A 71,309-nucleotide genomic window follows, 5' to 3' on the forward strand; every position below is an offset into this window, starting at 1 on the left:
AAAAAAAAGAGGAAAAGACATAACCATAAAGTTGATCACAGACCTAGAAGCAGCTAATTCGGTGTTCTGAGGCTCCCTAGCTCTTAGTTAGGGCCAAGGGCCCATAAGGCCCCCTCTGGGTGTGCAGGTCAGTATCTACAGCCTCTTTGGCCTTCAGGGGAAGTCACAGAGGTACCTGAGTCCGTTAGGGCCTCTTCCTGGGCCAACAGCACTGGTCAGAGTCTGTGCAGGACGATGCCAGAAATCTTGACCCTTCAGTGACCCCAGCTCCTCCTCTGCACAAGCTCAGCCTCTGTCCTCTGTGGAAACACAGCTTCCCTCCCAGTGCTGCCCCATTTGGGGCTCCCTCCTCCACACCAAATGCTACTGGCCTTCCACTCCCTTGGGTTTTAAAGCACTCTGTTGATACCTCTTTCGGTGTCATGCCTCAGTGTGTTCAGCATTTTCAGTTGTCTGCTGTCTCTCACAGCCACTTTGGAGGGGAAAAAGGTCACTCCATCAATCGAAGGTGTGATTACCATGACGGCAGTGCCTGATCACTGTGACATCCACCGGGCAGACGAACGTAGAGCTGATTAGTTAGAAAACTTACTTTTCAGGTGTGAGTCACTGGAAGCAGGCGTCAGGGGAACGTTTAACAAGGCCCTTGGGACTCCAAACGATATTTCCGCTCTGCATCCCTGCGTGCAAACCATGCTGAGATAGCCATGCCTCCCCACCAGAGAGGGAGGGAGAGATGCTCAGGGGCCTCAGCACCCAAGGTGAAAAGCAAACGCCTTTCTACTTTCTGGCCCTTTCTCCTGTTTCCCCTCATTTATTCATTCCACAAATGCTTACTGAGCACCTACTAGGTACTGGGAGGCAGGGGTGAGCAGGATTACTGAGTAGGGCCTCACAGGGCCAGTGTGGCACTAACCTCCCTATGCAGGAGACAGCCCACAACGGAGGAGCAAGAAATAAGCGAGGCAATGTCAGAGGTCAGCACATGGCTGAAGATCAAGCAGGGCCAGAGAGCGAGCAGTGGGGGACCCGTTGGCTGGATTCCCTGGAGAGGCGGTCAAGGAGGTGATGGGAAGGAGCAGCCGCAGCGCTCTCTGTGGGAAGGGCATTCCTGGCAGAGGGACCTGCAGATGTGAGGGCGGGAACGGGCTTGTCAGCAGGGCAGTACAGAGGCCAGTGTGGCTGGACGGAGTGAGCAGAACAGGGGCGAGATGCAGCTGCACAGGAGGGCAGGGCCCAGGCCATGCAGGGCGTGTGGGTTTCATTCTCCATGTACTGACAGCCCCTGGTGGGCTGAGGCAGGAAATAGTGAGCAGGGATTTGGTTTAGGGTGTGCCTTCTGCTTAGCCGAGTGGGTGGGTGTGGCCAAAGCAGCAGGGGCTCTGGACCGTGAGGGCGAGGGCGTGCTTGTGATGCAACCTTGGGGTGAAGGCCCCTCCCCATGCTGGCACTGAGGGGCTCTGATCCCCGAGGGCTGAGGAAACCTGCTGCACAGGCCCGGGGGGTCCCTCCATCGTGGATCACGTATGCGATGTGAGTCTGGTGTAGCTCCTGGTCAGGCGGGCGCTCTGTCCGTCTTTGGGAGGCCTAGGGAGGCCTTTGGGGGCTTCAGACTGTGCCTCTCAGGTTGCCCGGGCAACCATGGCCCACTTTTCCAAAGCACCAGCCCCTCTCTAGGCTTAGCTTTAGATTCAGGTAAATGATTCAAAGCATTTTTTTTTCCCAAATAGTAAAATAAACGTGGAGTAGAGAAAAAATCCACACTTAAGTTTTAAAGATAAAATGAAGTGATTTAACCTTTGTAGTTAGCAGAGGTGACAGGCCCTTGGTGTCCATTTAACTGTTAGGGGTTCCTTGGTGGGGGGGAAAGTTTGAGAGCTTCAAGGTGCAAAAGAGGAAACTAGAGGAAGGGAGAGAATGAAAAAGGGACGAAGAGAGGCCTGCAGTGGGAGGAATCAAAGAGAAACAGGAGAGCGAATGCAGCGTTCTCCGGCAATGCCCCTGACATATCTGTTGTCACCCTTTTTCCCCCTGCACTGAACTCCCCACCAGGCCTGAACAATTCAACAATCAAGCCCTTTTACTTCGAGGCCCCACTCTGGCCTGCTCTGCTGGGAAACACAGTTAAGTTGTGTTTCTTAACAGGGCCCGCAGAAGGCATTTTCCTTCTTTTTCATCAGTTTTCTTTAATTACATGTGAACCACACTAAAGACAGACATGTCGCTGTTGGTTTGTATTTTTTTTTCTCCAGGCAGACCCACAAAGCAAGTCTTTGCTGGGCATGTGACGTACATGGTGGAAAGAACAAGGCATCTCCACATGGAGGGAAACAGGCATGGGGGCTGGGGCGCGGGGGGACCGTCCCGGCTGTGTGCCGGGCTCCTGACCAGCTTCCACTTCACCTCCTGACGGAGAGGGCCAGGGACCCTCCTGCGGATGTGCAGGTGTGCGGATGTCCTCCCCAGGGTGTGGCCCGAGTCCGTCCCACGCCAGGGCCGCGCTCAGAAGCAGCATGTGCCTTTGAAGGCTCGTGTAGGGATGGCAGTAGCTTCAGGCCGCGGAGGCAGGCAGGGCTGGGGGTGTCTTGGTGGCGGCGGCGGCGGGAGTGTCCCCTGGGCTCAGTTGTTGTCTCTGGTGTCTGAGGAGGCACTCCCAAACAAGATGTCACTGTCGTGGGACATGCTGCTCAGCTGCGACTTGGTTTTGATGAGGAACTGGGCCCTTCGAAAGGTCACCCTCTCCTGCTCCTGCTTAAGCTCCAGGTAGGAGCGGGAGAACGTGTGGAAGATGGAGGTCACCGGGAAGGCCATGAGGAGGATGCCGCTGAGGATGCTGCTGAGCGCCACCACCTGGCCCGGCGTGCTCCTGGGCACCATGTCCCCGTAGCCCACAGTCGTCATGGTGATGACGGCCCACCAATAGCAGGCGGGGATGCTGGTGAACTCGGGGCTATCGGCCATCTCGTTCTCAATGACGTAGAGGAGGGGAGCAAAGAGGGCGATGGCCACACACAGGAAGAGCAGCAGCAGGCCGAACTCGCGCGTGCAGCGGCGGGCCGTGAGCCCCAGCGTCTGCAGCCCCAGGGAGTGGCGGGCCAGGCGCATGACGTACAGGATGCGCAGAGCCCGCAGGACCCGCAGCACCAGCCCCACCTTGTCCAGGTAGTTGTTGCTCGCGCCGGGTTTGCGGCGGCCCGCGGCGGCGCCGTCCACCAGCAGGGTGATGTAGTAGGGCAGGATGGCCACCATGTCGATGAGCGTCAGCGGGCTCCGCAGGAAGGTGAACTTGCTGGGCGCCTGGATGAACCGCAGGAGGAACTCGAGGGAGAACCAGCCCACGCACACCGATTCCACGAGGAAGACGTTGTGGCACATCTGGGAGCACTGGCCCTGGGAGAGGGGGGAGGCCGCGGGAGAGGTCAGTGGCACTGCCAGCAAGGAGCCCTGCCTGGAGGGGCGCTCCCCTACCTGGTGAAAGGTGGCCTGGGCACGGCCCACCTGTCAGGCCGTGTGGCCCTGGGGTCTCTCTAGCTGTGCTCATTCCCGGGTGATGCCCTCCAGGCCTAGGGATTGAAGAACCGACTGTATGCTGACCCCTCCTCTGTCTCTCCAGCCCACACTTTGTCCCTGAACTCATCTCAGAAGGGCTGCCTCTTTGACATCACCCTGTGCGTCTGATAGGCGTCTCAAACTCCTCATGTCCCCAACCAGGCCCCTGGTTCCTTTTTCATAAAATTATTTTTATTAACACATAATTGACATATAACACTGTATAAGTTCAAAATGTATAAGGTGTTGATTTGATACATCTACACATTGCAATATGATTGCCACCATATCATTAGCTAATACCTCTATCCTGTCACATAATTATTGTTTATTTTTTCCTCCTGGGGACAATGAAGAGCTTGTCTCTGGGCTCTTGATTTCTTCCGCACAGCCACCTGCCTTTGGTTTCCCTTCTTAGCCACTGGCAATCCCACCTTTCTAGTCACTCAGGATGGAACATCTGGCCTCATCCCAACACTCCCATATAATACTCAGGAAGTCCTTTGGGTCTTCATTTAAAATGATTCCAGGGTCAAACCACTTACCATATGTGCACTGCCCCTTGCCCTGGTCCAGCCACCAGCCTTTCTTGCTTAGACAGCTAGACACCTTCTCCCTGGGCTCCTTTCCCTAAACCTGTTTTGTACACAAAGCTAGAGGGGCCCTGAGAATGTGAATCAGATCCTGCCCTTCCTCTGCTCTGCACCCTCCATGGCTCAGAGGGATAGCTCAGGTCCTCCTGGGGCACACGTGGCTGAGCTCTCCCCCACTTCCTAGCCCCCTGCCCACCTTGCTCACCTGCCCCAGCCTCATGGGCCTCCTCCTTGCCCCTCCAACACCTGATGCTCACCCTGCAGCCAGGCCTTGACTTTGCCCCACTCACCCCCAACCCCTTGCAGGAGTCTTCTTCCCCAGACACCCACTTTGCTCTGCCCTCCCTTCCTCCAGCTCTTTGCTTCAGTATCACCTTCTCAGGGAGGCCTTTTGTGACACTCCCGTTTAAAATTCCTCCCTCCCTTTGTCCTGCTCCCCAATTCCCCTTATCCTGCTTTGTTGTTCATCATCTTTCAATATGCTCTATAGGCTATCTATTTACCGTGTTTATTGTCTGTTTCCACCCTCACTTCACCTGCCCTCTGCCCCAGGAGATCAAGGCCCTGTTGGGGAGTTTGTATATTGTTCACTCTCAGGACCCCAGTGCGTGTGGCAGGTGATCCATTCATATTTGTTACCGGGATGGATGGAAGAGCTTAGACAGGCTGCCAACTCAAGGTTGGGTGAGTGGAAGGAGAAATGTGGGAGGTGGGCCAGGTGGGTGGAGGCCTGCTAGAGAGGGTGGCTGTCCTGCTCAGCGTCCCGATTGCTGTCCTGGGTGAATCCTGGCTTGAGGCAGCCTCACTGACATTTTTAGAGAAGCTGGAAGTCTATAGTTGTTCATGAAACCCGGGTTTTAAATGTTGTGATAATTCAATATAAAGAAAACATTCTATAGGCCAAACACATTTGTCTTGTGGGCTGCCAGCTTCTCTCTCTGGTTTGCCATTTAACTGAATGGCAGACCATCCCTGGTGGCTTTGCACTTCAACCTCAAAGCAGCCTTTGGCAGAGCAGTGAGGCACCTGGGCCACTTTGTCAGCTCCTGGGCACAGCTGGGTTTCTGAGAGTCCTGCTTTAAGAGCTCTCACTAGGAATATGCTGCAGGCTGGACTGATGAACTAATACGTGGTGGGGCTTTGACATCTCAGACCTCTGGGACAGGAAGCCCCCTCCTCTAAGAAACCTTCCTAGAGGGCACCCCCTCCAAGTACCCCCAGCACGGTTGGTGGGCTCCTCACAAGAGCCCCATCAGTTTGGGTCTCACACCTATGGTTGTAAGGGGTGTCATTGTCCCCCCGCCACTAGACTTGAAGTTCCTTAAAGCTGGAATACTTGTTCTGGTCACCCTGCCTGCCCTGTGGGCCTGAATACAGTAGGCACTCATATGTGTACTCAAGGAGCAAGTGAAACAGTGAACCCCACTAGTCCCCAAAATGAAGTCAAAGAATGGCATTTTTAGTGAATCATGAAAAAGGCCAGGTATTATCATTTTTTTTTTTAGAAAAGAAAGTATCAGATGTTGAATAAAGCAGTAACTTGATTCATATTTTCCTGATAAAATCAGGAGTGCATATGTTGGAAGTAAGAAGAAATCTATACTAAACACAGGTACTTCCAGACAGGTCTCAAATGATGAACATTTTCTTTTTCGGTGGATCTGTATAATTCTTATAGTCAACACTTCCTGCACACGCATGCGCCAGGCATTGTTCCCATCACTTCTGGTTCACTCACTGAGTCCTCATGACACAGCCTCCTTGGACATGTGAGGAAACTGAGGCACAGAGAGGTTAAGTAATTTGCCTACTGATACACAGCCAGAGTGGATGCAAGGGAATTGAAATTCAGGCCATCTGGCTCTTGCCCTGCTCTCTTTATCAGTACTCCATATGTTCATCAAAAGTTCATTTTACTGGTTGAGTGCTATTTTCTTGACATTTGTTTTAAAGATTTAAGGTATAAGAAAAGTGCCAGAAGTGCCCTGTGAGTTACAAATGCAATAGCTATTGCTACTTCCTCCATAATATATGTATGTGGAAAAACCCTCATGTGGTGAGAAGTTCTAATGTTCAGAGAGTACACGTAAAGTGCTTAGCCCACACAGGTTCTCAATAAATGCTGGGTGCTATGATATTTACGTTGACTTCATACCACATACCTATTTCTCCAATGTCTATACCATTTGCATCTGTCTGAATCTTTTGGTCTGTCTTGAAACTTGCTTCCAGAACCCCCAAGTATGGGGAAGGGGTCCTGACTCAATTAGGAGGCTGTACTGAAGAGCAACTTCCTGTGGAAGGCTCCTACCAAGAGCTGCTATGTTGTACTACAGGCCAGGGGCCCGACTTTTTAAGAGAACTTGGGAGTTTGAATTTTTAAATGAAAAGCACCTTACTTTTAAATCTCGGCAACCAAGTCAAAATTTGGAGGAACCCCACATTTGTGGGCTAATCACACCCTTACCTGGGGCTGTAGGAAGTCCCACACTGCCATATGGGACCCATCCGTCCACCTTTAAGAACACAGAATTTGGACTCAGATCTAGATCCGGGTAAGCTGCTCTGCCTTAGTGCTCTCATCTATCAAGTGGGTATGAGAACAGCTCCTCTACAGACTTCCTGGAAGATTCACTGAGAACACAGAGCAGAGCTGCATGCAGCCCAGGCCTTGGCCCCCATGACTGCCTGCTAAGTGGTAGCCTTGAGAATTGAGCATATACCCTGGTCAGGCCCTGGAGTAAACACTTTGGACATATTCTCTTATTGAACACAAAAAAAGGCTCGTTGTTTGAGGAAGTGCACACATCCCATGAGTAAAAACTATGTTCAGAACCCAGAAAATGCATCTGGGATATTTTTATACATGGGAATTGGGAAGGTCTGGAAAGGGCTGGAGTAGGCGAAATGAATTTTGATGATATATGTCATGTGCTTAGCTTGGGGTCAGGCACGTCATAAATCATATTATCCGTTTGTTCATTCCTTCATTTTTCAACAGAGAGTGGTTGAGTGCCTCAGCCACACTAGACACTGTTCTGGACGCTGGGGGCATAGCGCACACCGGGACAGGCAGGGAACTTGCGCTTGGACATGGAGGTGGTCAATACAGGTACAAACACCATGGCAAGAGAGCCTGGGGGTGCTATGTGGCCAGCGTAGTCAGGAAAGGCCTCCTGGAGGAGGTGACAGCGCTGGTATGAAGACGCGGACTTCTGGGAGCAGAGTGCTTCTGCAAGCTGCTTCTCTCCTGTCCCCGGACCTTCCCACCCCGCGCGAGGCTGTGGGCTCTTACCTGCTCCTCCTCCTCCCTCAGGCTGGGCAAGGTGCTGATGGAGAGGTTGACGGCGGTGACCGTGACAAAGAGCACCGAGAGGCAGGCGAACACCTTGCCGGGCAGCCCCGAGTGCGGCCGCTCCACCATGTCGCGCAGTCTCCGCATGCAGCGGCCCAGGCGGCCCTCGCCGTCGGCCGCGCCCTCGCCGTCGGGGCCCTCGCTGTCCGGCGCGTCGTCCGCGTCCTCGCGCTCCACCATCTCGGCGAACTCCTCGATCTTCTGCAGGTAGCGGCGCTTGCAGCAGCCGTCCAGGCGGTCCTCGGCGATGCCCCAGTAGAGCAGCTCCTCCTGGAAGGACAGCGCGCACATCTCCCGCAGCAGGCGCAGCTTGCCCGCGCGCAGGAAGGTCAGGATGGTGCCGAAGGCACCCGGGTTGCGGTCGAAGAAGAACTCGTTGCACGTGACGTCGTAGTCATCACACACGTTGAGGATGTCGTCGAAGTTGGTGCAGGCCTTGAGCTGGCCCAGCCGCGTCAGCGGGAACTCCTCGAGCGTGGTCCAGGGCAGCGAGTACTTGATGCCGCCCACGTTGATGATGATCCGCCGGCGGCGGTCCTCAGGCTGGCCGCCCTGGAAGGGCTCGTCCTGCGGCCGCAGCCGCTGGGCCCGGCGGTAGAAGACGCCCTTGAGGGACTGACTCTGGGGGAAGAAGGCGGGGTGGAAGGAGGCGTCGGAGGCGCAGCTCAGGGCGCTGTAGTCGTAATCAGAATTGTCTCCCGGTAAGAGGGTCATTTTGGGCCTTCACATCCCTCTCGGGCCTGGAGGGCGGAGGGAGGAAAGAGCCTCAGTGACTCCTGGGTGTCGCCTGACAATGCTGGTCCTGCAGATGTGCTGTTATGGACTGAACCGTGTCCCCGCAGATTCACAGGGGGTTGCCCTATGTCCCCTCCAGTGGACAGTATGTGGGGGGCGCCTTTGGGAGATGTTGGTCTAGATGAGGTCAGGAGGGTGGAGCCCCTAGGATGGGATTAGTGCCCTTAGAGGAGGGGGAAGAGACACGAGAACCCCCTCCCTCCCTCTCCACCATGGGAGGACACAGGAGGCAGCCTTCTATAAGCCAGGAAGAAAGTCCTCACCAGAGGCCCACCGTGCTGGGCCCCTGATCTCTCTGACCTCCAAACTTCAGAACTGCGAGCAATACAGGTCTGCTGCTTAAGTCTCCCAGTCTAGATATTTTGGGTATAGCAGCCCAAGCTAAGACACTCACTTAAGAGTGAAAATAGCAACACTATCATTCAGAATTTCCTCAACTTGCAATGCATATCCATCTTATTTATGTTATAAAAACTTACTGAGGGCTACTGTGTGCTAGGCACTGTTTCAAGCACTGGGGGTTCATAGACATGCAGATTCAGATATGGTCCCTAGCCCCACACAGCTGACATCCTAGTGGACTGTCATGTGACATGTGCATTATTATTTACTCAACACTTTTAGATTAGCCCCGTTTTTTTGGTATTTATTTAGCTTGCAAAGGTAGTTTAGTATAGATCAGTGGTTCTCAATCAGGGCCAATTTTGTCCCCTCGTGGACATGTGGCAATGTCTGGAGGCATCTTTTGATTGTCATGACTGTGGGATGCTACTGGTTATCTACTTGATAGGGGCCAAGGATGCTGCTAAACAGCCATGACACACAGTCCAGACCCCACAACAGAGAATTATCTGGCTTCCAATGTCCACAGTGCCAAAGTAGAGAAGCCCTGGTGTTGTGGTTATAAGCATAGACTTTGAAGCCTCATGGTCTGGGCAAGTTACTCAATCCTGATGTGTTTCAATTTCCTCATCTGTAAAATGGGTATAATGATATGGCCTACTTCATAGTAGTATTAAAAGGACTCAAAGAATTATGTACATGAGAGCACTTAATACAGTGCCTGGTACATAGTAGGTACTCAACAATTGCTATTATTACTATTCACATTATTAAAAGGATACCCTGTATTGCTCCCATAAGTGAAAAATCTATATCATTTGCCCTAAATAAGAGGCAATGTCCAAAGAAACGTACAAATATCACAATAGGGTCATATTTGCTCACATATCAGCAAACTTCATCTTGAGGATACAGAGGTGAGCTGGCCAGGCATGCTTGCTCCTCCAGGAAGCCTTCCTTGGCTCTTCCAGCTAAAATGACTTCTCCCACCCCTATACCTGGTGCATTTATCTTCAGTGCACTTACCAACCGTTTTAGAATTATCTGTGTGCAAGCCTGGCTTCTTTATTAGATTGCTTGCTCTGTGCTTCACTCATCCCTGTGTTCAGCATTCATAAGAGCTCAGAGAAGTGCTTGTGGGATGGGTCCATTTCCTGTTGGTGAGGCCACCATCACGAAGGCACTCTGAGGTCAAAATACCAGCGTACATAGGCTCCTTCCCTCCCAACCCTCAAAACTAAGAGTTTGTGCTACCAGAGTGAGATTGCTTATTCATTCATATAGCTCATGGGCTGAATTTGGTTCACAGATACTTTGCCTGGCTTGGAGATTTTGAAAATTGAGAAAGTTCATGTAAAAATTCATATTTCTGGTTTGTCTTGAAATATCAGACTACCTGGCAGCATTTGGCCCAAATTCCAGCTAAGAAATGACTGCCTTCTTTAGGCAGGGCTTGTATGCTGTAATCTACCACAGTCCCCACCCTGCCCTGTTGTCTTCCTAGCACCCACTCTACTTCACATACATGTGTCTTCTTCCTGGTCCCTGTAGGCATTTGAATTTGAGATCCCTAGATTATAATAACAGAGCTCTCTAGAATTAAGCTGATCCATGGAAAAGTAGTAAGAGTCTACTACTTTGGTTTTTAAAATCACCATCCCTCCCTGCAGCCCAAACCCCACTGCAAGTAAGTGATATCAGCAAAGTCTCTCAATTCCAAATGGAAAGCCATTTCCAATACATAAGGGTCTGTCTGTTATAGATTTGTTGAGGGAAAACACACACACACTCCTGTATGGATGAGAAACAGTGTCGAATAGAAGCAAGGGTTTCCATGGTTGAAAGAGAATCCTTTCTAACAGGAATTCCTTTACAAAAGCAATCACTCCACTCATTTCTCAGTGGGGAAGGCTACCATCTCACAGATTGGGTTTTGGAAAACTAGGATACACCTGTGTTTGAAATAAAAATGATTTCATTTTGGAGTGTGGATAATGTTTTTAAGTTCCCCTAAAATTGGAACCCATCTCCTCAGGCAAAGCCTGCCAGAATCCCTTGGAGGAGTAAGAAGAATCCCTTTTAGGCCCTGCACATTAGTGATACAGCTTTTCAGCTCTGCTGTTTCATCTTGGCCACCAAAGACAAGGGGGAAAATGACATTCCGTTTGGCAAGAATGGTGATGGAGACAAAGGAACATTCCTCTTATCCCATAAGCCCCGAGAGCTCTTGTGAAACCCCTGTAGCTGTCATCACCTCTTCTGCAGAATTTCCTCTTTCAGCCCTGCCTTCTTTCCCTACAGCTGAAAGCTCCCTCCATTAGTGACTCCTTGTGGCTTGACCTCATGCCTTGTGTCAGTGATGACTTAAAACCTCTGCATCCTGTGTGTGGAAAGTTATCCTGTCTCAGCAGACTGTTCAGGATGGAGAAGACGGAAAAAGCATGCTTCAGCCAGGGTTCCCGGGTAGGACGAGATGCTGGGATTTGTTAACTGATGTATGGGCACACTCTCTTTGGCCTTTGGTCTTGGGGATACCCGGTCTGAAGTGGGTGGGGGGACAGCTCTGCATACTAGATTCTAGAGCCTCGAGTGAAGGTCATAAATCAGACAGGCCCCAAAGTCCTGTGTCTGGGAAATAATGCTGCTTTTCCCCAAGCCTGATATCTTCACAAAAAGTTTAGTTTTTAAAAATTTATTTACAGTGTTAGGTCTGCCAGTCCTAGGGCATTATGGATTTCAATGTTTTTGCCTCGGAGGGTCTGTGGATGCTTGGGAAGAGGAAGCTGTTTGAGGCGGGGGCTGCAATAGTGGAAATGGTGATGAAGTGTCCTGAGGGAGCTGTCATTCATTCATTCAACACACACTGTGTGCTGGGAGTATGGCAGATCCAGAGGGACTGCCCAGGACAAGACAGACCCGGCTCCTGTCGTCATGGAATTGATGTTCTAGTGGGGGAGGCAGTCTCTAAATAAAGTACACAGATCATTTCAGCAAAACTAGCAAGAAAATGACTGCAGTGGGCAACATCAGCTGAAGGAGTCTGGGAGGGCTTCTCAGAGGTGGCAACCTTGGGGATGAGCCTCACGGATGGGAAGGAGCCACTCCTCTGAGGACCTGGCAGAGGGTGTCTCAGGTGGAAGGAAAGGGAAGAGCTTGCTTCCCGCCGGGGGGTGGGCTTGGATGGTCCAAGACCAGGGAAAGCCGAGGGGCCAGGCAGAGTTAGTGAAGGGAGGTGGGAGAAGGTGAGTGTACGGAGGTCAGCAGGCTGGCCATGACAAGGGGCTGAGGCTTTCTCTGTGTAGGAGGGGGAGTCCTCAGGTGTAGACTGTGCGTGGGCTGGGGAAACCAGGCTGGAAACCTCTGTAGTCATTCTGGAAAGAGACAACAAAAGCTTGGACCAGTGGAGGGGACTGGAGAGTTGCATGGATTCAGGACGGCCTTCGGATGAAGACCTCCGGGACTTGCTGAGTTTGGGGAGTGTGGTGAGGTGGGGAGAGAACATAGGATTCCAGGGGTGCCAATTCACCGAGGAGACCGATAGGTGGCGCTATGACGAGCTCTGTGTTAAACGCAGCATTTCCTGGCTGTGGGATGATGGACAGGAGTGGACGTGGGCAAATCACCCAGACAGCGGGGATGAGCTGGTCTCACATGGTGGATGGATGGTGTCAGACCACCAAATGGTCACTAAAGCTGACCTGATGACTAGGTGTGTGTGGGAAGGGTGGTTTCAGATGGCAGTTTTGACCTGGCTGGGGTGAAGAGGGCAGAGAGGGTCAGGCTAGTGGAGATATGGGGAAGCCCAGAGGCTGGAGGGGCGCCAGCACCCGCTTCCCTGTTGAAGCTGCTCTCCACAGCAGGCCTGGTTGGTTAGTGCTGGTAGATACCACTCAGGGGACACTCCTAAGGGAGTCAGACCAAGGCCCTCCCCTCAGAGACGTCCTAATCCTAATCCCTGGGACCTGTGACTGTTAGTTTATACCGCAAGGAGGAATTCAGGTTGCTGGTCAGCTGCCTTTGAAGCTGGAAAGGACAAAAAACCGACTTTCCCTTAGATCCTCCAGAAAGGAATGCGGCCTGTAAGGCCCATGTGAGACTCCTGTCCACCAGAAATGTGAGGCAATAAGTTTGTGTTGTTTCAAGCCACCTGGTTTGTGCTAATCTGTGACAACAGCAATAGGAAACTAATATAGGGGATGTTGAGAAAAGCTGGTCCTGCTCCAGCTGCAGGGTGACTGCTGACTCCGCCAAGCTGGGGAAGCAGGAGAGCCCACTAGCTGGGAAATCGGTGACCTGGGTTCAAGGCCAGTCACTCTGTGACTTTGGGCGGGTCATGTCCTACCTCTGAGACTCAGTGTCCTCATCTATAAAATGGGAATGCGAATAGCTCCTACCTCCTTGAGTTATGGTGAGGACTAAAGCAGAGGGCACGGGTGATGCACTTGGCCCGGTGCCTGACACAGTGGATGCTTGCTGTATTACTGCTAGCTATGAGGGGGGTTCTGTCATCTCCCCTCTGCCGGCCAAGGGTGACTCCTTTCTGGACCTGAACCAGCGGGAGTTGAACTCACGCTGTCTGACCGCCAGAGCCCACTGCTGGGGGGAGTGTGGTCTGCCAGGCCTCTGGCAAACCCATCAGGGATGCTGAGGGAAATGAAGAGGCTGGTTCTCTATGACCCAGGACTCCCACTCCTGGTTATAGTTCCCAGATCTGGTACACAGGGGTCGTGGGCAGCACTGTCAGTAATAAATCACTTGCACTCAAATCCTTGACTCAGGATTTGCTTCTGGGGAGTCAGACCTGAGCGAGGAACAAGGTACAATACCGTGTATCCATGTTGGCTTGTGGGGCTAGGAAGTTCCGTACCCCTGTCCCGGGCAAGGGACGTGGACAATAAGTCACGGTGGGTGCAGATGGTGGGCCCCTGGAGACTGCACAGGAAGCAGAGGCAATGAGCTAGATGTAGGTTTAGCAACACATTTAGATCTTAAAAACACGGTGCTGAGTGGAAAAAGAAACAGAAGTTTATAGCACTATGCTATTTATGTAAATGAAGACACACACAACGTTACATATTTAACAAAGATGCAAGCACATGTAAGAATCTATCTCAGCTTCGGGGAGAAGGCCTGGCAGGGCAGGGGAAGGGGAAAAAGCGGGGGGGCTGAAACGAAGGGAACAATGAGGCCAGCGATGAAGAGAGGTGCGGAGTAAAGAACAGTCAACACAGCTCTGGGTTTAATCTATGTAAAGAAAACGGAAGAGCATAAGAACAACCAAGCCACCAGGCTCCGAAGTGCCCTGGGGGCTCAGTGGAGACATAGACTCCTGGGACCATCCCCAGATCTTCTGTCGGAGTCCCTGAGAGGGAGGCCTGGGGACTGGCATTCTGACAGGCTCCCTTAGGGATTCTCGCTCAAGTTCCAGAGAGAGAAAAGGGGAGGTGCCCTACATGCCTGGAGACTCCCAACAACTGGGGCACAAGAGTTGCTCTGGGTTTTGACAGGGAGCCCCCTGCCCAACTTCCCACTCTCCGTGGGGTTCTGGAAGGCTCTGTGGGCCCTGCTTTTGGGGAGCTTCACTGGAGATGTGGAAACCCTTGTGGTCTGAGAGCAAAACCTGCAATGAGGCCACCTCAGTTAAATTCCCCTCGGTGAGTCCAAGATCTGCCGACATTCTCTATACAATTTTTTTCTTCCCTCTTGAGAGAAAGATGATGTTCACAAGGTATGTCTGAGGGCTGAGTACACATTTCCAAAGATAAATAAGTGGTTATTAAAATTGAGAAGTTCTGAGAGGCAGCCCCAGCATGAGGCCACTCTGTGGTGAGAGTCTGACTGGGTGGGGGTGCAGGGCCTGCTGGGGGCTGGAGTGGGGAGCGGGGTGGAACGAAGGTCCAAGTCAGGACTTTCATGCTGCTCCTGCTAACCAGCCTTTGGCCCGAGACAGCGCTCTGCGCCATGGAGTCCCCCGCCTCTCTGAGCCTATTTCCTCCCTGTGAGGTGGGGATAAAACTGCCCTGCCTGCCTCACAGGGCTGTTAGGAGGATCTGGGGAAAGGAGGTTTGCTGCAGGAATTACCAGGGTCACCTAATCTCTAGCCCCCATGGCCACATCCCATCAAGGACAGGAAAGGGTCCCATAAACGACTGTGGGTTGATCCCAGCTGCCGACCTACCTACCGTCTGCGTTTCTTTCCAGGTTTCAACAAACCCCTGGCCTCTCTCGACTGGGCTCTTCCAGCTCTATGCCCATAGCTAAGGAAGGAGCTCTCCGTCCCTCTCCTGGGGTGGAAGGGATGCAGAGAGGGCTGAGCACGCACAGTGCCATAGGGGCCACAGTCCCCGCCTCCCTTGATAGCACACTAAGCGCTAGGGGCTGCACCAGAGCCTTAACGGTGTGAGCCCACAATCTCCCCTAAGAGGAGGGCACTACTATTATCACCCCCATGTTACAGATGAGGAAATTGAGGCCTGGAGAAGTGAAAACTCATGACACTGTGGTAAGTGATGAAGCCAGAATCAAACTAGGTGTGTGAGACTCTCTGACCGCTGTGTTTTACTGCCTCCTTGGATTCCTGGTTCCTGGCATGTGGGTCTAGGGGGTCTCTGCCACCTGCAGCAAGTGAGGCACTGGGTCTTTTGTCTGTATTTTCTATGTACAAGCTTCTGGGAAGTCTTTGGGGATAGGGAGAAGCATGCAATTGCCCATGGCTGGGAGAAACATCTTTATTCCTATTGTATATTTGCACAAGAGTGGACTAAGAAATCAACACACTCCCTGGTTTTGTCAAATTCTGGATTGCCATTCTGGCCTCTGGACAGAAGAGCTCTCCTATGGTGGAGACAGGCACGGGTGAGGGGGTGGCCTCTGGGCCAGGCTGCCTGGCTCACCATTTACTAGCTGTTCACCTTTACACAAATGACTTCACCTCTCTGTGCCTGAGCCTCTTCAGCTTAAACTGGGGTAATCACCCAACGTGCCTCGCAAGTGTTGAAACTGTGCTGGCATATTGTAAGGGCTCTGCGTTTGTTAGACTGGCTTTTGTGCAACAAGCTTGGTAACCTTCCCCCTGCTACCCTTGAATTTCCTTTCTTAGAGGAGGAATGTGAAGCAGAGGATGGGTTTTCCCTCTCATTTGGTACTGAAGTCAAAGTCACCCCCTTGGCCAGGCCTCAGTTTCCCTATCTGTAACATAAACTGATGAGGCACACCCCTGTGGTAGGCAGAATAATGGTCCCCCAAAGACGTCTATGTCCTAATCCCTGGAACCTGGGACTATGTTACTTCATGTGGCAAAGGCATTTTGCTGGTTGTTTAAACTGAAGATCTTGAGACAGGAAGATGATCCTGGATTGTCTTGGTCAGCCCCATGTCATCCCGGGTCCTTACAAGAGGGAGGCAGGAGGGTCAGAGGCAGAGAAGGAAATGTGACAGAAGCAGAGGCTGTAGGGATGTGGGCCACAAGCCCAGAAAGTGGGCAGCATCTAGAGGCTGGAAAAGGCAAGGAAATGGATTCTCCCCCAGAAGGAACACAGCCCTGCTAACCCCTTGATTTCAGCCCAAAGAGACCTATTTTGGACTTACGATCCCCGAAACTGTGAGGCAATAAATTTGTGTTGCTTTAAGCCATTAAATCGGTGATCATACGGGGCGGCAGGAAACTGACACAACCTCCAAGGCAACTTTATAAGAGACAAGCATCTCTTTCCTGAGCTCCTCCGGCTTTGGGTTCTTCCTCCCACACCACAGCCTCCCAACCTGTGTGGCTCCCTCACTCTGAGCAGGGGTGGAGGGAGCCCATCCGTCTCTCCGCGCTGCCCTTCCCCTGTCAGTGCGGCTTCCTCTGTCAGGGCTGGCGCTGCTCGCTGGGCTGACTCAGAGCGGGTCGTGTTGCATTAAGCCCCAATTAAAACGTTAATCAAAATGGATCCAGCGTTAGGCTGGCCCGGGTCCCGGCATGCCGGATCTCCTCGAGATGCTGCGCCCCTAAGGAGAATCTGCCTTCACCCTCCAGCCATGCCAGACCTCAGTCCTGCTTCCTGGGGCCCAAGTCATGGGGTGGGGTAGGTATTTGCTGGGAGCTGGGTTCCTCCTTCCATCCCCCACCTGCCCCCAAATGAGAAAGCATTTCGCTCTCTCTCATAAAAAAGACAGGGTGGGCTCTGGAGCCTCCTTATTCTGCTTTTGGCAAAATAACACCAAATGCACATTTGCCTTCTGCCAGGAGGTGTTTTGGGGCGAGAGCCAGAAGGTCCTTTTCTATTTGCTCCTCACAGTCTGAAATCTGGGAACACAGGCGTAAGCAGAGGAGCAGGCTCAGGGGAGCAGTACGCTGGGGCAGGGGCAGGGGACACCTGCTGACACAGCCCCTCAGTTGTTTGCCCTGAGAGAGTGTGCAGGCTGCAGCGTCTGTGGGAGCTGTGGCAGGGAAGTGAGGGAGGAAAGAGGGAGGGCATGGCTGTGCCTGCCTGCCTGCCTGGGGAGGCCCAGATGTGAGGCAAAGTCACCCCAGAGCAGGGGGAGATGAGAGGCGACTCCAACCCTATCTGTAGCGCATTCACTTTATGTTCTGATTGTGTTAATCGAATACTGTCTGCTACATAATAACGATGGCCAAGGGTGACTGAGTGCTTGCAGCTAGACTTTCTTGCCTCTCGCTTTTTATTAATTCTATTTAGAGTGGCTTTTCCAGCTGCCATTTTCCACCCAGGGGCCCCATTCCTGGGTTTAATGAGTCAACCAAGAGTGGATTTCCAGACCTCTATACTTTTGGCAGTTGGAAATGCTGACTCTTCAACATATTAGGAAAGGGGATGTGGAGGAAGGCTGGCCCAGTCAAGACACCCTTTAGGGGTCCAGGGGGTTAATTCTTCAGTCCCAGTTTGAGTGTCTAAGCCACGCATTGAGGACAGAGCTCTCTGCTCTTCTGTTCCCTGGGGCATCTCCCTCACTCTTGCCAGAGCTCGGCTGTGTGTCTGGTGCAGAGAATTCCAAGTGGCAGTGGACCTGGAGCCTGGCTCCCAGGGCACCCCCAGCCTGAGCTTTCAAGCCTCAGGACAGTGATGGAGACTGTCTTATTTCCAGCACACTTACGGTTCCCCACGGGCTTTGACTGTGTCCCATGACAGACATCTTTCCACTGGAATGGGCTGCTTTAGGGATCGACTGATGAGGTCAGGCCCCAGGGGCCATCTCGGACCTGTCTTTAAAACATACCTTCCTTCCCTCCCCACTTAGCAGGTGCCTCTGAGGAGCTTCAAGACAGAAGGCATGGGGGTCAAGCTCAGGTCTGGCAGAGCCTGACAAGTCCACTTGAGAGAGAGGGCATGTTCTGGCTACGTGCCCCTCCCCTGCCCCAGACGGGTCTCTAGCAGTGCCAAACCCGCCTTGGAGATGTGCTCCCATGACGCTCCCCATAGGGACTTCGACTGTGGTCATGTGTGGGTATCAAACCCACCATGGTGAGCAAACCCCTGCTCAGATTCACAGAAGCAGGGCAACTCCTCCCCTTCATCAGAGCAGCTCTCGATCCTTCCTGCACCTCCTCCTGCACTTCTCTCAAGGTGTTGGCAAAGGGGGTCTTTGGCTCTCTCATTCACTGGGTGACTTTGGTGCTTAGACCCTTTAAGGGCTTAAGCATAGCAGGTGCTTAAGAAAATGCCTGCTGAATGGACAACTTAACTAAGCAACCCCTGATAATGGTGGAAGCCTGCATTCATCACTAAAGCTATCAGTGTTTTTTAATCCGGTTCCCCTTGACCATCCTTCCCTTCCTATTCAAGAGCCTATCCTAGGCGCCCTCTACCCTTGAGAAGGAATGCAGTAGATGAATCAAAGAAAGGCCTTTCTGCAACCTGTCCAGATACACACAGGGGCTACAGTACTGCATCCGGCAGGCTGGGGCCTCTTTAAGGGAGGGGCTGGGTCTAAATTCGTACTTCTGTCTCCAAACTGCAAGGCTGCTTCCTTCCAATCCTGTTCCCATCCTGCCCCCCGTCCTTCAGTGTTCTCTCCCCACAACTGCCTCAATAACCGTTAAATGAGGAAATAATGAATGTTGGGCACTTGGCAAGGTAAGCCGCACCTAGTAGGTGCTCAACTAACCTTCGTCCAATCCACAAATGAATAGACTTCCCTCTTTTCCTTCCTCACCCAAAGCTCCAATCCATCCAGGCTGAGCCCCTCCCAGGAGCCCCTGAGACTGAGGAGGCGACCACCCACTTTCCCTACCAAACGCGGGAGCCTCCAGTGAACAGAGCCGTCTTGGACTCCCCAGCGCCTAGCACACAGTAGGCGCTCCACAAAGGCTCATTTAGTTAATGAATGACTCAAGCCCACTGCCGGGAATGCTCCATTCTGGGCTTTAAGGTAGAGTGAACGAGTGAGACACCCCCTTCCACCTTCCCCAACACTCCCTCCTCCTCCTCGGATCCCGCGAGAAGCGGCCGCCACAGCCAGGATGTGCCCCACCTCGGGGGCGAACCCCCAGCACTTGGCACCCCGAGACCCCGTTAAGGAACTGGAGCCGGACCCCACAGCGGCTCCCGGGTCCTCTGTCGCCCCCGCCTCGGCGGTCCGGGTCCCCGCAGGGGAGCCCAGGGCCACGGCCACGTGCAGCTCTCCCGGAGCCCGAGTTCCCAGGCGCCCAGCCAGGCTGCCCCGCGCAAAGTTCCCACCTCAAGTTCCCGGCACGGCGTCCCTGCCTCGGAGTTGGCCGGGCCGCGGCTTCCGTCCCCCGGGATGCCAGCGGGACCCGGGCGAGGACGCGAGAAGGGGCTGGGAACGACCTGGACGCCCGCGCTGTCCCCCGGAGGCGCGGGCAAACTTCGGCCCCCGGGCCTGGCTCAGCTCCCGCACTCGGACACAGGGCCGCCCCGCCTCTGCCTCCCGGTCCCCGCCGGGCTCCGAGTGCGCCGGGAGCGCCGCGCCGCAGCCGCGGAGGGAGGGAGCCGGGCAGGAGGCGGGCCGGAGGGAGGGGCTGAGCGCGGGGCGGGGAGAGGGGCGGGCGGCGCCCCCGCAGCCGGACTCCGGCCGCGCCGTGCGGGACCGCGCTCCCCGGCGGCCCGGCTCCGGACCCAGGTCCTCGGAGGGGCAGCGCCCCGCGTGACGCCTCCCCGCGCCCCGGCCCCGGGCTGCACGCGCGAAGCGCCCGCCGCCGCCTTCTCTTCCTCCCCCCCGGCGCCCCGCTGCCCCTGCGCCCGCACGCCCCGGCCGTCTCGGCCCCCGCGCTCCGCCGCGAGCCAACCTCCTGGGGTCGCGCGCCAGCCACGGCCTTTGCCTGGCGGTCCCAGGGCCCCGCGGCGCCTGGACCCCTCGCGCCACTGCCCCAGGGTCTACACGTGCTACGTAAGGTCCCCACGCTGCGCTGCGCCGGGGCCGCGCGCCCCACGCGTTTCCACGTTCTGGAAGCCGCACGCGCCTTGTCTTGAGCTTTTTCCGGGAGGTCTAAGCGCAGCGCTGCCCTTGGGCAGCTCCTGCCAGTGCGGGCCAGGGCATGCACGCACTTCCCAGCGTCAGTCTCTTAGGGACAACACTTGCCGCGCCAAGTGCCTTTCTTTCCAGGTCTGCGAACGCCACCGCCCCGGAGTCCGCGTGGCCCAGCCACCCCGCACACCCCGCCGGCGCCGGGTACTCGGACCGGGTCCTGGGGTCCGGGGTCCAGCACCTGCTGCCCAGGCCGCCGGCTCGGAGCGACGCGTCGCCTGGGAGTTGGTAGAAGTTGCGCTTTTGCTGGGGGTTGGGTTGGAGCGCTCATCCCCAGAGGCCGCGTCAGCAGAACTGGCCTCTTAGGGCCCCTTGCCTCGCGCCCTCCTTTCCTCTTTTCCTTCCAGCCTCTACCACCTTTTCCCACCATCAGAGAATCAAGAAAGGCCTGAAGAAACCCTGCAGTCGGCCGGGCCTGTGGCCTCTCCTTACCGGTGGGGAGCAGGTTCTGGAGTTGTGAGTGCCGCTCTTCCTGGGACTTCATGAAGAGAAATACCGATGGGTAGGCTTTCAGCAAACGTTGCTCACTGGTGACACGGAGATGACCGGGGCAGTCAAGGACCTGCCCCAAGAGCTCCCCTTCTGCTGGGGAAGCCGCAGACCCAGGAAAACCACTACTGTGCAGGACTGCAGTCTGTGAGAGGGGCAAGGAAGTCCAGCAGGGTCAGGGGACAGAGCAAAGGGAGAGACCACTTCAGGGGGATCTCTGAGGAGGTGACACTGACACTGAGCCCTGAACAAGGAGGAGCCTGTCTTTGCAAGATCTGGGAAGAGAGCTTTGCAGGTGGATGGAATGGCAAAGCCCATGGCCCTTCTATGGGAGGGAGAGGGAGGCGTGTCTGAAGATCCTCGGGACTAGGGGGGCACTGGGGAGGAGGTCCAGCCGGCTGTGCGGGTTTGGGGGTCAGGCGGTCCGCGCAGTGCACTTTGAGAAACAGCTCCATGTAGTGGGGCAGGTCCCCGCCTTCCTCTCCCATCTGAAAATTGGCCTTTCTATCATTTTTCTTTGCCTGTTGTCTGTCTCACCACTAAAACATCAAGCTCCATAAGGGTCGGGACTGCTTGCTATCCCCCCAGCATCTTCCACATACCAGGCACAGAGAGACCAAGCTTCTGAAATAATTGTTGGTGTAACACTCAGGACGATCTCACGGGAGAGACTTGATGCTCTCAGTGACTCCCGGGACTTACCGAAGACCACAGGTTGAAGATGTAGAGCAGTTCGCAAACTTCATTGTCATCGGAATCCTCTGGAAGGCCTGTTAAAACCCAGATGGATGCCTCCTGCCCTCACCCCCCAGGCTCTGGCCTGGGGATCACACTTTGAGAACTGCTAATGTTGAAGGCTTGAACCTCAACCCAGCTGGGTCTGACTTAAAGCCCATATGAGCTACCAGATCCACTGGAGAACTCAAGCCTTGCTTCCTCCTGTGGCCAATCAGCTGCACCGTATGAGCACCTCTGGAGAGGGGCTGTCCCTGGGGACCAGGCATATGAGAACACTGTGCTCCTGAGTCAAATGTTGGGGTGACCTATGGACAGAAGACCCCCAAACACTAGGTGGGGACCATCAGTAAGGACAGTTCCTCTGTCCTCCCCCCACCTCACAGACACAGACTTACTACTCACTTGCTGTGCCCGAGAGTTAAATTACTGCCTGATCTTATTCCTGACTTGTGCTAAACTATGTCCAATAAAATTCTTTTAAATCCTTTTAAGGAATTCCCTCTTCACAGCTCCTCCCTCCCTTTGGAGCCTTCCAGATTTTCAGCTCTTCTCTTCATATCTTCATTTCTCTCCTGTGAAGCATTCTTGCTCAAGCTGTTGTGTGGAAATGGATGTTGATGATGCCTGTGAAGGTTTTCTGAAAAGATGGGGTTGATCAATGCTTTCTGAGCACCTACTAAGTGCTGGGTGGATTGTTGGGTGATTTGTAGGCATTGGAGGCACAAACTGGGCCAGTAGGTGAGCTCTGGCCCCTCAGACCTGTTTTATGTGGCCCTAATGGGTTCAGCACTTTTAAAAAGTTTGAATTAGTCAACCTTTAAAATTTGGGGATTTCACATGAAATTTTTCCTTTTGAAACACTGGGAGGTCTGGCTGACAACCCCTCATACCAGCAGTATGCTGGTGCCAGATTCTGTGGTTTGCTCGCCAGCCCTCATCATGTCATTTAAGTCACTCCCCACCTCCCCTGGTCCCTGGAAGCATGAGTGGCTGACCTCTCCTCTTGGCAAATTGTCTAGGGTCTATAAATGACAAAGATGGATCTGAACCCAGGCCTGTGTGACCGAAAAGCCCACATTTGTCACTTAAAAGCAAGCTGCAATTAGTGTTGGGGGCAGGAGGAGGATGTGGCAGTCCCCAGCCCTGAGGAAATACTACCTTAAAAGGGAGTTACTGTCAGCGGTGTAAGAACTTGCTTTCCTTCCATTCATAACCAGCTGTCAGTAAGCCATAAAGTTCTGGGTTGTTTTTCTCTGGCATGAAGGGTTATCCAGAGCTGCCCCAACTTTTTTTAATCCATCCTCCCTCTGGAGATGAAAGGCTTAGATTTGCAAGACAAGTGGTTAGATTTAAGAGGCAAGCCTGGGGAGGGTGTGTGTGTGTGTGGGGTCGTGGGAGGGGAGGGGGTGGATTTTCACTCTTAGCTCTCCAGGCAGAGGATCTTGTAGGAAAGTGCTGCTTTGTGAGTTGGGGTGGGGCTGAGGATGAGCGGCATCTACCTGCCATCTCTCCTGCTGTCACTGTTCTCCAGGCCTCCTTTCTATGCCTCAGACGCCCTGAACAAGCTCTGTCTTTTCAGCCCGGAGCGATGTTCCTGTAGATTTCCACATGACCAGTTCCTGCAGATCTCAGTCAGTTGCCACCTGGGGACCCTAGTCTGGGTCAGGATCAGGATGCAGTGGTGACGTTGAGGCATGCAAGGGCACAACTTGATTTAAGTCTTTATTTTAAAAGTTAATATTTTGCTCATCATGGATTTGTTTTGCACTAATGTTTTTTAAAAAAATATTGAATCGAATGTTATTTACCTTGATTACCGAGCTATTTGGCACCCCCTTAAATTTTGAACCTCCTGGCTAGTGCCTCACCTGCCTCTGTCCAAGGTGCACTGGACGGAGTCAGGAGACCTGGGTTCTGCTCCAGACTGTGCCACTAGATGACCCACGTGACGACACCAGCCCTGAGCCTCTCAGCTGCACCATCTATCTAGGGAAGGGGTTATATCTGACTCTAGTTCTGGAATGATTCAAAACACCCACTAGAGCTCTGCTAGGCTGTTCATTGTATCCATCTCCTGGGAGCTGTGGGGCTGTTTTAGACCTTGCTGACTCTGGTTATAAAGGGATGTCACTGTCCTTTTCCTGATGCCCCAAGTGAGGTGTCCTTCTCTGCAAACACCAAATCTCCATGGCTGCTGCATGCAGTGAGCATTGATGCCTTCGCTCACTTGCCCTGTTCTGGAGGAGTTTTCTGTTTTGCAAGTGTGTTCATGTAGTGTATTCTTTGATACGTTGCTTCTTCTTCTCTAGTTTCATTCACTGATCATGTGCACACATTCAGTAAGGACCTTCTAGATGCCAAGCACTGAGCAAGCACTCAGGATATAAATGACACATTTCCAGCCCTAGAAGAGCTTATTATCTAGTGAGGGAGGCTGCACACGAGCAAATAGTGCACTGAGAGAAGTTTGCATGGGGTAGAGGACTTCCAAGCTAAGTTAAGGCACATGGAGAGAGCGGTGTGCTGTGCTTTCTCCCAGGAGGATCCTGCATCCTCCATGCTGCCTCCAACTGCCATCAGCCCAGAGCAGTGTAGGATCACCTTCCAAATAGAACCCCCTCAAGAGAGTGCTGCAGTGTACATTCTAGATTCACACTTGCTAGGGCGTAGCGCTGAATCAGAGTTTTCAGCCCCTTCTAACACCCGGTTGTGGTTCGTCCCTTCCCTGTTCCTAGTCCTGACAGCCCTCTGAGCCCATGTCAAAGCCCATCTCCTTCTTCCCACTTTCCTCCACTGCTCCAGCTCTCAGGGAACTCTTTCTCTCACTCTTCTTCAAAGCCTTTATCAACTAGTAGGTGCTCTGCCTGGAACTTAATTAAGATCTGTCTAGAGTCCCTTGTTGCTCCAGCCTTGCCAGGATATTCTGGGTTTTGAAGGGAGAGGGCTTGAGCCTGGTACTTACTAAGAGCTGGGAGGGCTCTGTCCCCTCAACTTAGAGGATGCAAATAGATGTATCTTGCTAGGCCTTACGTGTTTTAAAAATAATGAATTATGTACCAATATTTGAAACTTAACAGATCTCACAATAGAATCTGGATTTTTTTGTTTCCCTTGAAAAGTTAGAAGATGTGCCAACCCTGGCCCTGCATTCCTCCCTGGCAAAAACTGGCTATAGCTGGTATAGCAGCTTTTCCTTTTAGCTAGAACATGGGTTCTCCAATTTGCCACAGTCCCCACTACTCCTTAGTGTCTCACACCAGGTTCCCTTTACACATTTATTTTACCTTTCTGGCCCCATAGGCATCTGAGATTTTAACCCCTGCTTTCAACTTTGTTTCTTTAGGAGCAGAGACAGCTCATCAGTGCTATGCACTGGTAAATGCTTAGCAAGGTTCAAAGGGAGGCTGAGCATGATTGCTGAAGGTTGTTGAGAGATGGTGGAGGGGAAAGTCAGGAGAGCGCTTTCTATGAATCCAGTTTGAAGACTCTTAGTACCAATGAGCTCAGATGGGTGTTTTAACTCAGCTGGTGCTATTTTGCTTTACTGGTACTTACGAAGATGTATTTTAAATGAATATAAAACAATAAATTAAAAAAATTAAAATTAACTTATCGAGAGCACTTACCATGGGCCAGATGCCAGATACCATTCTCAGATTTTTATGTTTAATTCTCAGCCCACATGGTCAGGACACTTACTTCCCTGGCCAGGGAACTGAGGCGCAGGGAAGTACATTGCTCAGGATTACACAGCCAGAAAACAAGGAGTGGTGATTGCGACACAGACAGAATGCCCCTGGAACGGATTTTGGCAGGACTAGAGGCCCCTGTAGACGAAGGTTTTTGTTACCATTTCTGCATCATCTAATTTCCTGGGATTGTAACCTATCTCCCTCCTGCTCGGAGTCCGACAGGTTGGAGGCTTTCCTTCCCGGGCACAGAGTTGAAGTTGGGTGGCCCCACAGACTTGTTACTGTAAGCCCTTTGATGTGGAGACATGCAGGAATATAAGGCTTTAGCAGGAGGAGGACGGTGGGAGTGGAGCCAGGAAGCAGTGGCCCCAAGGGCCCCCAGCTGGTCCCCTCTGATGTGGATCCCAGAAGTGCAGGGCCCACCAGCCAGCTCCTGGGCATGAGCTCATCCCCACTGTCCCCTTGTTCGAGGTCAGCACCCCGCTGCACCACTCTGAGCATCTGTCTTGCTGCAGTGGAAGATTTTAGTACCCTTGTCGTTACTTTGCATTGCTTCTGGGCTGCGTTCCCTCTTATTTCATTTTCATCTGAGATCCTGAGCTCACCCTCCTAGGCAGCTGACGGGATCATTTATTTCCAAGACTGCAGCCAGTCGGAGGGCTGCTGACAGCTAAGCGGAGTACTCTGGGTTTTTGCCACCTTGTTTTTATTCCTGCAGATGGGGATGGGAGACAGGAAGATGGGGGAATATCTTCATTTTGCAGCGACAAAGCTGTCGGAGCCTTAGAACCTTGGCTTTATCCCCTTTGCCCCAGAGAACACAGCCTTGACTCTGCCCCTCAGTCCTTTGTCCCTTTGGACTCAAACTCTTGAGACTGTGGTCTGTGCTTTACATGTGTCCTGTCAAATGCCCCTGGATCTTCATTACTGGAACAGCTCCTAGAGATTGTGCTGCCAGACCTTCTTTCAGTGCTCAATGAAACAAAGCCCAGAGAGGGCAAGAGACCTGTGGGGATTGCCCAGCAAATAAATGGCACAGAGAAACCGACAGCCTCCAGTCTCAGCTGTTCTACTCTTTACCAGCCTGGTCTTTGGAATCTCAGAAGGCCAAGTCTCCAGGGAGCCCCTCCCTAGCATCAGCCACCTGGAAGGTTCTTCCTCCAGGCCTTGAGGGGTTGCTCCTCCCCCTTCCCATCTCAGCTCAGAGAGGCTTACCCTGCTGCCTCCCTCCAACCTTCCCTCTCATCCTCCATTTTCTGTCCTCAGAGCTCTGATATGATCTCCTATCAGAGTTTAATTTACATTTTTATTGTCTCTCTCGCCAGAATGCAAGCTCCCCAGGGGCAGGGTTCCTGTTTTATTCATGCTCTCTCTCAAGTACCTGGCACACAGCTGCTGCTCCATAACTAAATATGGAGTGAAGGAATAAACCTAGATTTCAAGTAGGTAGATTTCAGGAACTTCAAATCATTCTTCAACAAGGAAACAGTTTTCAGTAAGCAATGAAAATTTAAATGTGTGCGGAATCACTTTCATTTGCTTTAGATAAGATCCTATTTGTGAAAACAAAGTCCACTCCTAAAAATGCTTCAAGCCCATACATTTAGTCCCACTTTTATTGGTGCATTTGACACCATTTGCCAAGCTCTGGGTCTGCGTCACACCTGTGCGAGGTGCTGGACCTGCAGAGACAAGAAGCGGGGGTTAGCCAGGAGTCTCCTCAAACTGGCTTAAACACAAAAGAGGGTCCACTGCTTCACCTGGCTGAAAAGTCTAGGAGTTGGTCTGCCTCACTTCAAAGCCCATGTTCTTCAACCGCTACTTAAAAATTATTGTATAATTTACATACAGTGAAATGCACAGATCTTAAGTGTATGGTTTGATCAGTTTTGACAAATGCATGCACCTGTATAACTCATACAGCTGTCAAGATATAGGGCATTTCCATTACCCCAGAAAGCCCCCTCATGCCCCTTCCAGGCAGGCCCTCCTTCCCCAGCTCTGCCTTCCTAGGGCAGCTTCTGTTCCAGTTTCCTGCCCCATAGGTGAGCTTTGCGTCTTCTGGACTTTCATGGCTGTGGAGTCATATGGAGCACATTCTTTTGTGTCTGCCTTCTTTTGCTCAGCATAAAGCTCCGTGTTGAGCATCCACATTGTTGCAGGTGTCAGTGCGTCATTCCCTTTTTTATTGCTGAGTAGTGCTCCAGAGAATGGACACAGCACATTGTGTTTCTCCGTCATCTGCTGATGGACACGGGGGTTGTTTCCAATTGTGGGTGGCATGAATAAAGCTGCTATGAGCATTCTTGTACAAGTCTTTTTGTGGACATGGGCACTCATTTTTGGCAAATTACAAGGAGTGAATTTGCTGAATCTGGCTGAAAAACCCCATGTCCTTAATTACAATGATAATCCTACCCCTCTGGGCTGAAGTTGTCTGCCTGTATGTGTGAGTGAAGTCTAGTGTGAACTGTGTGAGGGCACAACCAGTTATTATCTGAAGCACTGTGTTCAGAGCCTCTCCATACCCATCATCGATGAATGGGGGAGGGGTGAAGTGTTTTTGCATTGATAGTTGTTGGGAGACCACTCTCTATAGGTGTGTTGCATTTGTGTCTTCAAACAGAGGCACTAACTTCTAGACTGCATTTTAGAGGATGTTTGTGTAGTGAATGGCTTTGGAAGATACAGACAGTGTCTCTCTACAGAAAAGGGCAGGCATATTTACTGTCCATTATAAAAGATTCAGGTTTCCAGATATTATTCAGATTTAAAAAGGTGGGAAATTCTGACATGCTACAGTGTGCCTGAACCTTGAAGACATTATACCAAGTGAAATAAGCCAGCACAAAAGACAAATACTGTATGAAGTCACTTCTATGAGGTATCTGGACAGTGTCCCTGTCTAGGAGAGTCTCCACCAGCCACCCCAGGACATAGGGGTCTCTGGCAATTTCTCTGTTCTCTTTTCATATCAGTATGATGACATACATATATGGCTTTGTTCCCGTTGGGGCCTCCCATTTATTTTCAAGAGCTTCCTTTTGAAGGAAAAAAAAAAAGGAACCTTACCAATGTTTCCTTTCATTTCTGCTGAAACAATTTCAGTTCACTTCCACACAATGTGGATCCCTCTGACTTACCAGGGCAGAGTCTTGTAGGGAAGGATGGGCAGAGAAGGCAACAGAAGCATCAATGCACAGTTCACTGTGGCTTTTGGAAACTCTGGGATAGGTTTGGGGCAGAGTTGGGGCTCCCAGGCTAATGCTTTCCTCAGCACTGAGATTATGTCCCTGGTCAAGTCAGTGAATATTTATAAGCACCTACTGTGTGCCAAGTTCTTTGTTGGCTCTTGGACTCTGAGTGCTTTGTTTGCAGGGGTGAGACTGGACTGGGGTGACAAATCTTTTGGAGCTAAGAAAAAATGAGCTAGCAGCAGCCGTAGTTTGTGTGTTCATTGATCCAGTCCTTCATTCATCTTTAAACAAACACTGAGCCCTGCTGTATGCCAAGCCTTCTACTGGATCTTGGGGATGAGGCTTTGGCCGTGACAGGTAAGGTCTCTGTCTCTATTCCCTCTAAACATCAGGGACAGAGGCAACGGACAAAGACCCGTCCAGTGAGACACTGATCAGTAAGAGAGGGAAAGCAAGGCGTGGGACCCTTGAGTTCTTTTTCCCGAGTGAGGGATTTGCAGTTCTGAGCCATCGGCATGCCCTCACTGCTGCCTCTGTAGCCCCACCTGCACCCCGCAATCCAGCCCATCACCCCGTCGTCCGTGTCCCCTGCATCTGCTCCAGCTGCCCTTGCCTTTGCTCCAATACACCAAGCATCTGGGGAGTTCTTCCCCACGATAGCTGCCTCAGGTGTCACCTTCCTGTGAAGCCGTCCCTGGTCACTATTTAAAATGGTGACAACCCCACCCCAACGCTCAACCTCTCCACCCTCCATCCTGGTTTCATTTTCTTCTTAGCCTTTTCTCCTCATTTGACAGGCTGTGTATTTTTCTCAGTCGCTATTACCCTTAGGCAGAAGGGGTGAGGGGAGGGAGCAGCTACTGGAATCCAGAGAACACTGTGGAGATGGGGAGCTGTCCCGAAGGGACCAATGAGCTTCAGTGGAGGGACCTGGGCGGCCTGATGCCATCCCACTTCCCTCCCTCCCTCGGATCTTGCTGAGGCTCCCCATTGGCCAGGCCCAATCAGAAGACGGGGGCAGGTACATGCCAGCCTCCAAGGGCAAAGTAAAGGGTGGAGAAAGTGACCTGGAGGGGAGTGGACTTCATACTCTTGCTGGGAGTCCTGGGGTTTTACTAAGGGTTTTTGGGGCCGTCACAGTGAGCAAGACATGACCCAGTGGGCTAGACACTGGTCAGGCCACCAATATCTCCCCTAGTACGCGTGGGGTACAGAGAGAAGGCAGAGAGTGAGAAGGCCTGAATTTGAACTTCAGCTCTCCCACGCACTAGGTGTGTGACTGGACAGAAGTCCCTGTGCCGTCTGAGCCCAGATACGCATCTGTCAAATGCAGCTAGAAATCCCTGCTGCGTGTCCCTCTCTGGATGGTGGTGAAGATTCAGTGAGGCTCAGGATGTGCAAGTGCTTTGCGAACGGCAGAGTCTTGGACAAAGTTGGTTGTTTTAATCTCAGCCGCCAGCGAGTTTCTATTGTTGACTCAGAAATTTCAAGTCTCAGGGCAAAATGGGTTACTGGTCACCAGGAGGGTCTGGAAATGATAGATGTTTTCAGCCCAGTGGATTCACTTAAACTGGTTTCTGGTGGAACAATCCACAAAATTCTTAGGATTCCAGGTACAGGTGACAATTCCGGTACCCACGAGTATGCAAGATACCCAGGTTTTGCTGGGAGCCTATAGACAAGGTCTTGATTCTGGCTTCATAAATGCTTCAAGCAGTGATTGGTTCTCACCCCTTGTTCTTCCCTCACTCCAGCTGCAGGGAGCATCTCTTGGGGTGAGGGAGGATGGCAGGGTGGCGGGCAGGGCTGCCATCCTGCAAAGCTGTAGAAAGGGTGAGGTGAAAACTCTAACCCCTCCTTTCTTTGTTCGGGGACTCATATGCCATTTGGTAGCAGGTAGGAGACACCCTGCGGCCCCAGGGAGGGCAGAGAACATTGCCTGTGGTTGCCAAGGCACTTAGCTGCACAGGGCACGTCCCTTTAGCAATCTGGGCCAGCAGCCCAGCATGCAGTCAGCTGGTGGGCACAGCGCAGCTAATCGCCGTGATTTGGCATTCAGCACCGAGTACCACGCATCATACCAAGCGCCAGGGTTAGAGGCGGATCTCAGCCAGCAGCCACTACCTGCTGCCAGTCTCTGGCCTTGATAATGAGTCAAGAATCATGTTTGTTATTGGCGGTGGGGGAAGAGGCCCTCTTTTTCCGTTTGGCAGCTCGTCTCCATTCTTATTTCCAGCCATGGGGTCTCATGGTGCAGCAGCCTGAACTGTAGCCTGGGCAAAGGAGACCTGGGTGTTAGTCCCTGCTCTGCTGTTCCCTTATTCTGGTCTTTGCAGATGTTGCTCCCTTTACTGGGCCTCAGTCTGCTCATTAGTAAAATGAGGGACTTCCACTGGACATATTTCTCCCAGTGTGAATACTTTGTGTTTCTAGGTGGAGTTTCTCAACTGCGGGCGCTATTGACATTGGGTCAAGATCATTCCTAGTTGTGGGGTGTCCTGTTCACTGTAGGGTGTTTGCCAGCATCCCTGACCTCTACCCACTAGATGCCAGTAGCACCTGCCCCAAGAGTTAAGACAAACAAAAATGGGCTCCAGTAAAAAATAATGACAAAAATTTACTAGAGAGCAAAATGGTGCCTGGTTGAGAACTGCTGATTCAGGGTGTAGCCTGGAGGTTTTGCAGGCTATGGAAACTATTTCCCCTGTGTATTACTCTGGAGTGTTAATCACTGTCATTATTGGTTATTTATGTATAAATATCTACATATTACATGTTGGTCATCTACTATGTGCCAGATACTGTGAACATAAAATTGACCAGACCTGTCTCTGCCCACACAAAGTCCATATTCCAGATGGGCCTCGGGGCAGGGGAGACAATCTTCACCTAACCACATAAGTGGTAAGGCATTTCCAAATATCTTCTTTAAAAAGGTGATATGATGCCATGCTTCATGCTGGCTAATGTATTTTCCTATTTAACAATTTTGAAAGTGAATGCAACAAGTATTAAGTAATATATCCAGAGACATGACGAGAGAGATTTTTTTTTCTTGGCTTCAGAACAGATGCTATCCAGGAAAAAAAATCCTTTGGATTCCTAACCTTTGTTACATTTGAGGAACAAGTAATTTTATTAGAAGGCTCTATCAGTTTCCTGTGGCTGCAGTAACAAAGTCCCGCAAACCAGGTGGCATCAAACAACAGAAGTGTAATTCTCTAGTAGTTCTGGGGGCTGGGAATCCGAAACCAGGGGGTCAGCAGGGCTGTGCTCCCTCCGAAGGCTCTAGGGGAGAATCCTTCCTCCTCTCCACAGCTCCTGCTGCTTCGGGCATCCTTTGCTGTGGCAACACCACTCTGATGCCTGCCTCCATCCTCAGCCTTCTTCCCTCTTATATCCATATCTCTGCCCAAATTTCCCCCTCCTTCATGTTATAAAGACACCAACCCTAACGGTAACCCAGTGTGACCTCAGCTTAACTTCCTTACATCTGTAAGGACCCTGTTTCCAGATCACGTCACGTGCACAGAACCAGGGATTAGGGTTTGATATATATTTTTGGACAACACAATTCAACCCAGTATGAAGACCAAGGTTGATTAACCAGTCATGACCAAGGGGCACTGACATCAAGCGTGTGGCTCTCTGAGTTTTTGAAATAAGCCGCGGAGAATCAAGCGCAGTTTCTGATGTAACAGCCCCGGGAAAAGCAGGTGCATTTTCAATTCTGGCCCCGCGGTTGCGGCCACCCGCATTCTCCTGTCCCTCTGCTGCGGTTTTCCAGCAAAACACCAGCCCTGGTTAAACCCAGCTGTCCCCCACCGCGCCCAAGCTGGACGATGCGTGGAGAAAAGCAAACAACTCTTTCTAGGGTGTCTTTTTAAATTTATGCACACAGACCTTCAGGGAACCCTGAGCACCGCCTGGCAGCCCCACTCCCCTCCCTCAGTCTGCTCATCTTGCTGCTGCTCCGGGTCACTACCTGCATTCTCTCTGCCTTCCTCAGTCTTCAACACATTCTCACCCTCTTTGCTCTCAGCTGATGATGTGGCTTATTTCCCTGCGAGGACCGAATCCAGAAGAGATGCTCTGCCGGCCATCAGCGCAGCCGCCCCTATGGCCAGGCACCCACCCTGGCCTCCTGTCTCCATGTCTCCATGTCCCTCACCCGCCCCTGGATGAAGGGTGAGGTCCTCCCCATCTCCTGCACTGCCTCCCTCTGCCTGCTCCCCTCCCCCTCTCATTGCCATCCCAGTCCCATGCTTCTCTTGACAGGGGCACCCCTTGAGTTGTACATGCCTATGTTTCCAGTTCTGTCCCTGCCCATTGTTTTTAGGACACTCCACCCAATCTGCCCAAAAGAATCACAAACAACCTCTGTCTTGCTGAATCCCATGGTCCATTCTCAGGTCTCCTCTTAAACTCTCAGCGGCATTTGTCACAGTTGATCTTGTCCTCAAATTATGTCCTTCTTGGCTTTGGGGACCTCAGATGCCCCGGGATTTCCACCTGGTTCCCTCACTGCTCCTCCTCTACCTCCTCACTTCTGAAGATTGGAGCAAACCACAGCTTAGCTTCTGTCCCTACCTTCTCCCCTATCTATATGTCTTCTCCCCTTAGTGTTCATATTCGAGCCTGTCTTAGAATACTGCCTATATTTGGGTGGAGCCTGAATTTTTATCTACAGCATTGATTCTCTTTTGGTTTCCAGACTCATTTACCTGACCCACTATTCCAACACCCCACTTGTGTATCACCAGGTGCCGCCGATCCCCCCTCCTTCCCCAGGTCATGCTTGTCCCGTTGTCCTCGCCTCTGCCTCATCCGAATGTTATCAGCCTAAAGTCTCGGGGTCATCCTTTATTTCTCCCCTCCCCGCCATCCCATATCCAGTCCATCAACCAGTCATACTGGCTTTCCCTTCAAAATAAATCCTGATTCCAGCTTCTCCCTCCACTGTCCCCTCCCCATCCAGGTCACCATGATGCCCTTTCAGGGGGGCTTCCTGCTGCCATTCTTGCCCTCTTACAGGTTATCCGCTTGATTCTCCTCCCGGAAGCTGGAGGGATCTTGTGAAAACCTAATTCAGATCACATGTCTGTCTGGTTAAATTCCTCAGTGCCTTCCCATTGCACTGCTAAAAAAAATCCAGATTCCTTCATGGGTGTCGGGCAGGGCCCCTGCCGCCCTTCCCTGCTTTATGTCATGTCTCTCTCTGCTTGTCCAGGATAGCACGCTGGGCTTCTCTCTTCATCCTGAACGGCTTAGGTCTTTTGCCCTTTGTGTTCCCCCAGATCTTTCCATGGCTGCCTCTTCTCTATTCTTCATGTCTCAGCTCTGAAGTCACCTCCCCTGAGAGGCCTTTCTTGGCAGGTGACCACTGGTCAGCTCTGATAGCTTCTTTGATTTCTGTTATGACAAGATATCCCAGACTCACCTCGTCTGTTCCCTGCCCCAGCCCTAGAATCAGTCATTTCCCCAAGGGTCTCTGGTTCCTTTATTGAGGAATGACATCCAGAGACCTTAACCCACACCCTCAGGTGCTTATTGCTACTAAGTTGGTCACTGTTGCTAGGTCTTTTCAGAATATGGAGTTAGGAAATATGACTTTAAAAAATATATATATATGATAAATCATGATTACATACTTAAAATTCAGAGCTACAGGGTGTCGCGCGCCCCGTCCTCGCCGGCAAGAACAGCACGCAACAACAGCAGGATTCTTCTGCAGAAAGCTTTACTCTTCAGCTCTTTGTGAAACAAATGTGTCGGGCAGGACCCAGACGGGAAGAGAGGGTCTGCTTATGTAGGTCTCATGCTCTACGCTGATTGGTGCTGTTGCATAAGCCTTAATTAGCATGACACTTTGGCCTGATTGGTTCATATGCTCAGACTCAATTTGCATGGGTTTTTGTTGCACAAGAGGGTGCCATTTTCAGGGTGCGGCAGGCGCGGCTACCAACATCTCCCCCTTTTTTGTTTTATAGAAACTCAGAACGGGACATGTCAGCTGAGGCGGAGATAGAGGCCTGATCTCCAGAAACATTTGATGTCCTATTTTCGGAGAGGGGTTTGTAGACATCTACCCCTATGCAATCAGGCATGTCTCTCAGAGGGGTCCAAAACCTCTTGCAGTGCATAGCCTCGCATCCTCTAGCAGACGTTGGGACCGCCTGGTACAAAGGGTCTTGGACCTTTTCTTTGACCCTCTTGCACCGCGAGTTTCTTAGGGAAAGCTGCAGGTAAGCGATAAGGTACCCGGGCCTGGTGCAATGCCACAAGGGCTCAGGGTGCAAGGGCTACCTCAAGCTAAAGCTGAGCTTCTTTATTGAGCATGTTGAGCCATACTTGGGGAGAGGCGCCAATATCTACCGCCATTAAGGCTTGAGCAAGGATCACTTTATCTTGCCTGTGTTGGGCACGGAGCCTGCATAACAACCAGAGTAGGAGCATGAGACCTCCAAGCATGAATACACCTATCCCAGCCATGCCCGCCCACTCTTTAACGTGGGAGAGAGCTCTGTGGAACCAGGAAGAGAGTCCTTCTGCTACGGAGATATCTAGCCGGGTGGAGTTGATGTGGGTTATTTCTCGCCGTAGCTCTTCCAATGCTCCATCAAAGTCTTGGGACCAGTTTCCTGAAAGATACTGGGACAGGCTTCGTGACAGATTAGCTGCTCGCGTAAAGTTTTTATATTGTATGCTAGTAATGCAGAGAGCGCGAAACTTTCGCTCACACCCCAATTGGGCTAACTGCCAGAGCACATCTATTTGCTCTTCCACTAGATCTACTCGCTGATTGAGGACCATTATTCCTCCTTTCAGCTTGCCATCAAGCGTGGACTGATGGTCAAGGGCAGAGGATACTGATTCAGCAAGGTTATTGAGTTCTGTAGCTGATTTGATAGAGGTGTCTAAAGCTATGCCAGCTGCGGTGGCTGCAACTGCGGTTACGGAGATTAGAAGCACTATAGCGGCTGTAGCACTGAAGTTGCGTTTCTCTCGAAACAGTGTCATGGTATTAGGTGCATCTACTGGGACGGGGACCCAACGAGGAATACGGGCTATTAAGGCATTGGTAAAGTTAAGCGCATCCCAGCACTGAGACAAGAAACAGGTGTCATTGGAGCAAGAGTCAAAACTGTTATTGGATAAGATAAATAGAAATGGGGGATACACGCATACTGGAGTAGGTGGATATTGGCCAGAGGCTGGTGCAACTCTTTGACATGAAATATTATAAGTAGTCTTATTCACCTGGTATACAGTTTTGCCATCTAAGGTTGGGCTTGTAGATTCATAGGTACAGGAACTATTAGACATCCCAATCCCTCCCCCTTGTAGGACAATAAAGGGAGAAAGGTCTGAACACGAGCCATTAACTCCACACAGCAGCCATTTATGGAAGGGGTTCCTGCTTACATCTTGTTGGAACTCCCCTCCTTCTGCCACCCTTCTATAAACACTGCCGGAAATTTCCTCCATATCTGGGGACAAGGAAAATTTGTGTCCCTCATCTGCCCAGGTTGTTGCATGTGACTGGCAATCAGTCCAGGGCCATTGCTCTCCCTCATAATCTCCCACACAATGGGGAGCATATTTGGGTTGACGGGGATGGTAAAGGAGGAATATGTTGCTATAATTAATCTGCTTAATAGGAGATTTCACAAATGTACCATTGATCCAAAGGACCATTTGGCTTACTGCTGCATTAGTGTAGGTCTTATTCTCACGAAAGGACTGACTAAATTCACCCGATTTTCTATCACGGCTAAACCACCCATACATATGCTGTTTAAGGGACAGGCAATTTGAGTGGTTACGAGTGGTGAAGCACAAAGATCCATCGGTTTCAAAGGTTCGGTTTTCTCCTAAAGAAGCTGCTAGAGAATCTAATGGTAAGTAAGGCAGGTTCATGCTAGAGTTAGTAGTAAAAAAGCGTGGAAAAACTGCTGCATTATGGCGAACAGGCATGGGCTTAGGGAAGACTGACAATATTCCCCATCTCAGTACTCCCTGAATCGGGGTTCCCAGCGACGAGAGCAGGATCAGTAGGCACAGAGAGGTCATCTCCTTTGTCCAGGACCTTCCTTGTCAGGCGCTCTGGGATCCAGAAGGGGTTTTCTTCACCCTGGGGGAAAACACATACAGCTCCCCTGGATCTTATTATAATTGGATCCGGGCCTTTCCATTGGTTAGATAATACATCCTTCCATTTCACTAGTTCCTGTGGGTCTTTTGGCCACTGATTGTGGCGGTCTGCTGCTGTATGGCCTTGAGCATCCAGGTTCAAAAAATTGAGAGTGAAGAGTGCTAGGGCTATAGCTGTTTTGGGTGTGGGGGGTATGTCCTCAATTCCCCCTTTTTGTTTAATTAGATAGGATTTGAGAGTGCGGTTCGTGCGCTCCACAATCCCTTGACCCTGTGGGTTGTAAGGAAGGCCAGTGACATGTTTAATTCCCATGTGATGACAAAATTGAGCAAATTTGGCAGAAGTATAGGCGGGACCATTGTCTGTTTTGAGGATTTGGGGTAACCCCCATGCGCTCCAAGCCTCAAGACAGTGGTGAATGACATGGGAAACTTTCTCTCCAGACAATGGGGAGGCAAAGATGACTCCCGAACAAGTATCCACAGATACATGTACATATTTCAGCTTCCCAAAGGAAGAAATATGTGTTACATCCATTTGCCAAACCTGTAAAGGCTTAATACCTCTAGGATTGATCCCAACATGAGGTGTGGGAAGAAAACTGCAGCAGTGTTGGCAGCTAAGAACAATGTTCCTAGCTTCGGCTCTGGTTATGCTAAACCGCTTGCGCAGTGTTTCAGCAGTGACATGAAATTGTGAGTGGAATTTTGAAGCTGTGGCGACAGGGTCTAGCAGAGGGAAAGCTATACTTCTAGTTGCAAGGTCTGCTAAGTGGTTGCCTTGGGTCATAGGCCCAGGAAGGCCTGAATGTGCTCTAATGTGGGTCATATATAAAGGAGAGCGTCTAAGGAGTAATTGTGATTGTATTTGTTTGAACAGGGTAGCTACCGAACTTGATGCTTTGATCAGTCCAGCTACTACTAGGGAATTAACTGCATTAACAACATAACTAGAGTCTGACACAATATTTAAAGGTCCATGAAAGGTTTGTAGTACTTCCAAAACTATATGGTATTCTACTATCTGTGGAGTATTGGGTGTATAGTTTTTTGTCACAACTTCTCCATTATGGACATAGGCACCTGTACCTGTCTTGGATCCATCTGTGTAGACTGTTTCTCCATGTGGCAACGGGGTTTGGCTAGTGATCCGAGGGAACACTAGGGGATGAGTTTTGGCAAAATTGAGGAGGGGATGTTTTGGGAAATGGTTATCAAAGGTTCCTGAGAAGCTATAAGCAAGTATGGCCCAATCATCATTCATAGCGCATAATGTTTGTATCTGCTCCATATTGTAAGGGGTTATGATTGTTGCTGGAGCTTTCCCAAAATGTGTTAATGAGTTTTTTACTCCCCTCAGAGCGAGATTGGCTATGGCAGCTGGGTAATATTCTATAGTTCTAACTTGAGAGGCTTGGGGGTGGACCCAGATCAATGGGCCTTGTTGCCACAGGACAGCAGTTGGCAGTCCCGGAGTAGGAAGGATGCATAACTCAAAGGGTTCATTTAATTGTATCCTATTCAATTGTGCTGTCATTAAGGCCTGTTCTACCTTGTGGATGGCCTGCACTGCCTCAGGTGTAAGGGAGCGCGGAGATGTTAGTTGTGAGTCCCCTTCTAGGATTTTAAACAGTGGTTTCAAGTCAGTGGTAGGTATCTTTAAAAATGGCCGCAACCAATTAATGTCTCCTAGGAGTCTTTGGAAATCATTCAAGGTTCGCAGCTGATCATGTCTTATCTCAAGCTTTTGGGGGTAAATAACATCTGTGGAAATAGTGGTTCCTAGGAATTTGCTAATACTAGACTTTTGGACTTTCTCACTGGCTATATTCAGTCCCCAAGTTTCTAGGGATTTAGTGAGCTTTACATAGGCCTCTTCTACCTCTGCTGATTGTGGGGAGCAGAGAAGGATATCATCCATATAGTGAATGATTTTTAGTTTGGGGTAGTTCTCGCGGATTGGTGCTAGCGCTTGCTGAACATACAGTTGACATATGGTGGGGCTATTTGCCATCCCTTGAGGGAGGACTTTCCACTGAAATCTGGCGTCGGGTTGTTCATGGTTAATAGCTGGCAGGGTAAAAGCAAACCTTTCCCTATCTTTGGTATTTAGGAGTATAGAGAAAAAACAATCTTTGATGTCTATTATGATTACTTTCCATTCTCTGGGTAGAGCAGAGAGGAGTGGCAGTCCTCGCTGGACAGGTCCAAACAGCCTCATTTGAGCATTTACTGCTCTCAAATCATGAAGCAATCTCCAGGATCCTGACTTTTTTCTGATTATAAATATGGGCGTATTCCATGGAGATACAGAGGGTTCTAAATGTCCTAATTGGAGCTGTTCTTGTACTAAGTGGTGAGCTGCTTCCAATGTCTCAGAGGATAGGGGCCACTGAGGAACCCATATGGCCTCCTCTGTAAGCCAGGGTATGGGTATGGCGTCTTCAATGGCCCCTACGAAAAACCCAGGCCATGACGGTCATTTTTTACTTTGGGTAAGATAGGCTCCGTGCGTCCCTGTTGATGTTTCCCTAGCCCTCTGCCAGGGTTGTATCCCATAGCTATCATCATGCCTTGGGCAGGGGTGGAGTATTCATTAATGAGTTTAAGGCCTAGGCCTTGCATAACATCTCTCCCCCACAAATTGACTGGCAGTGGGAGCACATAAGGGGTAACTGTACCTTCTTGCCCTTCAGGCGCTTGCCGTCTCAATGGTTTGGCACTAATGGTAGGACTAGACTCATATCCTAAACCTTGTAAAGAGTGTGAGGACTGTGTTACAGGCCATTTGGAGGGCCACCAGGTTGCAGAGATAATACTTTTATCTGCTCCAGTGTCTAGGATTCCTTCAAAACTCTTTTCTTCTATTTTGAGGGTCAATTTTGGTCTGTCTGATAAGTCTAATGCTATGAAAGCAGAATTGTAGTTGGAGGAGCCGAAGCCCTTTCCTCCTCTCTCCGCTGCGATGGAAGGGTAATTGGCGTGGAGACTAGGTAACACTAAAAGCTGGGCTATGCGGTCTCCTGGGGATATGGGGTAGATACCTCTGGGGGCTGAACACATAATTTTCACTTGTCCCTCATAGTCTTGGTCAATAACTCCGGGGTGGACTACAAGGCCTTTTAAGGCAGCAGAAGAGCACCCCAAGAGTAATCCAACTGTGTTTGGTGGTAAAGGGCCTTTGAAGTCTGAGGGAATAGGTTGAACTCCCATCTGCGGAGTTAACACTATTCTGGTGGTGGCACGGATGTCCAATCCCGCGGAACCTGGAGTGGCTCTCCTTGGGGGGCTTTGTTGCTCCCGAATGACACTTGTGTGCTGGTTGCCCCATATATTTGCGGGCCCTGACGGCGGGGGCCCCTCTGGGTGTTTTTTGGCAGCTCTAAGGGTTTCCCTTCTATGTCTTTAACAGATCGGCATTCATTGGCCCAATGTCTGCCTTTTTTGCACTTAGGGCATAATCCAGGGGTCTTTTGGGTTGTGTGCTCTAAAGTTGGGCTTCTACATTCTCTCTTTATATGTCCTAATTTCCCACATTGAAAACATTTAATATTTTTATTGGTAATTCTGGCTTGTTTGTGGCTTTGTAATATAGCCGCGGCTAGGCCCGCATTGGTGAGTGGTCCCCCTATTTCTCTGCAGGCTTTTAGCCAAGCATGCATCCCCTTCTGTTTCCAGGGTGTTATCGCTTGCCTGCATTCTTTGGTACACTGTTTGAATACTAATTGCTCTACTAGGGGCATAGCTTGCTCTTGGTCCCCAAATACTCTACCCGCGGCCTCCATCATGCGAGCGACGAAATCTGAAAATGGCTCGCTCGGCCCTTGGATAATCTTTGTCAAATTGCCTGACACTTCCCCTTTGTTAGTGAGGGCTTTCCATGCCTTAGCAGCGCACGCGTTTATTTGTGCGTACACCTGTGCGGGGAAGGCGGTCTGGTTGGCCACCCACTGTCCCTGGCCTGTCAACATATCATACGACCACGCGGGTTGCCCTTCGGCAGCGTTTGCACGTGCCTGGGTCATGCTGATATCATGCCACAACGCTTTCCACTCTATATATTGTCCCATGCTAGTAAGGCATGCTTTAGTCACATACTGCCAATCTGTAGGTGTCATAGCTGTCTCTGTCAACCTTTCAATCTGTGCTAAGGTGTAGTTAGCACTGACTCCGTAAGCCCGAACGGATTCTGCTAAATCTTTAACTTGTTTATGGCTCAGGGGCTGGTGGGAGCGTACCCCGTTGTCCTCAAACACAGGGAACATTTGCTTAATTGCTTGTATGGTATCTGGGTGACAGAAAGTATGTGTACCGCTCACATAAGGTGGCGGAGCAGTGGCGACGGAGAGCACCCTGCTTTCATTCTCTCTTTGGCCCGCTTTTCAGCCTTGCTGGTTCCCTTACTTCCGCACTTCGCGGTTCTAGTCTCCTCCTCCTCTTCCGAGGACATTAGTTCATCTTCTGATTCCCTATTGGAAAGTTGGAGTTCCCTCAACTCTTTCCAGGGGTATTTGCTATTTTCTCCGAGGCGGTCGTCACCTGCTTCTTGGGGCTCTTTCGCTTTGGCCCTGGACGGGCTCTCTCCCTCACTCTGGGGCTTTTTAACTTTCGTTCTAGCGGCCCTTTTTCGGCCGCGAGCTAGCTCTGTCTCCCGTTCCGTTTCTGACATGCTTTCTTGGATCTCTGTCAAAGCTCTCTGTCCTGCCTTTATCACCTTTTCACATTTTTCTTCTTGTAGGCAAGCTCTAATCAGTTTCCATAGTGGTCTAGTGCCTCCTCTCAAGTGTCCCTCTTCTTCTTCTCTATCAAGATCTTTCCCTAACTTGTCCCAACTCGGGATGGAGAGGGACCCTGAACAGATAAACCAGGGAGCGACGCGGTCTACCTCCTTCACAAAAGATCCTAAGACTTTGCTGGAGACCTTCAAATTTCGCTCTTTGAGAACTGCCTGTAATGCTGAGACTAACGATGGTGCGTTTCCCATGGTGCCTCTTTATTTACAGAGAACCATCAGCCACCACCCTTAAAAGTGCGTCTCTCGGAACTTACCTCTCCGGGCTTTCTTCTGTCCTGCAGTTCTGAATCCTCTCCAGATGTCTGAAGGGTCCTCCCTGTGCCGGTGATGTTCTGGTTCCCGGGTTTCGGCACCACTTGTCACGCGCCCCGTCCTCGCCGGCAAGAACAGCACGCAACAACAGCAGGATTCTTCTGCAGAAAGCTTTAACTCTTCAGCTCTTTGTGAAACAAATGTGTCGGGCAGGACCCAGATGGGAAGAGAGGGTCTGCTTATGTAGGTCTCATGCTCTACGCTGATTGGTGCTGTTGCATAAGCCTTAATTAGCATGACACTTTGGCCTGATTGGTTCATATGCTCAGACTCAATTTGCATGGGTTTTTGTTGCACAAGAGGGTGCCATTTTCAGGGTGCGGCAGGCGCGGCTACCAACAACAGGGTTTTCACTTGACTTCATTAAAATTTTACACAGTTTCTTTCCTTTATGCCCGAAATCTCATCCTTTCAACAAAACATAATTGCTCACTTTCTTTATGCCATTGCACACACAACTGTGTCAGAAGAGCAAGGTCAACATTACTGTTAACAGTGTGGCTGCTAAAAACAGTTTAAGATTTACTTGCAGTCCTTCTGTCCTTAGAATAATATAATTCAAAACATTGATGTTGAAAGTCACTTGGTGTAGCTCCTCTCTATGCAGTTATGCCACCAACTGGTTATGCAAGGCCTTTCAGTTCAGTTTGTTTTCATTTATCAAAGTTTGCTTTGTAAGAGACTTTGTTTATAAACATGTAAAATGTTGCTATGGTTCCTGTGGCAGATTAAAGAGTGCCTGAACCCCACCCCTGCCCCCAAAGATGTCCACATTCTAAACCCCGGAGCCTAGGAATATCGTACTTTACATGGCAAAAGTGACTTTGCAAGGTGTGATTAAGGATCTTGAAATGGTTAGATTATCTTTGATAATACAGGTGGGCCCCAGGTAATCCTAGAAATCCTGTAAGAAGGAGGCAGGAGTATCAGATCTTGGAAGCAGAGGTCAGGGAGGTGTGAAGCAGAGGTCAGGGAGGTGTGAAGATGTGATGTTGCTGGGTTTGAGGATGGAAATAGGAGCCACAAGCCAAGATATGCAGGTGCCTCTAGAAGCTGGTGAAGTCTGGGAACACAGCTCCCCTACAGCTGCCAGAAGGAACACAGCCCTGCTAACTCCTTGATTTTAGCCCAGTGAGGCCCGTTTTGGAGTTCTCACCTCCAGAACTGTAAAGAACACATTTGTGTTGTTTCAAGCCACTAAACTCTTAGTAATTTGTTACAGCAGCACTAGGAAACTCATACAGTTCCAAAAACCAGGTCTATGTTTAGCCCTGCCACCTTTACCCTATTCCATTCTTCCCTTATAAACTTTCACGTGTATTTATGGCTTATCCCTCCATCCTTTAAAAATATAATCAAATATACATATGTATGTATGTGTGTGTGTGTGTGTGTGTGTGTGTGTGTGTATACACACACACATATATATATATAAAATCAGCTACACAAATGTTACCAAATGCATATATATGTGTATCCCCTTCTTAGATTAACAGTGTTCTATACATGCTCTTCTCTTTCACGCTTTTTTCATTTGACCATATATTCTAGGGATCACTCCACAGCAGAATACTGAAATAGTCCCCATTCCTTTTTATAGCTGTATAGAATTCTACTGTGTGGAAGTGCCATTATTTTATTTATCTTTCTCCTTTTGACAAACATTGGATTGTTTCTAGTCTTTTGCAAATACAAATACTGCTATATGGCATGTCTTCTCATATTCTTGCCTGTGCATCTTTGAGGTAGATTCCTAAAAGTGGATTTGCTGAATCACAGGGTAAATGCATTACATTTTGTAGATATTGCCAGTATCCTTTACAGGGGTTAGAGCATTTTGCATCACCACCTACAGTACATGAGAGAGCTGGTTTCCCCCAAACCTTGTCAAAAGCATTTGTTCTCAAATCTTTGGATTTTAGCCAATTTGATAGGGGAAAAGTGGTTTGCCAGTGTTGTTTTAACTTGCATTTTTCTTATTAGGAGTGAGGTTGAGCATTTTTTTGTATGGTTAACAGATATTTGTGTTTCTTTTTTTTTTTGTTCAGTAACATTTGTGTTGAATGAATGGATGAGTGAATGTATCAGAATTTCCAGGAAGAAGACGAGCAATTTGAGTCAGGACTACAAATCTCTTATTTCCTTGTTTCCCAGCCATTACTGTTCAGTTAGATGCCCAGCACCACACTGGGTGCCTCACTGGTCCTTGGAAAACATTAATTTTCTCTTGCCGGAAAGTTGAATCTGATAACATATATCTTCAATAAAGGAAACTGCAAGCAGACATATGTTTGTGAGCATTTGGAAAACCGATACGGGGAGTTGTGCTGTGTGTTGTTACTGTTGGGATGCAGAGCAGCCCCTAAAGGTTGGGACAGACATGGCCATGGCTTATCTGTGGCAGCCACGGCCTCCCAGGGACCTGCCTCTGACTGGACCTGCTGGCGGTTACTGTGCCCGCTGCCTTTCATTTTCACAGCTGGTTTCCAACCCCAGCCTGACCCAGCTCTTTGCAGTTGTTTCGGGGAGTGGGAGTTGTGGGGAGGGCTGAGAGGGGCCCCAAGGGCACGCGCCATGGAGGAAGGCTGCCTGACTTGGAGCCTGGTGGTGCCAGGTTTGAATCCGGGCTCTGCCACTCGCTTAGTTCTGAGTCATTTGACCTGCTCTGTGTCTCAGCTGCTTCATGGAAAATAAGATGAATCATGTCTTCAGCAATTAATTGTGTCTTTTTTAAAATATAAAAGTGTGAAATTATACTTGCGAAGTACATGCTATCTGGCAGCTTGGTTATACTAATAAGTGTTATCAATTATTGCATACCTAGTATAAGCTAGGTCTGGTGCTTTGGGTTTTACACATCATCTCATGCATTCCTCACAGTAACCCTATGATGTGATACCATTATCATTGTTCTTCCTCAGATGAGGAAACTGAGGGACAGAGGGTAGGCAATGGCCTACAGCTCAGAACTACCGAGGGGCAGAGGCGACAAAATGAACCCAGCCAAATTACCTCCCAAGCCAAGATGTTTACCTGCCTTGTTGTCTGCAGCTAACTCTGCAGACCGCACGCCGGGCCTCACCCAGAGGCTGGGGACCCAGACCTGGCCACTCAAAGACTTGCCCCCTGTTGTAGATGGTTTTCTGGGCTGGCTCTATAGTTTGCAGGATCCAGTGCAAGATGAAAATGTGGGGACCTTGTTCAGAAAATATTAAGAATTTTAAGATGGTGACAGCAGGGTATTCAACCAAGAGCAGAGCCCTTCTGAACAGGTACCCACTGGCTGTGCATTCATACACCCAGCTTGATGGTCTTGACTGGTCTGTGCCTTTCAGCAGACTCAGGCATGGCTGGGTGCACCTTGTTTGCTCCCAGGCTCCCTCTGAACACCTTGCCAGTCTCCTAACTTCTTCAAAGATTCAAAGGAAACTCTGAGATCTGCTGAGTGACCCTAATGTGAACCCTGAAAATCTTCCTGGCTGCACTTAGCTCCACAAAAAGAAAAAGCCACATCTGCATAAAATGGTCCCAAGGCCAAGAACCCCAATGTGCCCAGGTGAGATCAGGCAACACTCCACAGTCATGAGCTTCACATTCCTTTCTCTGGCATCATAACATCATGAGAAACTGCAATAATGATTGCATTAATTATTAGTTAGAGCAATAATGATAATAACGCCTTTGACAATAATCTACTCTATATTCAACTTTCACATTTACTTAACTTTTACAGGTTATAGACTCTCTGAAAAATGAATGTTACTGAACCTACCTGTTTATTCCAAAATTATAAACTGTTTCTTTCTTGTTCTGCAAAATCCTAATGCTTTTGAAATCGTTGACAAAAAGGAAGAATACCCTTTCATTCCCTGTCCAACAGCCACCCACAACATTAGTTATCTTATTATAAATGTGATGCTGTTGTGTGACAGGGGACTGTCCTCCCACAGGCCTGTGTGCCACCATGCTGCTTGCTCTTGGATTCATACGTTGGGTCCCAGACATTGGTCCATGTCATCTGAGCTAGAAGCCCTGCTCTGGCCAATCTCACAGGCAGGCAGACCCACCAGGCATTGATTCACCAGCTTCTCAAACAGGATCCTGGTTGGGGAACTTTGAGTCATTTGATGGGACATTGTAGGGCCCCCATCTGGACAGTGAATTCAGTGTATGTCTCACTTTACTACTCAGGGGTCTCTTTGTAGCAGGTATAAATCTTCATCCATAATAATTGGGTATGCCAGGAAAAAAGGAGTACACATTTCTTTATTTTCTTTCACTTCAGGCTGGTAGTAAATCCAATTTCAGTCATTAATGGGCCCTCTGTCTTCCTGCACAAATGCCAGGAGCATGCCAAGGTCCTGGCAGGGTCAAGGCAGTGGGAATGCCCTTGTTTCTGTCGCATATTTGGGGCACAGGTATCTTCACTGAGGGTTGACATCCCACTGCATCATCCCAGGGCAGTGGTCCTCACCTGGGGGTGGTGAGGTGCTTGCTGCTGAACTTCCTGCAGTGCCCAGGGCAGCCCCAGCCCTAAACAGAGAATTATCCTGTCCTAAATGTCAATAGGGCTGGGACTGAGAGATGCTGCCTTTAGCGATCCACAAGCCTCTATCTTCCCAGTCTTCTGACCTCTGACAACTTTAGAGTCTGGGGACCTCTTTGCTTTTCCCTTCATGTTGTTCTGGATGTAGCTTCTCTCCCCATTCTCATTGTCTTCTAAGGTACCTCAGCCTTCAAAAAGCTTAGTCTTTCAAAAGCCACAGAGATGAACTGTGACTGGTCTAACCCAGTCATGCCCACACCCCCATGCTAGATACTTGCTTTCCCAGCTTCCCTTGCAGCTAGAGATTGCCATGTGACACAGTTCTGGCTACTGAGATGTAAGGGGAAAGGTCCTGGGGACTTCTGGGAAAGAAATTACTCCATGGGCGAGATGTCCTGGAGTGGAGAGTTGACTGGTGTCAGCCCCTATAGCTTCCCTGCGTGGAGAACACATGTAAGGATGTGATGTGGGGGGCTGTGACAGCCATTTTATGACCATGAGGTAAGCCAGGACAATCACAGAGTTGCCTGATCTTTGTGAGCCACTGAATGAACCCACCTCCAGGCCTTTTGCTAAGTGCCTGGCATATAGTAAATATTCAATGTATTATAGATGTTTTTCTGATTGTTCCTATGAACCAAATTAATCAGGGATGATATTCAGGTTCTTACAGTTTTTTGTATTGATTTAGTGTTCACTCAATTAACTAACAAATACATATTAAAGCCTGCCAAGCTAAGATATTGAAAATTATAAAAAATTATTAAAAAAGAATATGATTAGAGGGAAATAATACCCAAGAAGTTATCTGTTAGATCCCATCAAATTCCCTTATATGAAGAGCAGTATTTTTCAAACTTTAGTTTTCTTCACTCTGTCTTTAGATGTCATATCCCTTTACCATGTTCGTGCCCTAGTACATTACCTGTACTGTTATTGACCCAAAATTTTTCTTTAAACTAATTTACTCTTTTTGGTTAAATAGATTTATTTAAAAAAAAACCCTTATATCATTATGGTAAATGGAAAAGCAGCATCACTTGGCATTAAAAAAAGCCAAAATATAAATGCAATAAAAAACTCTCGATTTTACTGATTTAAAACAAAGTATTCATTTGTGTGTTACCTAAAATCATCTTGCACACCACAGTTGTACTTATACTGCACTTAGCCAAACACTGAAGAGAATAATCATACTTAGCACAAAAAAATTTTTAAGTTTAAAACTGCTCAAGATTCATAAATGCTGCAGTGAATCTTGACATAGAAGTTAGACACAAATAATATGATTATTATACCTCATTATTCCTCAGCTGTTCATCATACTTGGAGGAAAATTACTATGAAATATAGTGTGGCTTTCTGGTTAACAATGTTTTCCCCTTATTAAGTTTATGAAACATTTCTCTGTCATAATCCCCCAGATATTTCACCATGATTGTAGGAATCCAATAATACCTTTCAACAATAATTTACTCTGCATTCAGCATTCACATTTACTTAACTTTTGCAGATTATGGACCCTTCTGAAAAGTCAGTGTTACTGAACCAGCCTATTTATGTCCAGAATTATAAACTGTTTTCCCTTTCTTGTTCTGGAAAACTCTTAACGCTGCTGTTTCCTGCAAAATTTAGTACAAAATTTCGATACTTTTCAAATTATTCACAAAAAATTCACCTCCCACTGCCCAACACACACACTAGCATTTCCAGAATGTAGGTATAATGAGTCGCCCTTGGATAAATCTCAACCTGAGTCCCTCAGCCTTCAGGAAGTATCTTGACTTTGGATTATTTTGTGATTCTCACTTGAAGCCATGGTGGGCAGTAGTATGATCTTTGGAAGGGAATAAACACTGTCATTGTCCTAGGAGGAGAGCTGAGAAGTGAGGTCGTGAGTTGAATCTTTGATGGATATTCAGGGAAAGAGCAGCTTTGGAGATAGGTGTGATTTAAGGATTGATATAAACCACTTGAGGGTGGTGGGGCCAGGCACCCTATGGAATGGGAGAAGATATTTGCAAATCATATATCTCATAAGGGGTTAGTAGCCAGAATATATAAGTAACCTCTATAACTCAACAACAAAAAACCTCATTAAATGATGAATGTTGTTTATCTACACAATGGACTATTATTCAGCCTTAAAAAGGAAAGAAATTCTAACATATGCTACAACATGGACAAACCCTGAAGACGTTATACTAAGTGAAATAAGCCAGTCATAAAAAGCCGAATACTGTAGATTCCACCTGTAGGGGTTCCCTCCAGTAGTCAAATTCATAAGGATGGAAAATGGAGTGGTGGTGTCCAGGGCTTCGGGAAGGGAGGAATGGGGACTGGTTGAATGGGGACAGAGTTTTCAAGTTCCAAAATGAGAAGAGGTCAGGAGACGGCCTGACAGCAAGGCAAACATCCTTAATGCTCCTAAACTGTGTCCCTAAAAACAGCTAAGAAGGTGAATTTTATGTTATGTGTATTTTACCACACACACAAAAAAGACTGTGGAGGGGGTCCTTGAACCCCTGGCCAGTACAGGCAGGTAGCAGCTTAGGGCCAGCGCACCTTGAATATTGCAGAAAATACGACTTTGCTTCATGGTTATTTAGTAGAAACGTGTTGGTTACTATGAGGGAAAGAATCTTCCCTCTGCTCAACGGGAGCCTGGGGAGGTTCTGTGGGAAGAGTTCACGCCCAGAGCTGTCTAGGCCAGAGCTGTGCAGGAGCCGTCCTCCAGCAGTGGGGCAGCTGTTTCTTGAAGGCGGAGAGCGCTACAAAGTTGGATTTCAGAATGCTTTAACCTTAGAAAGGTCATTCCCCAGTGGAGTCAGGGCCAGGGGGCATCGTCTCCTTCAGAGAACAAGGATGACTTCCCTGTGCATTGTTGGCTGAGTTTTGGCACACTGCCTGGGTTGAAAAGACATCCATGGGATTGCGGGGTTTATCTCTTTGTTAGTATGTACACCCTGAACTTGTTCCTGGATTATTGCAATTGCTTCCCTGCTGCCTCCATCCTGATGCACATGCATTCCACACGATGCAGGCAGATCCTTCTCCCTGAACTGCCTCTCAGCTCTGCCACTCTGTATTTCCTTTTGAAAATAGTCTGAACTCAGTTTAGCATTCCAGGTTCTCTATGATATTCTAACCCTACATCCCTAACCTTGACCCTCTCTTTTGCATCTGGCTGCTGATTGAACATGCATGCTATTCTCTGCACACAGCCTCATTTTCTGTTTTTAGCCTTTGTTTTTGTCATTCCTTCCTCTCTGACACTCCTCTGTCAATGTTGATGTTATCTGCGTCCTTCCAGCATGAGCTTAATAGGCACCTCCTACAGGAAGATCCTGGGACTCCTTGTCTGTTTACTGCTTTTGATCAATCTTGTCACCTGCTACACTGTGCCGTTATCATTTGCATACCTCTGAGTGTCTCTCCAGCTAGTTCTCAAGATTCTTGGGCTCAGGAAGCACTTGTGATTCATTTCTGGGTATCTTATGTGATTACAGGGGTGTCAAATCAGAATGACAACAGAGAAAAGACCAGCCATGTTAGTGGGCAAGGATCTGGCTGAGATACAATAGGGAGCTATGGTTAGCTACAGAGGATGTGGCCCTGGCGGGGAGAAGGGGCTTAGCCAGGTGTTGACACAAGAGAATACAGCCCAGTGCTGCCAGAGCCTCATTTTTCCAAGAGAAGCCGGAAACCCGGAGTGTTTCTGTGAAACCTCATGGAAGGGCCACATTCAGCACGTGGCCCCTAGTTTGACACTGTTGACATCCTGGCCTGATGCCCACCCCCAAGGTACACTACTGAGTAAGCAACTCTATACTGAATAGCTTAGAAATGAAAAGCAGGCCCCCCACCCCCCACCTCATGTATCTGGTTTGCTGACGTGACTGAGTTTAGCGGCAGTGGCAGCTGTGGTTTGTGGAGTGCTCACTCTGGCTGGGCCTGGTTCTAGGTCCTTGAGGGCAAGGTGGCAGCCTGCAGGGATGAGGTGACCCAACAAGGTGACAGACGTGGTTTGCATGGGGCCCAGCCAGGGCTTGAGCCCGGGGTCTGAGACTAGAGCCAAGCATCTTTGCCACCACACAGGGTCAGCCTGTGAGGTTACATGCCTCTTTCCTGGCTCTTTCCAGGCCACTTTCACAGACTTGTCCTAACCGCAGGGTTAGTGACAGGTTCCTGAGACTGAGCCGGGAGGCATGCCGAGTCCTACCCCAGATGGCACCTCTGGGCAGGGGGAGGCCACAAAGCGCTCTTCGCTCCACCAGCCTCCGTGATTGTGTTGATTTAGCCCCACTGGGGGCTCTCTTTCTGGGTCCCAAGCTTCAGAGACTGGCTTAGTGCATCTGGACTCCTGGGGTTTGTTTAAATGTTCAGGGAGACAAGGGGCCTTGCAGACAAGTGGCTGGGGAGCAAGGCAAACACAGCTAAGCACTGTTAGAGGCCTTGAGGGGGATGACGTGACAGCAAGGTGAGAACAAACAACGAGGCTGGAGAGGAAGACCACCCACCGTGGAACTGGTCTGCAAGGTGAGTCACAAGTCAGCACCCACCTGGGCTTCCTGCGTGCATCGCTGTGCAGTCCCAGCATCGGGGACCTGCGTTACCTGCCTCTGTTCCTAGCAAAGCCCATCTCCCGAATCATCTCTCTGTTCTTCCAACTATCCAGAACTCAAGACTAATAATAATAATAATGATAGCTAATATTTATTAAGGGCTTATGTGCCTGACACTATTTTAAGGGCTTTTTATGTTTTTTTAGCATTATTTATGTTTCTATTGTTTAGTTTGTTACAGTATTTATGTTTTAATTAAAGTATCATTAATATACAATCTTATGAGTTTCAAATGTACAACATAGTGGTTTGATAGTCCCTGTGATCAACTTATATTGTGACTGCTAATTATTGTGCCCCTTTATCTCCCTCCCCCTCCCCACCACACCTTCCCCAACCCCTCCCCTTGGTATCCACTAGTCACTTCTCAGTGTCTATGAGCCTACTTTGGTTTTGTTCCTTCTATTCTGCTTTGTATTTATACTCCACAAATAAGTGCAATCATATGGTATTTGTTTTTCTCTGCCGGCTTATTTCACTGAGCATAATACCCTGTAGATCCATCCATGTTGTTGCAAAGGACAGGATTTCTTTTCTTTTTATGGCTGAGTAATATTCCATTGTGTATATGTACCACATATTCTTTATCCATTCATCTATTGATGCACACTTAGGTTGCTTCCATATCTTGGCTATTGCAAATAGTGATAAACATAGGAGTGTATATATCTTTTCAAATCAGGGATTTTGTTTTCTTTGGGTAAATCCCTAGGAGTGGAATTTCTGGGTGAAATGGCATTTCTATTTTCAGGTTTTGAGGACTCTCCATACTGCTTTCCACAGTGGCTGCACCAATTTACATTCCCACCAATAGTGTAGCAGGGTTTCTATTTCTCCGCATCCTCACCAGCATCTGTTGTTTCTTGTCTTTTGGATAGTGGCCATTCTAACTGGTGTGAGGTGGTATCTCATTGTGGCTTTATATATTTTAATTCATTTAACAATCCTAGCAACTCATGAGGTAAGTCTATTATATTCCCTTTTTATAGATGAAGAGACAAGAGACACAGAGGGCTGAAAGTCCCTCGGCAGCGTTTGCATCCGGACGGTGCAGCTCGGAAGCCTGTGCGGCTCACTGGTCCGCCTCCCCCACCCTGCCCATCAGCACAGTCCCTGCCCCCCAGCTGGTAACTGCTGTCAGATAAGGGTATTTGTTCCCAGGTCCTTTAGCTGTATGTGCAAGTGTGTGTGTGTGCATTACAATATATAACCCAGACGGCCTCACATCCTACCTAGTCCCTTCTAGCTTCTCTAACATAAGTTTACATGTTAGTACATACAGACCCACTTCATTTTTTTGTTGTTATGGAGGCAAAAGATATATTACATAAAATTTGCCATTTTAGCCACTCTTAAGTGTACAGTTCAGTGACATTAAATTCCTATTGTTGCATCACCATCCATCTCCAGAACTTCTTTACCTCCCCACCCTGAAATCCTGTACATATTAAACAATAGCCCCCCATTCCTCCCCCTGCCCCCTGCCGACCCCTGGCACCCACCACTCTGTCTCTGTGAGTCAACTGCTCGAGGGACCTCATGCAAGGGGAGTCATACAGTATTTGTCCTTTTGTGCTTCGCTTATTTCCCTTAGCACAATGCCTTCAGGATTCCTCCGTACGGTAGCATGTGTCAGAATTTCCTTCTTTTCAAAAGGCTGAATGATATTCTATCATGTGCATATACCACATTTCGTTTATCCATTCATCTGTTGATGGACGCGGGTTGCGTTTACCTTTCGGCAGCCGTGAATGCCGCTGCTATGAACACAGGTGTACAAGTATCTCTTTGAGTTTCTGCTTTCAGTTCTTTGGGGATATGCCCCTAGAAGTGGGGTCACTCTGTCATATGGCAGTTCTGTGTTTAATTTGTTGCAAGCTCTCCGTACTGTTTTCCTCACCACATTCTTCTTATCCTGCTCTGTTGTCTTCCACCCCGTTAGGTCTCACAAGCAGTGCTGCGGTGAGTGTCTTTGAACGGGTCTCCGTGCGCCCATGGGACTGTTTATAAGGTAAACACTGGCCAAACTGAGGCTGCCGAGTTGAGGAGAGTCTTGGTTAATATGTTTAACGTCACTGGATCGGGGTTTCATCTCCTTTGCCAAGTCTATGATCACCCATGATCTTAGTCTTCCATTGCTTTAGCTGTGCCCAGTGACTCCCTGTGGCACAGGCAGAACCACTTCCCACTCCCACCCGCCCAGAGGCATAAATGCGGCCCCCATGGGAGGGTTCAGCTTTCTTTGCCTGTCCCAAGGCTGTGTTGCAAGAGTAACACTCAAACCCCATCACCCATGCCTCTTGCAAAGTCCCCTCCTTGAGTCACGAATCTAGCAACCTGATGGGCATCCTTCCACTCAGCTTGTGCTGTTTCCTCTACCTTCAGTTTCTGCTCAGTTGATCCCAATCATTCAGCTATTCCTACTTCGGTTCTACCTCTTCCAGGGAGCCTTCCCTGCTTACTCCCAACCATTCTTATCTCTCTCTTTTCTGAATTTAACAATGATAGTAATAATTACTATTTATTGAGTCCTCTGTCAGTTGCCATACATATACTACCTTTTCTCAATCCTTACAAAAGCCCTGCAAGGCATACACTATGGTTACTTACATTTTACAGAGGAAGAAACAGGCAGAGAGCTGAAGGGACTTGCCCCAAGTGACCACACTGTGCAGTGGCAGAACAGCTCAAGCGGTCAGACTTCAGAACCTCAAAACTTGCACCATCGCATCTCCTGCTCTTACCGCGTGGCTGTCTGAACTCTTCACTTTGTTGCATCAGCATAAACCACCTGGCACTGTCTCTGGCTCACAGCGAGCTTGGTGCCCTGCTCAGGAATGCTGTGTCTTTTCCTTTCCTGGTGTTCCAGGCACACGGCAGGTGAGTGTTTCCTGTCTTTGTCTCACTACTGTCTGTGAGCAGATCTGCAGGCTGTTTTCCAGGAAAGAGGGTAGGTGGTTTCCTGTCATCAGTGGAAGCAGGCTATGAAAAAAGAATCTTATAATGACAATTCTTCTCTTTGTGTAAAAGAGGAAAGGAGACACAACCAACTCAAGAAGCAGACGAGTCATTGGCCCTCACTTCCAAGGCGGAGCGATGGATGATTAACAGTAACTTATTGCAAATGCACTGATACCTATAGAATCAGACTCTAAAAATAGGCAGGTAAAGACATGGTCCTGACTTCAAAGGCTCACAGTGGGGGAGACTGAGAAGTACAAACACAGTGACAGGAAAGTGTGATACAACTAATCAAGTCGTTACAGAGAGAGGATGCCCCAGGCTCGCGGGTGTGTGTGTATGTGAGTTTGTGTGTATGTTAGAAAGTGTGTGGGGACATGGGCACTCATGGTTATAAGAGAGTATGTGAATGTGTGTGAAAATGTGAGTAGGTGTACATGTATGTGTGCTTGAATGAGTGTGTGCTTGCCTGTGTGTGCATCTGTGGGTAATTGGTAATGTCAGGAAATATCCTAAAGGAGCTGATTTTATTAATTACCTGTTGCTGTGTAACAACAAATGAGGAAATGTAGTGGCTTAAAACAGCAAACGTTTGTTACCTTATGGTTTCTGTGGGTCAGAAATCAGGGCTTAGCTGGGTGTCCTTGGGGAAGGATCTGCTTCCGCGCTCGCTCATGTGGCTGTGGGCAGGACTCAGTTCTTCGTGGGCTATGGGACTGAGCCCACCTTCAATTCCTTGTCATGTGCTCCCTAGTGCTCCCTGCCCACTGGTGTTCGTGCCTCTCCCTTTGAATGCGGGCTGAGCCCAGACTTGCTTATAGCAAATAGAATACGGAAGAAGGCATGAGATGTCACTCCTGTGATCAGGTTGTAAAGACGCATTTCTTCGTATAACCTAATCATGCAAATGGCACTCTTCTGGCACTTTCTCTCCTGCGGATGAGGCAAGCAGGAGAGACCCACGTGGCAAGGGACGGAGGGTACTTCCTGACTGCTGTCAGCGAGGAAGTGAGGCCCTCAGTCCAATGGCCCCTGCAGACCTGCATTCTGCCAGCACCACAGGACTGAGCTTTGATGTGGATCCTTCCCCAGCGGAACCTTCAGGTAAGACTGCAGCCATGAGGACACCTTGACTTCAGCCTGTTGAGAGACCCCAAGGGAGGACCCAGTGGAGCCATGCCGGGACTCCTCACCCAGAAGCTGTGAGAAAACAAATGTGTGTTAACTTTTGGGGTAATTTCTAAATGCAGCAATACAACTAATACAGAAACAGAGAGGCTCATGAAGGGACTTATTCAAGATCACACAGCTAGGATTCCAGTCCTCAGCTCAGCTCTCTTCATCACCGCTTCTGTGTCTCTAGAGCCTAGATCACAGTCGCCTTAAATGTCTGGTGACGGTGTGTGGCCCCTTTCAAGAAGGCAATGGGAAGCCACTGAAGGTTTCTGGGAGTGATGCAGGGCAGGGAAAGACCATGTCTTCCTGAGTGGAATGTCTAGATTCCAGCCAGCAATGGCTAGTTTAGGGGCCAGGAGCATCTGGATCATGCAAGAGTTGAGCTAAAGATCAGAGGTGAAAAATAAGTCCCCCATTGGTCTCTTTCCTATCATGGTTTTCTGAAGAGGTATGAGTGTCCAGAAGGAGGCAAGGGGAAGCACAAAGCCGACCCAAGGGGCTGACACGAGAGTAATCTTCTCTGAGTGTGGACAGCCACGGCAGCGGGCTCCATCACAACACACAGCCCCATTCCTGCACACACAGCACATCTGCGACCACCTGTGGCCCCACATGAGAGCCACATGGGAGGCTGACGCCTTTCATTTCCTTATGACAATAGTGGAAGAACAGAGCTTTCTGGTCTCAGCTCCAAATGGATAATTAAAGGAACACTTAATTGCCAGCAAGGGCAGAAGCATCCACCAATGGCCTCCCAGAAAAAGGAAAAAAATAATAAAAATTGCTTGCTCCCTTCAGTCTCTTTCTCTTCACATGGAAATAACTGACAGGTTTGTGAACAGCTCAGCTCTGTTTACTTCTCTCTGTTCCTGCCACAGGAATGCAAAGGCACACGCTTTGCAGGCTGGGAACCTTAGTTCAGTTCCACATTTCTGTGTGGACCCCGTGGTGTCCCATCTGCTCTCCCCATCTTGCTGGCTTCCTGGACAGGGGCTCTGCCAGCCTAGGAAAGGCCCAGGCGCCCGAATTAGGATGTGAGGGTGGGGGCTGTGGATTCCGGCTGCCGAGGGTGCCAGCACTGGCTCTGCTGTCCTCCAGCTGTGCGAACCTGGGCAGGTGACTTGACTTTTCTGAGCCGCCATTTTCTGACCTGTCAAATGGTTGTAACTACCACACAGGTGCATTACACGGGGTGGTGCAGGTAAAACACATGGCAGAGGACCTGGCGTACATGAAGCAATCCAAAAATTTCAGCAAAATACTGATGTTGGTGCTGGGGTGCAGGGTAGTAGGGGGGATGGGATAGGGTGAGGTCCCTTAGCCCCTGACATTGCACCTATGGGTCTCACTCTGCTTCCCTGAAAGGCTGGGCCTCCTCGCAGGAACACCAGCCCTTGGGCCTCCCTAAAAATCGGAGGGCTGTTGACCTGCTCTCCACGTGAGGCAATGTTAATGGATGGTCATCAGGTTATTAAAATGTGTGGCATGGCCCAGGATCCGGGTTCATGGAATCTGTTTGGGAATTAAAGGAACTGTTGACTATAGGTTTGTATTTGTCTTGGATTGTTTGAAATGAAAGATCCAACTTGTTGTGTGTGTGTTAACGTAAGATCTGTGTTTTGCTGAATGCTTAAAGATGTAATTTTGACTAGAAGCTAAGAGGCATGACGCGATAACGTGCTGTAGTGCGAGTCTGCACATCAGGTCTGAGGCTGCCAGATGTCTGTCCTACTCTTCTCAGTTTCCCTAAATGCGAGAGGAGCAGCCGGGCCTCTCCATCCCCTTTCCAGCCCTTAGAGCTGTGTGGGTTCTGCCACCGTGGAGCTGTATGCCTGTGGGCCAGTGAGTTCACCTGTCTCACATTTTGTGTCATCATCTGTGAGATGTGGTTAATAATTATCCCTGCCTCATGGGACAGCTGTGATAAAGTTCCTCAGCTTTTGCAGGGTGTCAGCTACATAGTGGGAGCTCAACAAACAGCAATGGTGTTGGGGGTGAGCAGAATGCTGTCTCTTACTGGGGGTAGACGGAGCAAGGCTGTGGTCAGCTGGAACTGAGCTTCAGTGTGATCCCCCTGGCGGGTGGGTCCGTGGGGTCTTGGGTGAATTGCACCTGTGACTTGCACAGGGGTGGTCCCACCTTGAAGCAAGGGGGTGGCCTTAGTGACCTTGTGTCAAGCAGTTGTTGTCCCCAGGCTGCCTCCTGATGGGAAGGTGGGGCTCCCTTGTGGAAAAGGACAGTTCGCTGGAGAAGTGGGAAGCTAGGAGCCATTAGAAGCCAGTGCTCACTTGTGCATAGTAGATAAGGATGGGTGCACACTTGGTGGGATCTGGGGGGACATCAGCAGGGCCCTCTACACCTCTTCTTCATTCCTAAAAGGTTGAGGCATGGTCTTGCTGTTTCTGTGCAAATTCTTGTGTGATGGGCATGTATTGATCGACTCAGCCCTCCAGGTGGTATGCTCTACCTGGAGTTGATTTGGCTTTGTTTCTACAGCCGTGGCAGTACCAGGCAGCAGTATTAGAAGGCATCTCAGCCCTTTGCACAGTCCTTCCTTCCCTTCACTGGAAATGAAAGCAGCCTGAAACATTGCCCCTGCAGAGGGCAGAGAGGTGAGATCCTCGGGACTGCCTAATGTGGGAGAAATTGCTGGAAAAAGCACATTACCACAGAGACAGAGAAAAGGATGTAACCGGCAGTCCCCAGGGAAGCATGGGACTTGGCAACCCATCAGAAGGCTTCTCAGGGGGTGTGAACAGAATTCTGCTCTGTGCTGGAGGTTGAGCAATTCCTATCCATGAGATTTGCTGCAGTTCTGTTCTGTCCTTGAAGATAAGGTGGATGAGTGTTAGATTTTGACATATGAAGTCTTCTTGGCTAGGGATGTAACTGCAGTGAGAAGGGTGGGAAGAGAGATGCAGAACTGAAAGAAGTGTCTCATAAGCTAAAGACCCAAACATGGCACAGAGCCAGCAATCCTCAAATCAGTTAGCCTGGGAGCCCATCCTTGCAACTGGAGCATGGAAGAGGGGAGGAATTGTGGAGCAAGTGTCTGGAATGCGAGTTGTGCATAAATTAATTTTTCTGTCCTCCCACCCATCATCCATTCATCCATCCATCCATCCATCCACCACCCTCCACCCACCCACCCACTCATCCACTCATCCTGCACCCATCCATCCATCTACCCTCCCATCCATTCCTCACCATTAAATAAGCAATTTTTTTGGGAAAAGTTCTAAATATGCTCACATGGGAAAAATTCAAACAGAACAAAATGATAAAAAGTAAGCCCAAGACTGTAGCAACTTGGTTGTTTTTCCTAGAAGAAAACAGTTACTAGTTTTAGTTCCTTCCAGAAATATTTTGTGTGCACACAATTGTGTCTGTATATACACATGACAGCAAACTGTGCTCTCTGTTATGGCCCTTGGTCTTTTAGCTTAGCTTAAAGACACACCTGGCAGCCGGGCCAGCTCCGGCAAGTTTTGGGTGTTCCGTGTATGCGTCAAGAACCAGGGTGAGTGCAAATAATCACAGACATTATTTGTTTGGAAAGTTCTGCCAAGTGGCTTCGCAGAAATCAGACATCAGTAAGATCTTATTTCTTACTTTCTGTCTGAGTTGGGACAGCTGGAGTTTCATTCATCTGCATCACTTGGTTATAAATTGTTTTCTTTCCTGCTTTGCCAATCCCCAAAATAACAGGGCAGTTTCCACCGATATTGCTGAGGAACCAGTTTTTCACAACAGAGCCATTCACAACTCACCTGTTGTAATTCTTACAACGTTCACAGCTACTGATGAAAGAGGACTCCCTTACCCACACATAATTTTTATTATTGGGTTTTCATGCCTAATTCATCATTTTCCCCAAATTTTATTTTGAAACCTTTCAAATCTATAGGAAAGGTAAAAGAGTTTGTGACTATAATAATAACCATCCTTACTCTTCCTTCATTTAGACTCACCAGTTGTTGGCATTTGATATATTTGCCGTATTTTTCACTTTTCCCCAAACTATTGGAAAGTAGATTGCAGACATGACCCTTCACCTCTAAATACTTCGGCCTGCACCTCCTAAGAATGAGGACATTCTTCTATATAACCACAATGCCATTATCATGCTCAAAAGTTGAATAATTGATGTAATAATTTTATCTAATGTAGAGTCCATATTCAAATTTCCCAGTTATCTTATTATTGTTCTTTGAAGCTATTTTTTTCCACTTGATCCAGGATCTTGTCAAGGATAACATTGCACTAAGTTATGTCTTTTAGGGTTCCTTAATCTGGAGTGTTCCCTTCACTCACCTCCTCTAGCCTTTGTTCTTTCCATCTCTCATGACATTGACACTTTTGAAGAGCCAGCCAGCTGTTTTCTAGAACATCCAATAACTTGGATTTGCCTACTCCCTTATGACCAGATTTAGGATAAACCTTTTTGGCAAGTGTAATGCATGGGTAATATTTTTTATTTCCCACTGCATCACATCCAGAGACGCAAAATGTCAATCACGATCCATTGTTGGTAATGTTACGTTTCAGCACTGTTTAAGGTGGTGTCTGCTAGACTTCGCTGTAAAGGTACTTCTTTCCTTTTCTAATTAATAACTGAGGCCACGTAACTGTTCTGTTCCCAATGGTCTTTCCTCAGTGTTTTTAGCATCTATTGATGATCCTTGCCTGAATCAATTATTATTATATTATATTGGTAGTCACAATCTTCTAATTCTGTCTTTATTCTACATTTATTCTATTATTTATTAGGTAATTGGGTATTCTTGTATAAAGAAGGGCTTCATTCCCATAAATTTCTTATTTCTGGTGTCACTGTGGCCTATGAATTCTTTCCTCTTCCCACAGGATTTGACCAGTGAGAACCCTCCAAGCTGGCTCTGATGGTCTTTTGACATGCCTCCAACAGCCTTGAACACTTCCTTACTTTCTGATGCAAGCTATTGTCCCAGGAATGGAGGCAGTAATTTGTCCTTTTAGTTGGGGCATAGTATTTAGAAATCAAGATCTGGGGGCTGGGTGTACTTTCTTGATACTGGAGTGATATTACTTCTAGGTCTTTTGAATGGAGAGCTGGGATATGTATATGGTTACATCGTGAGTTCATGGCGAGACCACCAGTTCTACATCATCTCCCCAATCCCATAGTTATAGCTTCATTCTCCCATAGCAGGAACACTTATTTCCAGAGTAACTAATATGTGAGCTCATTTCCTCTCATACAACACACACAAAGTACTCTCAGAATTACTCTACTGTTATCACTATCAACAACACAACAACTCAATCATGTTCAGGATTTCTTTGCGGTTCTCTTTGGCCCACCCACATGGGTATCCAGTTAGAATATGTATCTAAAAGTTACTTGAATCAATTATTTTCCCTATGGATTGCATTACTTGCTGTTCGGTTAGAGTTATTTGTTTTTGCTTGTCTTCAATTTTGGGGTTTGCTTCTTTCCACCTATTTTGGTGTAATTGACATTTATTCTATTACTGATTATGGTTCAAAAACAAAATATATAAAAAGGTGTACTCAGAGCAGCCTTCTTCCTGTTCCTCCCTTTGACCCCATTCTCATCTGGATACTATAGCAAATAATTTTTATTAACTTCCAGTTTATTTCTCCAGTTCCTCATTTTGAGAAAAAAAACCACACACACACACACACACACACACACACACACACACACACACACACACCCCTTGCTTTTTTCCCCTTGACAATAATATCCTAGGAATCATTCAATACCAGCTCACTGGGATCTCCCTCATTCTTGCTTTTCGGTAGCTTTCTAGTACTCCACTATGTCATGGTACTATATCAACACTCTCCCACTGACGGGCATTTAGACTGTTCCCATGCTTTGCTATGACTTGCAATAAATAATCATGCAAATACCTTTTTTTTTTATATTCATGGAGCGGTATCTGCAGGATAAATTCCTAACAGTGGGATTGGGGGCCAAAGAGTAAATGTACATGTGCTTTTGTCTAACACTGCCAAATTTCCCTCCTTAGGCATTGTACCGTGACATACTCCTGCCAGTGAGATAGGAAGTGCCTATTTCCTCACAGCCTTGCCAGTAGAATTTGACATTAAGCTTTCGAGTTTGCCAGTTCAATAGGGGAGAAATGATATCTCAGTGCCGTTTTAATTTGCATTTCTCTTATTATGAATAAAGTTGAGCATCTTTCCTATGTTTAAGTCTCAGTTATATTGGTTTTCTATTAACTGTTCATGTCCTTTGCCAAATTTTCTAATAGGCTTTTGTCTTTTTTCCCCTCTCTGTTATTAAGAGTCTATATAGTATGGAGATCAGTCCTTTAAAAACATATTTATGTATTCCTGCATTATGCCTGTAATACATTATTAGTAGCTGAAAAATTCATTGTAAATACATTCTCTTGGTTTCTCATTTGTATTTTGAGTTTGCTTATTTTTTTAAATGTAGTCATAATTCCTTATTTTAATTCATGGTTTTCCTAGTCTCTTACCTCTGGGATCAACCTTGATATTTCTTTCTTTTGCATGTCATTATTCAACTAATTACCAGTAGTTGATGTTTCTTACTTCCTAATATTTCTCGAAGCTGCCATTTCCTTTCTGCAGACCCACAGCTAACATCCTGCTCGCTGTGCCCACATTGGTGTAAGATCCATGCTCCTGGCTCCAGGCTTTTTGACCTTGTGCTGCCTGAACAATCTTCTTAGACTTCTTAATCTTGTCCTGAAAGTTTTGGAGGTTTTCTTCCTTTTTTTTTTTTTAAGAGATCTTTTCTTCTTCTGTTCTTCAGATTGGATAATGTCTGTTGATATATCTTAAAGGTGAGAAACTCTTTCCTCTATCATTTCCATTCTGCTGTTAAATTTGCCCACTGAATTTTTTATTTCATATACTGTACTTTTCAGTTCTAGAGTTTTTACTTGGTTTCTTCTTGCATGTCTTCTTTTCCTGCTGAGGTTACCTATTTTTAATCATTATGAGCACATTTTCCTTTACATCTTTGAGCACTCATAGTAGCTCTTGAGAATGGGCTACATTTTGCTATTTCTTTGTGTGATGAGTAATTTTGGTCTGAATCTTGAACATTGTGAATATTATATTGTGGAGAGTTCAAAGCCTTTTACTTTTCCAAAGAGCATTGAGTTTTTTTTTAAAGCAATTAACTTGGTTGAACTATAACTGCAAAGTCTCTCTCTTGAGTGGCAGATAATAGCTCAGCTCAGTTTTCTTCCCCCTCTTATCTAGGCTGCTGGAAATCTTCCTCAAGCAATTCACGGGTTAAACAGAGATTTGGGCAAAGTTTACATACAAAATGTGGGGGCCTTTCCTTTCAGCATCTTTCCCCTTCAGGATTCCCTTACCTTTCACTTTCTAGAGGCTGTGGTTGCACCAAACTCTATTTTCTGGTTGTTTAGACCAGAAAGATTGTGGGTTTTTTGTTTGTTAGTTTGTTTAGAGTTTTAGCTGAGCATGCAGCATGCAGCACTGACTATGGTCTGACAGGCAAAAAAGCATAAAAGTCAATAAGTCAACCTCCTGCTGTGCCTTTCTTCCAAATGTCCCCTCTTTTCTAGACGCTTCCTGCTTTTATTGACTTTCCAGGGTCTTTCACGGAGGTGTGTCCTCTGCCCCCTGATTTGTAGTTACTTCTGGGAGGGTCAGTCCAATAGGAGCTTACTGAGCAATAAGCACAACTCTGATTAATCCTTTAAAAACATCTTCAGCTTTTTCCTCTTTGCCACAAGCTGGCTCCTCCTTAATCTTTCAAATGTTATTGGCCAGGGTTTGCACAGCAGTTCAGTCGGCTCTTCTTTGAGCCATGTTGCCTTTAAATGTGGGGATGGGCCCAAGGACAGTCCTTATTTAACCATGGAAAATGAAAATATCAATCTGCTGTTTGAAAATAAAGATAATATTTAGAAGAATAACAAGCATATCTAATTATTTCCAGTGGTTGGTATTTGGATACTTATTCAGTGGAGGATGCAATTAAGAGCAGGTTCTAAAGAAATACAAACTCTTAAGTACAATTAGGTGTCCTCTTACCATCCTGCATTCTTTATTTCCCATGGTTGCTCACAGTAATTTTGGTTTTTCTTATTTTGCTCGAAGAAGTACCCTTTTACCTACCTATACCCTAGCTTTTGGCTTTTTTTCACAGGTTTCCTAGCAACAGGGCTAATAACTGCAGTAAATTTTTATTTATTTTTGTATTCCAGTATACTATGCTATTTTAAGTCCCAAAATACCATTTTTAAAAATGTAATACTGTTATTTTGGTGTTTTAAGATGTCTGAAAGCTGATTCATTTACATCTTGAGATATTCCAAGAAGAGTTTTATGCTGCACTAAAAATTCTAATTGAAGAAAAGATCACTCATGTAGAAAACATTTTTCTCATCTCCATTAGCCTCAAGAGAAGGAAAAGTACATCTATTTGACAAAGCAAAGCTTGTACTGCAAAGATAATTCTCAATGTGAAGTAAAATTTACTGTGAACTAGTAAAAATTCTTTATGTGAAGTGGGATATGAACATGATAGTTTTGAAATTGATACAGGTAACCTTACAACAGCAGCTGATACAAATGATTCTGTAACTATGTTGATGAAATGAAAGAGCTTCAAGCAGAACTCGTAACAATTTCCTTAAAACAAAAAACTTCAGGCTCCTACCAATAAAAAATTATACTCTGCGAAGAGATAAATCATTCCCAAAGATCCCCAAGTTATTTGAATATGAGGATGTCAGAAGAAAATATTTGGATTAGCCAACTCTTGTCTTCATTCATTCCTCTGACTAGTTTGGGAGCACAAACGTATTTTAACAGCTGGAAAAATGTTCACAACAAAATGTTTGGGACTCAACTACAACATCATTGATACACATTTAGAGAATCAAATATTTTATTAAAAAATTTCCCAATTATTTAAAATTCCTTTTATTTTTATTCCATGTGGAATTTATTATTTTTGTTATGCTTTATTAAATTTTGCCTGCTAATAATTTGTATTCAATGTATATAACATGTGCTGCTTATGTTTATATACTTATTGCCATGCTTAACATTTTGGAACATTTATTAATTTATGTATTCAAAATACATTGGGTGATCTTTGGTGATCTGAAATAATTTTATTAATACCATACACTTTTGGATAAAATAGTGGTATTAAATACAAAATGCTGATATAGTCATTTTTCTCTGGTACCTGTACTCATTTCTCCAGCCACTAGTAGTGTTATACCTGCTATCTGGGTTAAATTCATAATTGAAGATTCTTATCTGCTTCAGTAATCCCAGGACAGCTTGCAGAGGGCAAGGTGTTCAGATCATGTTTGTAAGAGGCAGGCTGGTGAATGAGAAAGAGAATGAATTCCGGTGTTTTAGATAGAATGCAAACCTGAGTTTATATCCCAGTTAAAGTATTCAGTTTCCTGGGCCTCAGGTTCCATGTCTTTGCAAGAGGAATGTTTTGTCTACCTTGTGGGGTTATTGCAATTATCAAGTGAGGATATATGCCAACCTGGCTGCCCTTGTAGACACTCACCCTATCTTAGTCCCTTCTCTCCTTTCCTTCCTGAAAGAGGCTTTTTCTCTGTGAGAACATACCTGTCAACAGAAAAGGCGTTTGCAGACCATTGCTGGGGTGGGGGTGGGGTCCATCTGATGGCACATGGCCATATGGCTCTGTTCTGGGGGGAAGCGAGGGTTCTTGACAGCCCAGAATGGGGCCCCCTGCGGTGGGGCCAGGGGAGGTGGAAAGCACAGAGGACCACCTGAGGAGAAATCTGGAGTCAGAAAGCAGGCTTCCCAGATTCACATTTAATGGTAATGCCTTTCTCCTTTGAATGCATCTCAACTGGAAGAGTAAACTGAAACCCTGGGAACTGCAATGTGGAAGCCTCTTCACTGATTCTTGGAGGCACTGGGACGCTACCCAGAAGGAACCAGTGGGGTCCGCAAGGAGGTGTTCCTTCGAAAACGGTAGGGAGGGGTGGAGAAGTTCCTTTGGAACTGAGTTCGACTTTGCAATTGGCCTCAGGAAACCTCCAGTTCACTGTTTCCCAGTGACACCATAACACATTGTACCATCTCTTTCCTTTTTAAATAATTCAGATGTCAGCAAGCTTAGCAGCCAAGAAGGCAAGTGTGTGGAGGTCTTTATTTGCAGTGATTCCAAGTTTATCAAAGTCTTGCAAAGCTTGGTCTGTTTATATGATTCTATGACATAAATCTAATTGGTTTGAAAGTTCTGGCAGACAAACCCCATCTCGGTCAGATGCCGCCCAGGCTGTGATGAGCGCTCCCCACGACAAGCCGTGCATCCCTTCACCAAGTCCGTTTTTAAAATACTGATGCCATTGTTTAGTTAAACTGAAGCTTTGTGCCTGGGTTGGTTAAACAGACTCCTCCACAGGAAGGAGATGTGTATTTCAAAGCTCCTCCAGCCCACTGTCCACGTCATCCGCTCATCCACTGGGCACAGGCGCTTGGACCGCCTCACCTTTCTCCCGCAGCCACGAGCACAATGCCCGGCCCATGGCAGTTCTGGTGACCCAGCTTTTATTCCGGGGCTCTGAGAGGTTGATTATGTCCAAATGTTTATGACTGGTTTCTGTGGACACTCTGTTTATTCAAATTAGGACTCAATTCAATAGGTATTTATTGAGTTCCTCTTGGGGGTTGCCCAGTCCTGGGATGGCATCTGTGCCTGGCCACGAGCAGTGGGCCCACTGGTCAGGTGATGTTGGTGCACCATTTTGGATGGGCCAGTCGCCTTCTAGGACTCAGACTGGATGCTTCTTGCTCCCCAGCAAAGTATATTTTTCTTGTCACTAGAATCCCTGGAGCTGGAAATGGAAGGGATCTAGGTCTTTAGTCAGTGGTTCATGGTCTCTTTTGGGGCAAGGGTCCCTTTGAGAACTTGATGCAAGCCCCATTCCCAGAAAAATGCACGCATGCACATATTTACCTTTCCTTCCAAAAACTTACTGACAATGCCCTGCATTGTTCCAAATGCTGAGATTCAGAAGAGAACAAAACTGATGAAAATCCCAGAGCCTGTTCTCTGGGTTTAGGGGTGGGAGGATGTGGGTAAGGTGAAGGTTCCCGTGGCCAGGATTCTCACCTGGCCCTGGTCGGCTAGCTCACTGTACACCTGTGGGCAATACATTGTTATTGCCTCTATATAAAGAGCTCTACCCAGTGTGCTCTGGGCAACATGGTGGCTCAGCTGCAAGGCTATAGGAGAGCAGAGATGAGCCTGGGATGGTGGCAGCACCGAGGACAGAGACTGAGACGGCTGCAGGGGTAGAGAGGCGCAGAGGCAGAGACCGGCTTGCTGTGTGCAGACTCGCTCTGAGTGGACGGGATTCTAGTGACTGACCTGCCACCGTGGGAATAAAGTTGGGTATCAACCCTTTCACCCCAAGAACATTCCATTGTTGTTTCTTTGGTCTCATTGAATCCATAGTAAACTTGCCCAAAGCTGAAACCCTTTGGCAAGACAGAAGAATAAATAAAAGTAGTAATTAATAAACAAATATGTAGTATTCTACAGTGTGATAAATGTGGAGGAACATACAGTAACAGGAAGCGAGGCAGACACGTTAGTGGAGGAGGACGGAGATGGGACTGCTTCCTGCCGGCTCCCCAGGCTCACCCAGAGCCGGCCTGATGGGTATGAACAAGGCCGGTCTGCAGGTCGGAGAGGGGGTAGAATGGGTATGTCTCAGCGACTGTGGGCTTCTCTGTCCCTGGCTTCCTGGCAAGGCAGGGCAGGCCTAGGCAGGAGGAGCAGTGGCCCACCCTGGAGTCTACGCTGTGGGGGGTTTACCTGCTTATTTCTCCTGTACCTTGAGGTGACCCCCTTCTAGTTCTTACTGGTCCCCTTAATGCTCAATTATTGTGAATTATGGTATTGACCACCACTTCCTTCTGGTGACTATGCTCTTTTAGAGTAAGTCCCCACCTCTGGCCCTTCCCCTGCTCTGACCCCCTGACAGTGTTGCAGCTGCCCCCAGCTGCTCCTGGGCGTGTGGGACTGTCACCAGCTTAGCAGGCCATGTAGCATGGCAGATCAGTGATCTGGAGCTAACGGCCTGAATTTGAATACCAGCTCATCCAGCCGGATGCCTTTGGGCCCATCTCCCATCAACTTTGAGTCTCAGTTTCCCTATCTGTGAAATGCAGATAACAAGAGTACCTACCTCCTAGTACTGTTGTGAGGATCAGTGTGATAGCACGTAGGAAGGGCTTAGCACAGCACCTAACACACGGTAAGCACTCGGTGCGTGGCTGTTACTGTTGCAGTACTCCCTTGAGTTGATGTGCTCATGGTGTTGGTTTTCTGAATGAATGTGGTTGGAGATTGGTGATTAGACACAGATGCAGACATTCATTCATTCATTGAACACTTACTGAGTGCCCGCTGTACGCTAGGCCCTGTTCTAGCAGTAGCGATATAACAGACAAAAATCCCTCTCCTTGTGGATCTGATATTCTAGCTTGTGAAATGATGGATAAATGGATACAGATATAGAGATGGAGATCCACGCATATGGGTGGATAAATGGGGACTTGGATATGTGACTTTCACCACAAGAAAACCAAACCAACAGCAGCTGAGATAATAAAGGCCGTCATTATTTCCTTAAGAAGAGTAGGTGGTCCTATGGTTTGCAACTTGATGCCAAATGACACAATATATGTCTATACTTCAGCTCTACCTCCTTCAGAAGGGTGGATTTCCATCCTGAAGCTTGTTGCTTCGTGGTCACAGGATAGCTGCTGCAGCTCCAGGCATCACATCTGCCCATAATTGTGATCCAAGAAGGAAAAGTGAGAAGGGAAACAAAAGCCTTTCTTCTACTGTGATTCTCCCTTTCATCTGGGAGATAACTCTCTCCCGGAAGCCTTTTGTAAATGTCCCTTTATAGCTCTTTGAGTAGAAGCAGGTCATATGCCCAGACTGGACCATTCACTGGCAAAGTGGAAAAGGATCACAGTGACTGGCTTAGATTGATGTTGCACCTCCCTTGGTCTGGGTACATTGCTACCTGGGCAAAATCAGGGTTCATTTACCAAGAAGGAAGGAGAAATGGCTGTTAGCAGGGCACCAATGGCATCTGCTTTCCAGCTGGCCTGAGAGTCTCCTTGGTGGAGAGAAGTTAGAGGTAGAAGCCGAAGGAACCATACTTAGGGTTCAAGATTACCCCCCTTAGGCTTCAAATGGCATGTTTCAATAGTGAGTTGAGGAGGGGGCTTTCTCTCTCTCTTCTGTGTGGTACCCAGAGGTGGTACAAAGGTAGAGCAGCAGCAGGTGTGATGGGAAAGAAGGCAGGAAAGTAGAAACAGCGCCAAGGCCCCTCCCTGACTGGCCCATGAGCATCTGATGAAAGTGCTGGAAAAATATATACAAAGATCCCTCTATCTGGGTGTCTGCTGGACTCACGCTTGAATTTCCATAGGCACAGCGAACACGTTTGCATACAACCTGAGGACCTCGTCCCCTTGCTGCCAGCCTGCCTTTGCCTTAGCCTTCTGTTAGCTGTGCTCCCCACTCTGCTATTATTATCCTCCCCACCCAGATCTGCACATTGCAGCCAGGATGATCCTTACAAGTGACGATGTCAAGAGTCTCTCTTTTTTGCATTTAAAAATCCCCCTGGCTTCCCCTTGCCTTTCTGCTAGTCCCCTGTTTTTGACCCCAGATGTCCCCCGCTACTTGCCAAGTGACCTTGAGCACCAACCCCTCCACATCTTGCCTTTTTCCCCCGTCCAGTCATCCTGCCTCATCGCCACCCTCACCATGGTTTTCTTCTGGCTTGTAGATCTCTTCCTCTCTTCCCCTCCTTCTTCCTCTTTCTCCAGCTAGTGCTTATTAATTCAGCATGTTCTAGTATAAACAGCACGTCCTTGATGGGGGTTTGCTGCCCCCCAGACTAGGTTGAGACCCCCCGAGTCTTTCCCACTGCCCTGCATTTCACTGTCATCATGCATCCCAACGACTTGGCATGCCCGTCTGTTCTGCTGCTGTGTCTTCATGTACAGGGGCTGCTCTTCTTGTTCTCTGCACTCAGGGTCTAGCTCCATGCCTGGCACATGACAGGGGCCCAATAAATATATGGAGAAAGAATGAAGATTCACAAAGCATAAGTGAAATGCATAGGAAATAGCTAAATCTGGGGAGGTGCAGAAAAGTTTCATACGGGGAGTTGCTATGAGTTAAGTACTGAAGAATGAGTAGGAATTTTCCAGATGCAGAAGGAGGGTGAGTATTACAGGGAGAGTAATGAGCAGGAGCAAATGCATGAGAGTGCGGAAGAGAACAATGTGCTCGCAGAGTAATTTGTATAGCAAGTCTGGAGAAAGATGTCAGGGCGTGGGGTAGGGTGTGGTGTCAGTGAGTCCACGGGTGCTGGATGAGATCAGAGTACAAAGGACCGTGTGAGCTGTACTTGCTTGTGGGCTTTAACCCGAAGGCCATTGGAAGCTACTGATGTCAGTGAGCAGGTGGATGAAATGGTGACGTGTGCATTGTAGAAAGAAGACTCTGGAGTGGGGGACCGGAGGGGAAGGAGTCAAGAGGGCTGGAAGGGCACTCACACCCCTAGCGATCCATCTGGAAGCTATTTCCTGTCCTTCCCCCACCTCCTGGAGCACCTACCGTTACACTAGCCTTTCTCCATCATGAGGCACAGCCCGAAGCAGGGGAGCCAGTGTCTGTATAGATCCCGTCATCCTAGCTGTCAGTCAGGTGACCAGACGGGGCCTCATTTGGGGGAAACCTTCCTTACTCCACCAGGTGCGGGGGCTCCCCAGTCTGCCTTCCAGGGCAGGTTGAACCAGGTTGAGAGAAGGGTGGGATGGAGCCAGGAAGGGCAAGTGATGGAGTTTACTAAGAATTCAAGGTAGGTTGGGGCTCCTCAGGGCATCAGCTTCTGGTTTTAGCACCTGCGAAAACCACAGTAAGCACCTGCCTGCCGCCTGTGTCTGGAGAGCGGGCTTCCCCGTAGAGTCAAACCTGAAGATGGGCAAAGCCATGCGCCCACCATGTCTTGAGCGCCCGCTATGTGCCAGAAGCTGCCTCACGTAATCCTCATGCAGCCCTCCCAGGGAAGTGTTACTACTCCAATTTTCAAAAGGAGAAACCGAGGCACAGGGAGGTTAAGCACACAGCAGATTAGCAGATTCTTAACGCAGCAGGCAACCAGCTGCAAACTTTTCTGATTTTGTCCCAGATGTCATCACTGCTCAGTCTAAGTCCCTTTGCAAATAGCCAATATTTATTAAACACCCTCCCAGTGCTGGGCACCGTCCATTATGCTATTCTGGATCCTTGCCACAACCTATTCAAGGTGAAGGTACTGATCCCCATTTCACAGATGAAGAGTTGAGGTTCCAAGAGCTGAAGGGACCTGTTCAAGGTCACACGGCTGGTAAGTGGTGAAAGCAGGTCTGAACCCAGGCAGTCCGACCTCAGTGTGGGAGCCTATCTCACTTCCTCTTCTGCCCTCTGCTGCTCTCCCTAACAGCATTTCTTCCCATCTAAATCTTTCCCCAGCCCTCCCTTCCTCCCCACTCTCTCCAAGTAGGATCTCCACCCTGGCTCTCTGCTCAGACCTGTTAATGAGCAAAGAAAGTGCGCGTGTGTCCATGTGTTAAAATGAGTCAGCAGGTTGTCCAAGACTGAGTGTGTAATATCGTGGGACAGAGTCAATCACAGCAGCTCTGGCAAGGGCTGTTAACCAACAAGTGCATAATTATTGCAAATGAACTGCCTCTTAATTATATCCGTGTTTCCATTACACACCCCGGGGTGCTCCAGCGCCTGCAATCCCTGGCCCCAGGTTTGTGAAATCCCCTTTGCCACAGCCAACTTCTCAGAGAGCACGGCAGCGCTGTGAGGGAACAGCTGCTCTTCCAACTATCAGCTGAAAGGTCATGTCTCTGCCTGTGGACACTTTTGCCACAAATATAGGAAAAGTGCTAAGTTGTTTCCACAGGCTCCATGGAGCCATCTCCTGCCGGTTTTAATTCAGTTCAATCATCAAAGCTTCCTTTGCTGGCCCATCTCCCACACGCCAGACACTTTTATAACCTCCACTCACACTGGGCATTTTTGCCTGGAACTGGCTTTACAGAAAATTTGGGGGAAGGTAAGGAGGGGTTTTATGGGACTGTAATTCTCACCTGCACAATAGATGTTGTTATCCCCCACTTTGTATACCGGGGAACCTTAGGCCTGAAGGTGACAGGGACTTGCCCAAAGCCGTCATTTGGTAAACTGTGGACACAGCATTTAAGGTAGGGTCTACCTGGATTCTGACCTGGGCCTTGTACTGCCCCTCCGCCAAATCAGCCCGACAGGCGTCTGTGGACCTGCTCCAGGGTCAGGGCACCTGGCATGACTCAGCTCTCGTCTGTGGCATTCCTACCTTTCAAGATGTAGTTAGAGTTTGTCTCAAACCCCAT

At 48.6% G+C, this 71,309-nt stretch overlaps 1 protein-coding gene across 2 annotated transcripts; it reads right to left on the bottom strand.

Annotated features, from left to right (window-relative positions):
* Nucleotides 1-2,219: 2,219 nt before the first annotated feature.
* Nucleotides 2,220-19,554, bottom strand: KCNG1 (potassium voltage-gated channel modifier subfamily G member 1). 2 transcript variants are annotated; one of them, XM_036901964.2, is made up of 3 exons: nucleotides 19,314-19,554; nucleotides 7,438-8,237; nucleotides 2,220-3,390 (listed from the first exon to the last, which is right to left on the bottom strand). In XM_036901964.2, the coding sequence occupies exons 2-3, from the start codon at nucleotides 8,209-8,211 to the stop codon at nucleotides 2,620-2,622; spliced, it is 1,545 nt and encodes a 514-aa protein (XP_036757859.1). In that variant the 5' UTR covers nucleotides 8,212-8,237; nucleotides 19,314-19,554; the 3' UTR covers nucleotides 2,220-2,619. The 2 variants fall into 2 exon arrangements, with proteins under 2 accessions (XP_036757859.1, XP_057359067.1); XM_057503084.1 differs by lacking the exon at nucleotides 19,314-19,554 and adding an exon at nucleotides 9,661-9,863.
* Between the last annotated feature and the right edge of the window lie 51,755 nt (nucleotides 19,555-71,309).

Source organism: Manis pentadactyla, chromosome 5 (genome assembly GCF_030020395.1).
Source record: "Manis pentadactyla isolate mManPen7 chromosome 5, mManPen7.hap1, whole genome shotgun sequence".
Lineage (NCBI taxonomy): Eukaryota > Metazoa > Chordata > Mammalia > Pholidota > Manidae > Manis > Manis pentadactyla.

What these genes read in the sequence shown, in the direction of transcription:
- KCNG1 (XM_036901964.2), bottom strand. Translation starts at nt 8,211, where the DNA reads ATGACCCTCTTACCGGGAGACAATTCTGATTACGACTACAGCGCCCTG. An exon ending in TGAGGGAGGAGGAGGAGCAG is followed by an intron (nt 3,391 to 7,437) that starts GTAAGAGCCCAC and finishes CCCCTCTCCCAG; the next exon opens with GGCCAGTGCTCCCAGATGTG.